At 40.9% G+C, this 62,249-nt stretch overlaps 6 protein-coding genes across 8 annotated transcripts; 4 read left to right on the top strand and 2 right to left on the bottom strand.

The window, feature by feature from the left end:
- The first annotated feature begins 5,827 nt into the window (after positions 1–5,827).
- On the top strand, positions 5,828–7,856 carry LOC131877882 (kynurenine/alpha-aminoadipate aminotransferase, mitochondrial-like). Its single transcript, XM_059223704.1, has 2 exons — positions 5,828–7,427; positions 7,626–7,856. The coding sequence occupies exons 1-2, from the start codon at positions 6,156–6,158 to the stop codon at positions 7,695–7,697; spliced, it is 1,344 nt and encodes a 447-aa protein (XP_059079687.1). The 5' UTR covers positions 5,828–6,155; the 3' UTR covers positions 7,698–7,856.
- Positions 7,857–25,864: 18,008 nt separating this feature from the next.
- On the top strand, positions 25,865–28,806 carry LOC131877883 (uncharacterized). Its single transcript, XM_059223705.1, has 4 exons — positions 25,865–26,293; positions 27,914–28,046; positions 28,123–28,468; positions 28,566–28,806. Exons 1-4 carry the CDS (start codon positions 26,197–26,199, stop codon positions 28,653–28,655), a joined length of 666 nt encoding a protein of 221 aa, XP_059079688.1. The 5' UTR covers positions 25,865–26,196; the 3' UTR covers positions 28,656–28,806.
- Positions 28,807–31,355: 2,549 nt separating this feature from the next.
- LOC131877828 (uncharacterized) lies at positions 31,356–36,731 on the bottom strand. Its single transcript, XM_059223632.1, has 2 exons — positions 36,224–36,731; positions 31,356–31,907 (listed from the first exon to the last, which is right to left on the bottom strand). The coding sequence occupies exons 1-2, from the start codon at positions 36,590–36,592 to the stop codon at positions 31,443–31,445; spliced, it is 834 nt and encodes a 277-aa protein (XP_059079615.1). The 5' UTR covers positions 36,593–36,731; the 3' UTR covers positions 31,356–31,442.
- Positions 36,732–36,781: 50 nt separating this feature from the next.
- LOC131877826 (SET domain-containing protein SmydA-8-like) lies at positions 36,782–39,477 on the top strand. The gene is made up of 4 exons (XM_059223627.1): positions 36,782–36,926; positions 36,989–37,378; positions 37,826–38,123; positions 38,689–39,477. The coding sequence occupies exons 1-4, from the start codon at positions 36,782–36,784 to the stop codon at positions 39,416–39,418; spliced, it is 1,563 nt and encodes a 520-aa protein (XP_059079610.1). The 3' UTR covers positions 39,419–39,477.
- On the bottom strand, positions 39,415–48,223 carry LOC131877827 (proton-coupled amino acid transporter 2-like). Of its 3 annotated transcripts, XM_059223630.1 has the most exons (10): positions 48,056–48,223; positions 46,809–46,987; positions 43,596–43,666; positions 43,278–43,460; positions 41,794–42,069; positions 41,638–41,722; positions 41,028–41,242; positions 40,720–40,956; positions 40,010–40,176; positions 39,415–39,930 (listed from the first exon to the last, which is right to left on the bottom strand). In XM_059223630.1, exons 2-10 carry the CDS (start codon positions 46,836–46,838, stop codon positions 39,692–39,694), a joined length of 1,503 nt encoding a protein of 500 aa, XP_059079613.1. In that variant the 5' UTR covers positions 46,839–46,987; positions 48,056–48,223; the 3' UTR covers positions 39,415–39,691. The 3 variants fall into 3 exon arrangements, with proteins under 3 accessions (XP_059079613.1, XP_059079614.1, XP_059079611.1); XM_059223631.1 differs by lacking the exon at positions 46,809–46,987; XM_059223628.1 differs by lacking the exons at positions 46,809–46,987; positions 48,056–48,223 and adding an exon at positions 43,754–43,836.
- A 4,869-nt stretch (positions 48,224–53,092) lies between these two features.
- On the top strand, positions 53,093–61,402 carry LOC131877539 (BCAS3 microtubule associated cell migration factor-like). The gene is made up of 9 exons (XM_059223235.1): positions 53,093–53,366; positions 53,928–54,193; positions 54,628–55,197; positions 55,635–55,965; positions 56,845–57,354; positions 57,990–58,296; positions 58,368–58,482; positions 58,588–58,768; positions 59,267–61,402. The coding sequence occupies exons 1-9, from the start codon at positions 53,093–53,095 to the stop codon at positions 60,973–60,975; spliced, it is 4,263 nt and encodes a 1,420-aa protein (XP_059079218.1). The 3' UTR covers positions 60,976–61,402.
- Positions 61,403–62,249: the final 847 nt, after the last annotated feature.

Genomic DNA, 62,249 nt, shown 5'->3' with positions numbered 1-62,249 from the left:
ATCTGAGGAATCCGTCCTCCATCTGAGGAATCCGCCCTCCATCTGAGGCCTGGCCCACAACTAGGGGCCACGGATCGGCCCACAACTAGGGGCCACGGATCGGCCCACAACTAGGGGCCACGGATCGGCCCACAACTAGGGGCCACGGATCGCGGAGCCAACTGGGCGGATCACGGTGCCAACCAGGTCACGAGGCGTCTGGGTAGGGTCTCTGGCCGTTGCCTCCACGCTCCAATCCCCATCAAGTTCCCCTCTTCTCTGAAGGTAGCTCATGTTGTTCCAATTTTCAAAGGGGGAGATAAGTCACTCCCCAGTAACTACAGGCCAATTTCTCTCACTTCGAATATTGCAAAGGTGTTTGAGAAAATCATGAAGTTCAAACTTGTTGAATTTCCTGATATTCATGAAGTCCTTCTCCCTAGCCAGCACGGGTTCCGAGCACATTTTAGCACGGTTATCCGACTGATTGATCATATTGAGCAGCTTATTGGGGGACTGGCACATTAGTCAATGTACATGACTAATGTGCAAATCATTCCTAACATATAGGCATACACCCCCATGTGGGAATATGGGATTATCAGGGCGTATCCTATCACAACAAACTAAGTTGATACCAACTATGGTTAGTTCTTCATCAAGACCCCAGGCCGAAGCCAGGTTTCTGTTATAGAGATGAACGGCTAGTTCTCAACGGCTAGTTCTTTTAAGATCTTAACTGTTGTGCTGTCTTTTTTAGAAATCAGACAATGCACGTTCAAATATAGCCCCTTTATTGGCCTCTCTTTTGACGGACTAAGTTCAAAAGATCTTTGACCATCCTCTCCAACCGTAAAAAAACCCTCTTATCAATAAAGCTACGTTCTACTAGCTTGAGCAACGCTACCGTTAACGCGTTACTTTTCTTACCGTCACATGCTGAACGGGGCAGGGAAATCATAGAATTATCCCTTATTGCATTTGTGAGAGTGGGGCTAGATTGAACAATTCCTGTGAAGGAATTTGACAATTACCTGGACAAGGGTCTATGACCGCAAAGTGTCCAAGGAAATGTTGGGCCAAGGACAATCAGGTGCTGATAAGTCCTTGAACTCATGTCCGGGCATCGCCTCGGGAAAGGACAGGTTCCCAACCCAACTAACATGAAGCTGGCGCGATGACGACCTGGAAAAGTCGAAGAGTTCTGTAAAAAATGATCAATTAACAAAAGCTGGAGAAAGAATGTCAAATGCAAGGACAAAATGCAAATCTAACGCTTGCCAGAAATTTGTTATCGCATTTTCAAATTTGTAAAAGAGACCTACAGGGTGAGCTCAAAGTTCGGGAAAAAAAATTGCAATAATTCAGTGTAGAATTGGCCGATGAAAACGATATTTTGACGGACAATTTCTCCGATAAGTATCAACATTTCGTACTTTTGTTCAATCTTGCCCTATCCGGCCTTGTTGTTGAACTACAAGCCAAAACGATGTGGAATGAAAAAAGCGCACAAGCGGCACAGACTTGTGAGATATTGGCCCACTGCTTCACTAGGGTCACCCTGAGGCTGGTCATAGAGCTGTGGCTTACACTGCAAGCCTTAGTCTCAAACATGGATCACAGTGTGAGTCCATTGGATTGAGTTCAGGGCTTGAGGGCAGTCACTTTTACGCGTAATTGTTCCAGAAGTGGGGAACATTGTCCTTCCACGACTTTGTACATGTTCGGCCATGTGGGATGGCGCAACGTCCTTCTGGGAGGTTTTAGGGGACTCTACGCACTCAGAATGGACCCAATCAACACAAAATCTCCCATTTGAGTCATTGCATTGCTCTCTTCAAGTGAGACTGGCCTCTAATCACTGCAATTACGTAGTTCAATTCCAGCTAAATCAAAGAACTGAATCGAAGGTTAGCTCTCTCAAAGCGAAGCACACAGATGGGCATGGAATGAGACATATGACCGTCTTAATGGTTTGTTTCGACACACATTGTGGTCCCATATTGCTTTCAAATGACATATTCTCGAGCACATTGCCACATATTTGAGTTGGAACCTGCTCCAATGTTCTGCGGTGTGTGAAACAATTCTCGGATGACGTCGGCATAATCATCCAACGCATGATTGAGCGTGACCAAAGTAAGTTAATTGTAAGGAGCACTTTTTTTACAAACCGCCATCCTTTTGGGTTCAATTAGATAGTGAATGAGTAAAAATGCAAGCCTAGATAGGGCCAGTTAAACAAAGTAAATGGTTGTCTTAGAGATTTGAAATACGCATCTTTCGAGAACTTTCGTCATGCAGTCTCCTTGGGAGGGAGCTAAGTGACAATCAGTGCCTCCATTTCAGACATGTGTGACACTCGTGGGCTTTCTGCACCAAATTTAAATATTCAACTACCCATTTTTAACAATCACATCAACTTGTGACCCACTTTCAATTCCAAAAAGCATGCTAGAGAAGTTAATGCATTACAAAATACGATTTTCTTCGGTTGAACAGGTCAAATAATCGATCTAGTTTGAAATCACCGGATGAAATATAAACTGATGTGCGCTAGTCTTAAAATTTGCGGTTTCATTCCAAATAAAGCATGACGTTCGTCACTGAAGCCTTACATAAAAAGTCTCACTCGTATTCTAATTGGCCGGTTTCTATTTAGAGAATGAAAGATCGCAATCTGAATTAAATCGAGACACAAAATGAAGCACACACTTACAGACGTAAATGAGGCACACGATTCATCAAGTACCAACCAAACCAACACCATAAATTAAGGTCTTATGGTGAAACCAACTAACTAGTTGATCGTTCTTGTGACTAATCTCTAAGACGACCAATGTCGACAAAGGTGGCCTCAATCAAGCCACCAACCTCAAAAAAATATTTTTAACCAACAGAAGTCTGCATTGCATTTTTATGTAGTTTTCTACAATGAGCATTTGGATTCGCTAAACACTGGGTCGAGTATGTTTCAAAAACTTCGATCGATGTAGCCTTTGCCATGTAAACGAGACGAGACAGCATGCGAGTTGTGGATCACAAATTTGTCATTTAAATGTACTGAAAGTGGGGTCGTCTAAACGCACCATTAGGAGGGGCAGCTCCTTCATTCTGTGAAGAGTTCTGTGGCGAGCTTTGAAAAGGCATAACTTTTTCAGATGCTCCAAACATTGCAAAAGGTGAAAACAAGCCAAACACCAAAAACTTGGGAATCATGGTAGCTGAGTGGTCTAATGTACCTGATAGAGGCACGGCATGGTGCCCCAGAGGGCGTGGGTTCGAATCCCATCTTCGGAGCACACCTTATTAATGACCCTGACCTGATCCAGTATGTCCATGTGACACCTAGCAATCTGTCAGGTCACAATGTTCTCGAGATGGGGTCGACCATTATTCAAAAGCCGGGGTGCTCTAGAGTAAGGGCGGCTTTACACTACAATGGAAAACCAGGATGGAATCTGGTTTGAGAATGGAAGGAGGACTAGTGCTGGGGCAAGTCCAGACTCGAGTCCAAATGCTTTCTAAAAGACTCAAGTCCGAATTTGTGGAAAGAATATCATTCTGTGGTTTAGATTTCGCAATATGAGTCCTTTTGTTCGACTTGTACAGAGACAGCCTCGAGTTCTCCGCTAGACTCGCCCCAGCTCTACTCCCATTTCAATCCTCAAACCGGATTCAATCCTCAAACCGGATTCAATCCTGGTTTTCGATGGTAGTGTAAGCCGCCCTAAGCCCGGTAAAAAAGGTCGGTGTGGCTAAGTTCAAGTTCAAAGACGAACACTGGCCCCAAATTGAAGAAAGGTAAGAAGAACTAGACCTGGTTTCAATTTTGAAACAGGATTCGTCCATAGATGCAGCCGTTGAAAAAATAGTTTCAGGTTTTGAGAAAGTTTGCTCGAATCTACCAATATCTGAATGTGTTCCGAAAGGTGGGTCACGGACAAAAATTCCAAAATACAGGAAGACTTTGTTCAAAAAGAGTTGCAAATTTGCAAAAAGGCTTAAGAGCACTTCGACTCCAGTGATTGTGGGTAGTCTCCCAAAAAGGCTGAACGTAGTTCAGGGTAAGATTAAGGCCTCCCTCGAAAATGACCAGTTACAAACTGAAAGTAAGTTGGTTCAGGTGGTCAGGCCGAATCCGAAGGCTTTTTTCTCTTATGCGAACTATAAGAGAAAGATGAAACACCCTGTTGGTCCTTTTGACGTTGATGGGGAGACATTAATAATGAATAGGCTATGGCTTACATGCTTGGACATCAGTTCTTCAGTGTGTTTGCTCTGCTCTGGAGATGAGTCTGTTGAGATTGCCAACTTTAGTCACTTTGAGCATTTTGATGATCTCAGAGTTACAGATCAAGATGGTTTAGCGGCCATCAGGGACTTGATGCTTTCAAATTATTCTGGTCCTGATGGTGTGACATCTCGGTTTCTCATAAGATGTTCACTGGTTCTTGCTTCTTGATGTGTTGCATCTTGGATCAGGGCAGGTTTCCATCCTCTCTGAAGTTAGCTCCAAAATAAAGAAAGTTCGATGAGCTGAGCATATCCAGTTGAAGGTGAGTAAAGCTTTTCAAATGTGTGGTTGGACATATCGCACGTTTAAGTCCAGAGATCGCTTCACGATACTGACTCTGTACAAGTCGATTGTTCAGCCACATCTTGAATATGCCTCACCCATTTGGGCTCCAATGAGTTCAGTAGGTTTGCAAAAGGTCGAGCAGGTCCAAAGACGTTTTACCAAGAACATTGAGGATATGAGAGAGCTCTCGTATTGGGAGAGGTTAGAACGGTTGGGATTGTACAGTACTCAGAGAAGGTACGAAAGGTATCTGATATTGTACGTTTTCAAAAATATCCATGAGCTTTGTCCCAACCCAGGGTTTAGGGTCAATTCTAGTGACCGTAGAGGCTTAATGTGCGTTTTGAGAGCACCTTCAAGTCTTCGAGAATCCAGGCTAGTTCGAACAATGAAGTCCACATCTCTTCTTTCTCGGGCTCCTTCATTGTTTAATTTGCTTCCCTCTGATATTCGTAGGGAATACGTAGGCCTTGTTGATCCGGTAGCATCTTTCAAGTCAGACTTGGACAAATTTTTAGATAGCATTCCAGATCAAACCTACATTCAAGGATTAGCTCGGTCTGCCAACTCAAATTCGTTGGTAGACCAAATATCATATAAAAATTGAAAGGTAATAAATAGACGAATTATAACCTTTCATTTGATAGTACTGATGATTGCATTCCCTGTAGTGGATAGAAAAGCCCGTGAAAAACCAAACCTAACCAAAAAATAATTCTACTTTTGGTGTACTACAAGCAGTTTATTGTGCCCCCACTTTTGTGTGCCACTGTATAGTTATGGTGAGCCAGTTTTCAGTTTTGGTGTGCTCCTTTTTATTTTTCGTGTGTTGGTAAGCGTGTGCCAATTTATTCTTTTGGTGTGCCGATTTCTATTTAACCCATAATTAATTAAAAACTGGGGTTCAATGTCAAAAAAATTTCAATCACTTCTTATCCGACAATTTCCCATAATTGACTTTTTCTATTTTACAGATAGTGTTTGTTTTCTTATGCTGTCTTCCAAAATTACGAAAATTACATATCATTTAATGTTTGAATGATCCTAAATGTTCCAAAAATCATTTTGTTTCTGTATTTTTGAAAGCACTTCAGAACTCCCTTGCTTCATTTGAATTGATGATCAGGTGCCCTAATAGACACTGCAACTTTAGAGCAGACAGTCTCCCAATGTTATATGTTAAGAGCGTACATGGCGTTCGTAGGTTTATGTACAGTTTGTGTCCTTGCGATCTATTTTGGCTGCTCCAATGCAGTACCGTAAGTCTGTAACGAAATCTGGTGTCGAGTTTCATCATCCAACTGTCCAAGGAGCGTGTTCAGCTAGAGATGTGGATTTCAAGATACTTGCATTAGGTACAGTACCCTGGTCGTAAGAGATTTGTCAGGTGCTCCATTAGCGACCTGTTACTGGTGCACGTAGTGAAGTACCAAGAGCACACGCGTTTGAACAAGGTGCAGAGAGGGGAATCGAGTTCTTTACCATTTCCTCAAACGTCGACCAGTTCGTGCTGAATTGGAGGTGCATCCAGAACCAAATTCACTGACAACCTTGAACATTTTGAGGAAGTTGTGTTTTGGGCATTGGTAGAAACATGTTACAAAACTGTTATAGGCGTTTTGTTAATCAGGTGTCTGGTAAACGACAGCCTTCGATAATTCGTGAACTCTTGAAAATACTTCAAAGTGCCTCGGCTGATATGATTCCGTTATCTGGAGGGCTTCCCAACCCAAAAATGTTTCCTTTCAAGAGCGCTCAGATCACTTTAACAGACGGAAAGATTTTGAATTTAAGTGGCCAAGAATGGAACAATGCTCTGCAATATCTTCCTACCCAAGGCCATTTGGGCTTAATACAACGCCTTGAACAACTCCAAACGCGTTATCATCAAATTGATCCCATGGCTTGGAACGGCCAATACGAGTTGGTCACAACCAATGGCAGCCAGGATGGTCTTTGCAAATCTCTGGAGATGATTGTTAATCCAGGAGACTCGGTGATCCTGGAGAACCATACCTATTTTGCCTGCATGTCGATCTTGAACCCCATTGGCGCCAATTACGTCGTGATTGAAGGGGATCACAATGGGCTGAGACCTGATAAGCTTTGGAGCGCCTTGACCTCCAATTGGAGACCAGGGGATCCTGGGGTGCCCAAAGCCATCTATTTGAACCCAACGGGAGCCAATCCGACTGGGAATGTCATGCCTTTGGAAAGGAAACGCGAGATCTACCAGATTTGCTCAGAATACGATATCCTCATCTTGGAAGACGACCCTTACTACTACATGCAATTCAAAAGCCCTAGAGAGCCAAGCTTCCTGTCATTGGATAGGGATTGCCGTGTGATTCGTTTCGATAGCTTCTCAAAGGTTCTTAGCTCGGGTCTTCGATTAGGCTTCGTCACAGGACCAAAACCATTGGTGGATCAAATGGTTCTCCACCTTCAAGTCTCCTCCCTCCATGCCTCTGCTCTCTCACAAGTCCTCATCAATGAACTCCTCCATCATTGGGGCTTAGAAGGCTTCGAGAAGCACGTCAACGAGGTTGAGAACTTTTATCGAAATCGCCGAGATCTTATGCATGAATCAGCCAAGAAGCATCTGACTGGTCTTTGTGAATGGGATATCCCGGACGGTGGCATGTTCCTGTGGATAAAGGTCAATGGCGTGGCTTGCACATGGAACATGATCATGGACAAAGGACTGAAGAAGAATATTATGATGGTTCCGGGACGGGTTTTCATGCCGGTTTCAAGCACTGGATCTCAATATTTGAGAGCCTCATATTCAATTGCTCCGGTTGAGAGGTTCGACGAGGCATTCCGGCGATTGGCTGAGCTCATTCGGGAAGAGAAGATCGACCAGGTAAGTAATAACTTGAGCGTCCTTTGCCTGCTGTTCCGTTCAAAGGCTGCAATTTTAATTGTCAGCTGAAATTGAATGAGATTCGTTTTTGGGCGTCATGGTAGAAAATAACCATTTTACCGGCACTAGTTTAGAAAAAAAGGATGTCGAAAATAACGAAAAAAATAGCGATTAAAATAACATTTCGTTTTCTTTTAGATTGGCATTGCTCAACCATTTATTCAAAATGAGCAAAATTCATCCCGTGTGGGCCAAGCCACAACGGCTTGAGAGACTTTTTGATTATTGCAGACCTACTATGGAAACTGGGGTACCAAATTGTTGGGTGATTATTTATTTATGTTGTTTGGAATGACACTGTCTCTTCCGACATGAAAATTGTTCTCATGCTATTGAAAGTGAATAAATTTGATAATTTAAAGACTCTGATACACTGATGTAAAATTTATGTTCGCCAATATGATTTTGCATACAAGTACGTCACGACTACAATTCAGAAATTTTGTCCCAAACGCATTTTACATAACCCCTTACAATCTAAAGAGAAGCTTCTGATTGAGCTCATGACCAGTTTGTCATTGGGTGGTTAATTCGCAACTATAACAGAGGCGAGTTTTTTTAAACGCTCGTGCCTCTGAGTTAAGGCTTGGACCTTACGCAGAATGAGCATTTGCTCACCTTTTTGGCCAGTGTAGTATCATACCGGTTAACGTCCAAGCCCCTAACTCCAAGGTACAAGCATTAAAACCTGGCCTCTGAACTCCTAAAGCTCATGCGCCTGAGTTGGCTCCAATCAAATTATGAAAAGAAGCCAAGCCAAATTTTGAAGTGCCAATGTGAAATCAAATTTCTTTATGCCATATTGGGTGCCAGCTATTTGTGAAATTTTACAAATATCATTTGGCTTCCCCGTACAAGTGAGCTGCCAAATTTAACTTCTTTCATTTGTTTCAACCTGTTGGTTAAAAGTATTTTTGGTAATTCCAATTTCCTGAACCATCCACGAGAATCGAGATTGTAGTTAATGCGTTACACCCGAATGAAATGCAACTGCTTCTTTAGACCATAAGCTTTTAGCCAAACCCAATGATTTGGTCTGATGAAGAACTGATGGAACGCAGAACAATTTAGAATCTTCGGTAAACTTGGGAAATGCTTGATGACTCGAAGTTTGACTTTCTCTTTTCATTTTAGATCAAGGTTGTAACTTGGCGTGCAATTTTAACTATATACCGGGCTGGGAATCCATATTTGCTCCCTTTTCAAAAGTCGTTTATTCTTCCTTCTTCATATTACCTAGCGTTACGAAACTTTTCCTACACTTGTCCATAATAGTAAGCTATATTAGGGGGAAATTTAAAACTAATGCTAGGAAAAGGTGGTGACTTAATGGTAATCTTATTCATGGAGGTCGAATGACATTGCGCAGTCGTCTTCAATAAACTAGTTAAGGGAGAACTGTGAGTCTTTGTTGGAATGGATTTTTGGACTCTTTACGAGTCCAGACCTCAGTGCTATGAGCTATTTTGTCTAAGGCTAAGTAAGTTGAATACCCACAGACGTGCCCATACAAAAAAATTGATTGCATCCGTCAAGGAGAACAGGTCCAATATAACAAAGGGCTTATTGATCAGCATGCGCTCCTCATTCAGGTCTTGCGTACAGTTAGTCATTGATGTGTAGTGACAAGCCCTCTAATGTGTGCTACTGATGGCGACCAAATTAATAATCACGGGAGGTTGCAACTAGTGCTGCCAATTTGCATTCTCAATGCCATATGACATCAGTGGTGGAATATCGGAAAGCCGTTAAATAGCCTCAAAAAGTAACCCTGGCGATGTAATTCGTCGGTGCTTTACTTTCCAAGTTTTTCTGCAACCTTGATTTTGACAATTGACTTGATCCCATCCCTAAATTGAGACCGGGGTGATACTCCCTACTAATTTTCAACACATTTGAACAAAAATTGAGAGGCTGGTAATGTTTTCCATATATTTTTGGTAGCGCACACATTTGGATTACCAGCCCTGTACATTTGGAACCTAGGGTCACATCTTTTAAATCTTTCAGAAACAGCGTAGTTCCATATATTCTAACAATGGACATGATGAACAATATGTAAATGTGAAATGTTATCTTAATCGAGCATGAACGGATACTGTAAAGTGCGAATGGATATATCGACGCTACTCATGTCCAAGAAGTGATCTCTCTTCAATTGCACAAATCGTAAGTCAACTATAACATATAGATTTGACATTTGACAGATGGCTTACTACCATCATCCAAATTCGTAAGAAGAACAAGTCAATTGTTACAAATATTTCGAGAGAAGCTCCTCATGCCAGCTGTCTTCACGCTACATATCACAAGCACCCGATCATTAGATACAGGTTTAGGCAATGGAAGAATTGACATACAATGTGAAGCTGCCATGGCTTTCATTTCGCCCCACTAAACCAACATGGCAGAGTCGTAAAGATTTAGTGCTTGTGCACAAATCTTCGCTGAACAATTGGTTCTTTCTACTTGAAAACATTAAACCAGATTATTGCACTATTTTTGTCAGTAGCATCATCTATACGAGTTTGGCTTTTACATGGTGACATGGTGTATTTTAAACTCTAAGCACATACCAAAGAGTATTGATTGGGCTACAATGAAAGGTATCAAAATTGGATAAAAATGTGAACATATTCATTTTAATAGAGAGTTTATATCCGAATGAAAAAAGGCAATGGACAAAAATAGTTTAAAACTTAATTACATAGTACCCAAAAGACTTTAACGAACCAAAGGCTTAAAGGCTACAAATAGACACATTTCTTTGGCATATTTAGTGCAATTAGTTAATACGTCGCAAAGTAACATTTCGATTGAGGCAGTTATGAAATTAGTCAACTGATTGAACTTTAAAACGTAAACGTTTGGACAATATTCCCATGTCATCAAAGATTGAAATAGCAGAAATATTTGCGTTTTCAAAGCAATTCTGGACATTTTCATTAAGACACTTTTTATCCAAATGAACTTACTTCACTCGTTGGAAAAAGCTGACTCTGGCAGTCAGTTGCGAGTGGAGCAAATTCATCTACTCGTACCTGCAGCTTGCTTTTCCATTCGAAAACTTTTGCAGATGTTGGGAATTCATGTAAAAATGCCTGCCTCAGTGAAACAAATACTTGGTGTGAGAGTCACTTCAAATCATTTGTCCAACGTCTAGCTATTTTCTTGCAGAACTTTCAGTCCTGGTAGAGCGTGCCCAACGGCTTACTTTAGATGGGATCTCTTCAGATTGGCAAAGTGTGTCTACCGGAATTCTTCAAGGAAGTGTACTAACTCCTCATCCCTTCTCCGTTTACATGAACGACCTGGTTGTCAACAAGCCGATGACTCCAAAATCTTTTGCGCCAACTCATCTGTGCATGGCGAAATCAATTTGCAATATGCTCTGAATCAATTCATGGGTGGGATCTTTCGAACCGGATGGTCTTCATTGCTACCAAAAGCAAAGTCCTGCGCTTTGGCAAGAGCTCGAGGGTCATGCCTATTCATGTCACGGGTAGTGGCCCAATATCCCGGGTAGAACAAGAAAAGGACCTGGGGATCCACTATAACGGAAAAATGTTGTTCTTGGCCCATTCAGCCAAAGTGGCCAGTTGTGCTAATTCAGTGGTTGGAATAATCACTGTTTTCTTTCTCCACTCTGTGTCCTTGCGTACTCGAACGTTTGCATATCATTGACGTTCGCTCAACCCTTGAATATGATTCCTCTGCTTGCTCTCCAGCCCTGAAATGTTCTTGTGAGATTCTGGAGTGTGTCCAACGAAGAATGACGAAGCTTTCGGCGGAGTCCATTGGTTTGGAAAATCCGGAACGGTTACACTTGTGAGGGCTGCCTTCATTGGAACATAGGGCCATTGATAGCGACCTAGTCAACTTTTACAAAATATTTCATGCAAGCATGGTTGTCAGGAATGTCTATTTGGCGGAGGACGTGATCCGGATGGTCAGTGACGTGTCGAAAAAGATTACCAGATGTGTTGTGGAGCGAAAGGTGCGTAAATCTTTTGGCAAAATCTTCTTCCAGGTCGAATTTCTTCTTCGTGTGGACTATGGATCAATGGAACTCGCTTCCCCCTGAGTACTCGTATGGCTCAAAGTGTCTCGTCCGACAAAAAGCTGGTTGGCACCAAAAGAACATTATCGGACTAATTTCACTTTTCAATGTACTTTCCTTTATTCGGTTCTGAATTGTCAGTTATTATATGTGCTTAGAGCTAGAAGTACCTTGAACTGTTTCTTTCTTTTATTTTTCCCAATTATTCGTGTTTTTTTTTCTTTCATGCCTCTATTCTTTCTTACACACTTTGTTTTCGAGTGGCAGCAATAACAAACAAGAAACATACATTTCGCACTTTCAAGTCACCGTTAAATTCAATGCCGAGTTTTAGAGCATTTTGGATTGGGCCAATGTACAATTGCTGTTTTTGCCAGGCACACATTACATGCACTGATATTTTATTTAAAAAACAGTGGCTAATTGATGGCACCAAAAGTAAAATAAATGCTACCAATACCTTCACGTTTTTGCTTTTAACCTAGCCAAAATGAGATATTTTGGCTGTCAATCGCTCAACTTATTTCCCCATTTACTTAAGATAGGAAACAGGGACCAATGCCTCTACCAGGATATAGATTTCGAGATCCAGGATGTCGGACACCGACCACTTGGTTGGCTAAACAATATAATGAATGGTCGCCTGGGAATTGATTGAAAACCGGTTGAATGTATAGTACTGTTTTGCCAACCAAGTGGTCGGTCGTTCGCCATGCAGTGTCTAGAAACATAGGACCAGGATGAGGTTGGTAAATTAGTTTCAAAAACTCGGATAGCGTTTATTTTATGCAAAGTTTAATGCATATTCATAGTCGTGTTTTTCTATAGAATATTGTTGTCTGCAGTCCTGACCCTGGATCATTTGAAAATTATCGAATACAAAAAAATGAAACCACTTTTCCTTTTAATGATGTTTAAAGATGGTAAATGTACCACATTTTGAACTTATGCCCCTGTACATGGTCCTTCAAATGTTTTGGGGAAGTTTCAACTAGGCTCACATGGCTCTTAAAACTGTGCTTGCTGTCAAATGATGAATAAGCACACTTTATTTTGAAGGAAAAGTCATTATTCAAAACACTTCATGCACACTTTTAGAGGCACATTGGGAAAAAACGATTTGAAACAAAATCATATGAATTGTAACTAGCACATTTTGCATTCAAATTTCATAAGGTGATACTAAACAGTTGCTAATATTTTGCGAATATTTTGCAAGTTCATGAGTTAGTCAAAAGTGGCTACCGTCAAAATGCTATAATTACACCTATACTACGATGTCTTAGCAAACAAAATACAATTTTTAACCCATTATCTCAAATGAATGATATTTTCGTTTTACAGTGTTAAATTTGCTCAATTTCTTTTCTATTGAGACTATTGAAACGCATTACAATGCATGTTTTGGATTTTAAAAAACTTGGCGAAGTGCTTTATCACCATTGCAAGTTTACTTGATCCTTTCTGTTTATGTTAAAAAGTGAAGTATTACAACTTATCACAAACCGCACCCTCTTGAGATAGGGTCGACCATTACTCAAAAGCTGGCCTGCTCTAAAGTAAGCCCGACCAGAAAGTTCAAGTTCAAAGATGAACATTGGCCGTTGGTTATGGTGCGTCTACACGAGAAACATTCTGTCACAAAGTTTGCCTAATTATTTCGGAAATGTTTGGCATTTGACAAACAGTTCATCTCTGAGCCGTCTACACGTAAAACTGCCCGATCAAAACGGTTTGACAAATATTTTGATGTAGATTTCTAATCAGATGACCTTGCCAGTGATCGTATCATTTCCCAATGGGTCTTTCATTCAATATTTATGTAATGCACTGTAAACAATATGATTAGTATAATGGAAAATAGGGAAAACTGAGGAATGAAATTTGAAAAAAACCCCCGATGGGCACTGTCATGATGAGAATGTTTCGCTTTCCAAAAAGGTCCTTTATTTTGCCAATTTCAATCTGTGCGGTCATATGTTGGCTGAAACCGATTACTACTTGAAGGCATGTTTTGCCCCGTTCTATGAACTTTACCATAAGCCACCTGATGATTCACTTTTAATAACATTTTTGCTTTTCGAAAGGTTTTCGAACTTCATTTATAAATCATTTTTAATGTATCACTATAAATCATAACCCAATTGTTTGGAAACGAAAACCCGACCAATTTTCCAACTCATTATAATCGTGAATAAATGGACAACAGTTCTCCACGAGTATCATAAACTATTTAATAGCCGAGAACGGGTCGAAATATGACAACGATATATAGTTCAAAGGTCATGTCAGAAACGTTAACACAAATATAGTAAGAGCATTAAACATGATAAAGACAATTTGGATATTTATATGCAGTTAACATTACAGATGGCATTGACTAAAAAGAGTTCAATTTTATAGAACCAATAAGGACCCGCCCACAAGAACAGACGGCATTTCACAGGGAAGGTGATGGTCATGGGCAGCTTTAAAGTGATGACATGTCAGTGGGTAAGACTCGGTCCGTTGAGATCTGACTGATCTGGCTTTCATGGCTAAAACTGGCGGGCGGGAAATGGACGAAAGAGCAGTCAAAAGTGGCTGGCTGGTCCTGATGCTTGGGTCTCAAGGGTGTACGTAGAGGACCGATCATGGCCGTGTGTGTCCGGCCAAGAACCTCCAGGTATGGGCCGATGATTCCGTTGTCTCTGATGATCTGATCCAACTTGTATCGGATTAATCTTCTTGGGACGAGGTCAAGGAATCCATCCATTCCATCCATCCATCCATCGAGCTTTGGGTTGGCTCGCTCAAGTCTGGCTCACAGAAGACGGATGTAAAAGATGGGACCGGGACCATGGCCGGGGCCGTGTCCATGACCGAGCTGAGCCCGAGGACAGGCTCAGGGTGGGTGGGTTAACTGGGGTCGACACTTTCATTGTCTGGACGTGAGGAGATGAATCCGGATTCCGGAGATAGTTGATATGTTGGTTGGTTGATCGATCGATCATCATTCAATCATTCAATTCTCGACGGGAGATGGAAGTGTGACTACTGAATTAAAAGGGGATAGGATGACATCTGATGACTTTGAACATGAATTGACAATTCCAGGCCCCTTCATTCTCTAAGTTGGCGTTATCCTGTGTCAAAATGAACAACAATCAATACATTTTTCTTTGTTATAAACCATCATGGATCGAAAGAGTTAAGTTCCATAATTACTGAAAATGGACACCTTTCTTCCAATGGCTGGGGAGGACGCTGTCGTCCATGAAATATTTGCTCTTTGGCAAACAAACTTTAAACATGTTCAAATCGAGAAATGTTTGTGAAATACTGGTGAAACGGCAAACAATGTTTGTCAAATGGCTAATTATTTGCCGAATTATTTGTCGTGTAGACGCACCATTAGAGAAAGGTTGGGTGAGCTTGACCTCATTTCAATGCTGAAAAGGAATCGTTCGTAGATGTGGCCTTGGACAAAATTATTCTAGTCTTTAAGCACGTTTGTTCCACTCAAGCAATCCCAGTGAATAACACGACAAGGCGTAGTCGGTTTGGCCTGCTGCTGCTCTCTGTGCACCCCATGTTGCTCTCCCCTTTGAGGATCGAGCGTGGAGAAGAGGGCAACGCAGCTAGCAAGACCCCAGCCTTTCAGTAAGCTCCGTGTGGAGGCCAGAGCCTCCCTCTGTTGGAGGCCAGATGCCCAGAGCCCAATGGGGCAAGGATTTCCCGCCGGAGTGTGGATAGTTTGCCAACAGCTTCTGTTTTGCCTGTGTGGAGGCCAGTTGCCCCTTGTGGAGGCCAGATGCCCGGGGCCCGGGTGTGTGGATTGCCCATTGGTATGCCCACCAGTAAGGAATGCTAACCAGGGCGTGGATTTCATATATGGCTACGTGACCCCCACATGATAAGCCCGTGATGCCCAGCTAATTGGTCCACAATGACCCATGACCCCCGGATGATTAGGCCGTGATGCCCAGCTGATTGGTCTGGGATGAACCGTGACCCCGGATGGCCCATGACCCCGGATGGCCCATGACCCCGGATGGCCCATGACCCCGGATGGCCCATGACCCCGGATGGCCCATGACCCCGGATGGCCCATGACCCCGGATGGCCCATGACCCCGGATGGCCCATGACCCCGGATGGCCCATGACCCTGGGTGGCCCATGACCCAGGATAGCCCATGCAAGGTTTAGGGCCATTAAGGGCCAACATGCTCGGAGTTCAGTTCTCTAGTGTATTTTCAACCCCACTGAGTTTAGATGCGACAACTCATTGCCCTGAAAATGAGTCTGTTGAGATTGCCAGTCAATTTGAGCCCTTACATTTTCTTGTAGTCACAAATCAAGATACTTTAGAAGCCATCAAGGACTTAAGGATTTCAAGCTCCCCTGGCCCTGATGGTGTGACGTTTCTGTTTGTAATGAGATGCTCACCAGTTCTTGCTCCTGTTTTCTTGCACTTGATGCATTGCATCTTGAATCAGGGCAAGTTTCCATCTTGATGTCAAGCCTGGTGTTCCTCAGGGCTCCATTTTGGGCCCTTTCCTTTTCATCATCTTCATTGCTCCGCTTCAGAAGCTTGGTAGTAGTAATGTCAGTATCAGAGTATCAAAATGTCAAAGTGTGTTGAGATTGATGATGGTACTCAAATTGAGCAATTTGTTGATCTTGTAGTAATGTCAGTATCTCTTTCTATGGTGATGATACAAAATTGGTAGTTGGTAGGAATCGTCAGAATTCCAGCTGTCTGGCAGAGGTCCTAGACAAAATCTACTCTTGGGTTGCTGCAAGTAACATGGCATGGAATGGAATTAAATTCCGCTCAATGACCTTTGGGTCAACTCCCTTGAATTCTCCACTTGCATATAATGGAGGTGAAGATATTGGACAGGTTTCATCTATGAAAGATTTAGGTGTAGTCATCCAAAATAATGGAAAACTTGATGAGCATATCCAGTTGAAGGTGGGTGAAGCTTTTCAAATGTGTGGTTGGATATATTGCAAATTAAGTCCAGAGATAGTATCATGATGCTAACTCTGTACAAGTTGATTGTCCAGTCATATCTTGAATGTGCCTTGCCCATTTGGGCCCCAATTAGTTCAGCAGGTTTGCAAAAGCTCAAGCAGTCCAAAGATGTTTCACTAGGAACATTGAGGATTAGAGAGAGCTCTTGTATTGGGAGAGGCTAGAAAGGTTGGGATTCACGGTATTCAGAGAAGGTACAAAAGGTAACTGATACTATACGTCTTCAAAAGCATTCATGAGCTTTGTCCCAACCCAAGAGTTAGAGTCAATTCTAGTGACTGCCGAGGCTTAATGCAAGAGCACCTTCACGCCTTCGAGAATCCAGGCTAGTAAGAACAATGAAGTCTAAGGCTGGCTTTACACTAGGATGGAAAACTGAGATTGAATCCGGTTTGAGGATTTAAGTTGGAATAGTGCTGGAGTGAGTTCAGCAAAAGACTCGAATCCAACAGAGGACTCCAGTCTTTCACTGTATTTAAGTCAAACAAAAAGACTCATACACCAAAAACTCGCCCCAGCACTAGTCCTACTTCAATCCTCAAACCGGATTCAATCTCGGTTTTCCATCCTAGTGTAAAGCCGCCCTAACTCTCTTCTTTCTCGGGCTCCATTGTTGAATTTGCTGTCCTCAAATATTCGTAGGACGTATTTAGGCGTTGATCCAGTAGCAGGATTCAAGGCAGACTTGGGTAAGCTTTTGACTGAAATTCCCGATCAACCTCAAATTGAAGGGTTAGCTAAATTTGCCAACTCTTATCTATTGGTCGATCAAATAATATATTTAAATAAAAGTTAAGTCAAATGAATAGATTTTTCGTTCTGAACGGCTGGGATTCCAATCCCAGTAGCGGAAAGGAAGTTCGCAAAAAAACGATGACAATTACAAAAAATGAATAGACTCAAGCATTAAATGTGCTTATTATGAGTCTACCCTACTTATGGACAACCTGTACCTATTTTTGGCCACTTTGACCACTTTTGGACACTTGATTTGAGTTTACCAATTCGGACATTCAGGCAAGCACTGGTCCCAGGAAACAAACTTGCTTGCAAGTGCCAGTGATGCAAGATTGGCGTTTCAAACTGGTTTTAACGAAGCTGACCTGTCCTCATATAGCAATGCGAAAGAAGGGTCAGCCTCTCAAAAACGTGTTTGAAGCCCCAAACTTGCATCACTGACATTGGTACCAGCAAACAAACGAACCTGCCAGAGCTTTCCTAAATGTCCCCATAGACGATTTACTACATCCATTTGTGAATCATTGCATTAATTGTAGATAATTTCGCAAGTTTTGTCTGCTTCAAGTATGAAGTTCAAATATAGCTATTGGAAACGATTTAGTTGAGTAGTAGGTTCTTCTTTAGTTAGTACCTTGGCATTTGAAGCTCTTAAGGGTGGTATCATTGCTGAAAATTATGCTTGGTAAATTGCTTTTCCATGACATGCCATTAGAGTGACGTTGTATTAAGTTGAGCCAAGCCAAATTAATGCCATTTGCATTGTCGAGTTAATGTTTGGTTCTTTTATTGTGTCGAAGTAATGTTTGGTCGTGTCAAATGTATGGTCGATCAGATGTTCACTCTCCGTTCCTTAACACAGCATAAATCACGCAACCTACTAAATGTGGTCTGTGCCACCAGTTTGTATTTGTACAAAATTGGTAAATTTTTGGCTCGCTATATTTTTTAGGATAATCGTCCTTGACGCAATTTCGAAATCTAAAGGGTAGCATAAAGGATTTCTTTTAGCGGGTCATAAAATAGGCAAGTGTTTTTTACAGGCTTGCAACTCGGAAAGCGTAATTAAAGGTGAAAAGACAAAATATATTCTAGTTAAGCTCCCCATTCGCAAAGTTTGCGTTCATAGCCTTTGTTACTAATTTATTGAACCAATGTAACATTGTGCCCTAGAAAAACAATGTTTAGGGACTTATTTTGACAGTCGTGAAGGAGGGCCCTTTTAAAGTTAGCCCTTAATGAGACAACTTTCTTAAAATTATCTGCTAAATAAGAATTTAAATTTTCATGAACCAAGCTCCTAGATAACATTTTTGTTTTTCAAAACTGGTAACTATTCTTCCTGCTTACCACACGAAAGATAATATGTTTGAAAATGTTCCAAACTGCTGTCCTTTAGATTTATTAAAACAATTTGGGCAAAATTTCGCTAGTGCCTATCAAACATTACAAAGAGGCTATTTTGATTGTTCTCGACCATGAAAAGTGAAAATCTTGCCCAGATTGCTGAAATGATAACCATAATTTGGATAGGCTGATTCATTATCGGTTAAGACAACAGAGTATAAATGATTCAAGAAAAGGGGCCACATATGCACTCCTAGTCATAGTTATTGCTTACAAATTTCCTGTCTCAACCCAAGTTTACTCGTCATTCAAATTGCTCAACGTTACTTTACCGAAAAGATCTTGCTCGGAGTGCGTGTCAAACCTCAAGAAAGTGATGTTATGAAGTACATTCCAAGACCAGTCCTATTACCATCTATTTCGCACTGGATCTATTTCACATCTCCCTTGGTGTTACTCCTAAACGGACAAGGTGTCTCCAAAAATAGCCGTGCTCGTCGCCTTTGTTGTTACCTCTATCTTCTTGCATTCAGGCAGAATTGACATTCGAGACGACTCGATGGTCTCCATAGAAGTATCTTTGGCGTCATCATGACCTGTCTCTTGTCAATTTGTGTCAGAGGGCACCACTACCACCATCACCACCATGACCATGGCACAAGAGATACACGCACTCCTAAGCACCTATGTTTATCTGTCTCCGTCATCAAGCCAATCATCTGATGAGCTCAGTTCACTGACGCCAGTGATGCTCTTAGATTTGGGCAAGAAAAATCATTCCAAGGCCGATGATTCATACGCTCCTGGGCGTTGACCAATGGATGTAATAAAGAAAAGGCATATAAGACCTCGTTTGGGTTCTGGAACGATTTATGGTACGTTATTCAAGAGCTCTGAACTCTCTGAATTGGCGCCAACGGTGCCGACTGAGATTCTCAACGTTGAAATTCATCCAGACTCAAAGTGTTCACTGGAAACAAGACTAAATAACTTTATACACTGTAGAAGCTTACTGGATACATAGAAATATAGCGAATATGGCAATTGAGAGATGGAGCATTTTGGGAAAGGACACGACTTCAAGTAAGGTTATGTTTGAAAAATGTTCTTTTCATAATTCTCAATTCTACTGCAAATTGAAAAGAAGGGTATACTCATAAAATCCAAAAGTTTAGAATTGTTATTCAAATACATTGAAATTGAGAATCTCAGTATCATCTGCAAGATGCTATCTTCGGTGGCGATATCCATTCTATCAAATGTAAGCATGCTAAAGAAAAAAAACCGACTTGTTATTGCCTTTCATCCTATTTCATGACACTATAAACTCCCTCTTAGCACCTATAAAACATACTTTGACAAAAAGAGACAAGGAGTAATTTTAGTTTCAAATGCAATGCCGCAATTACATTTACCATTTTTGACGCTTCCGGTTGATTCATAATTCTGTTGGCTTTTACAGTCTCATTCACATTTTTGGGCCTTCCAATTTTTCTATGAATCAGTTTTTTTTGAGGAAATAATGGGAAAGATGAAAACATATTTTTGGGATGGTACTGTAATCAATTAAATCCATTGAGTAGTTTTATCTGTTATAGCTTCACTTTTCATGACCTCATTTCAATTGAAAATAAGGCAGTGACTTCTCAAAAAGGTAGTGACTTCGGATACCATGGTGACGTCACATCTTAAGGTAATGAATGGTATGACTGGTCTTTAAAGTCCAATTTTGTGCAAAACAAATCTTTTATTGCTCTTGTTAATAGGATTGACTAAGGTTTTACCCTTTTACCATGGATTGAGAAGATTTTTTTCACACAAATTCCTGACCGATTGTCAAATTCCTGTTCTCGTTTGCTCAAGTACGTAAGGGAATATTTATTCCGTGATGGGCCCGTCACTCCCTAACTAGATTTTGTTTGGAAGACTAGTGAAGAATGTTGGTGGACTTGGGCAAGCCCTCCTCCTCCCTCCTCAGTTGTCTTGTTCAAATCCATGAATGGCAGCTCTGGGTAGCAATCTAAGTACATTTTCTACCAAAGTGGGCCATCATAATTGCCTTTCTACCAAAGCGGGCCAAATCCAGCAACCTGTACAGCTAATTTAGTTGCATTCCCAAAGTCAAGTTGGGGAAATACCAGATCATCAGAGGTCATTTACCTAAACCAAGGACGACGTCATCATTGGACTTTAGTTAGCTCAGAAAACGTTCACCCATTTTGGCCTCAATCGAACGTCTGCGTCAAAAGTAATAAGGACCTGAAACTCAGTACAACGTGGGCAGAAAATGACTTGCTTAGCACCACCTTGGTAAGATNAATCGAACGTCTGCGTCAAAAGTAATAAGGACCTGAAACTCAGTACAACGTGGGCAGAAAATGACTTGCTTAGCACCACCTTGGTAAGATCTTACCAAGGTGCTGATAGCTCATTCAATTTGCACCCTCCCTGGTCCGAGTTTTGAATGCTCATAACTTTTGACACAGACGTTTGATTGAGATCAAAGCTCATCATTACTTTCATAGGCTACAATTGAGTCAACTCATGTGAAGAGAAATACATTTGATTGATTGGAATTACTCATTTTCCCCCTACCCCGTCGCTGTCCAGTGGTGAAGTCGTTCTTCACAAGACTTATAGGAAGACACACTAGAGGTGTGTTGTGTCTCCAATACCACTATCATGGGTTATTGGTTGTTATGGTTAGCTTCGTAATTTACATGTAGCATTTAAAGACGTGAGTCACCTTCTCGTACTGTCTTTGCCAGTTGTTGTCAATCCTTTCCATAAGTTAGATAATAGAAAAGGTGTGTTTTCAGGACAGTTGGAATATTTCTTCTAGTGCGCTTTGCTGTGTCAGGAGTTGCAAAGACAAAATACACCTTCATTTCCTTCCATGGTTAAGCCAATTATCTTTTGAAATCAACTATTCTAAAGAAGTCTCAAGAAAGGGAAAGGCGGTCAACAAAAGCCTTTGTTTCCTTGCACGAGCTCTTGCATAGCATATTGTAGTTAGCTTTTATTTCCTTACAAGATTGTGCAAACACAAACAGAAACTTGAGGTCGCAAATGGGCTTTGTTGCATGCCTCATTGAGGATCTAAACGCTCACGTCACCGGTTGGTATTATTTCAGTTGGCAAACAAGTCAAAGTTTTTGTAGCATTGTCAAAAAAATAAAGGTTTTCTCTATTAATGTTGCTATATTGTAATTGCTGAGCTATTTCAGCCACTCTCATTCCGAGCTAACCAAAAAAGAATATTTTGATCAAGAACAAATTTAAATTTGGAGCACCACATAAAGCCGAGAAATCTCAGGAAATAATGTATTCTATAATTTTGTTTGACTAAACACAACGGTGATAAGGGGGTTTATTTGACCAATATGTAACGCAGACCTTTGAGAAATATGAGCTGGCAGATCAACAAAGTGCTCAGATAATGTACTTCTTTTGGAATTAGTCCAGATTTGTTTTAAAAAGATGCAATCTTACCATAACATTTTGCTTTTTTCTACAAAATCTGTGGCCACATTGCTGAGATGAAACATCTCTATCCTCTAGGGAGGCTGTACAATTGTGCCTCTCCTTTTAAAGAATTCGGTTATCTAATGTTCGTCATTCCGCTGGCACCAAAATTCCCTCGAACAGCTATACGAAGCAAAGGTGAAGAGCACTGTCTGATTTCTGGGAATCGAGAGATTTCCATTCAAAGATAATTGATCACTTCTGATCCCAGGCATCATTACCAACAACACATTGCCTATTTCAAATCCTGATCGACCTGTTAAACCACTCGGTGAGGCTTGTGGGGCGAAGTATCAGACCGGATCACGATTATGGAGGGCAGTGCAAAGGAAAAAGAATACACTTAATTGCTTGAATCCACTGCATCACAAAGCCAGATACATCGGTTGAAGATGAATGGCAAGGCTTAGAATTTGGGTTTGGTTGATCTCAGTACCTTTCACTTTTCAAAAATTGTGATATTTCAAAATTCAAATGATCTTCACCAAAACAAAGTTATGCATGATCATCCCAAAAATGCTTTCTGGTACCGGGTGCGCCATATTATCATCTACATAGTGATTTCAATGAAATTAACGAAGTTAGAACTCATTTGTTATGAGTCGGAGAGCTTAACGCCTAAAATTAAAGTTGGAAGGCAAATATCATGGAATTATATTTCCCAAATGCACCGCCTTTAATAGCCACGCAGAGCTTGAGTCTGGGGACAAAGTTGGCGAAAATCTTCTTTTTGTACTCATTGTCCATGGCGGCCCAGGGCTCACCAACTCAAGCCTCAGCTTGCCCACATTGCTATGGATTGTGGCACAGGCCTTGGTCTCCACATGCCTTCAGATGTTGTAATCCAAGGGATTCAGGTTGGGGCTGTTTATGGGCCAAACCAATTTCGATCACAATCTTCTGGAGCCCAACCTTGATAGCAATACCAAGTTATGCCTGGACGGGGAGAATACCCTGGTGGCGGTATGGAGCTCATTAATAGTGTAACCCGAGGTGCGGTGAATGTCAAAACTATTGTCAATTTTGATAGCCGTCTCATTTTTGTCAAGCATGGGCACAATCTTCTTTTGCAGTTCTTGCATGTTTAATAGACTATGTTGTCTACTTTGAAATTTAGACCAGCAATGTGTTCGAAAATGGTTGATAATGCACATGCAAACTACATCTAAAAAAAAAGATTGAGCACTTATCGGGGCCAAAAGCAAGTGTAGACGATACAATGGCGGACCCGGTATAGCAAGTCAATAAAACCTCTGCAGGGATTTTTTCGTTCCAGTACGCTTTGGGTAGATCATTGGATCTATCAATTAATTTATGTTATGGTGTCATGTTTAATGCACAAAACACATGTACGAGTATAGTAGGTAAAAAATACGTGCTGTCAATAACATGCACGCACTTTCCAATTCAATACTTTGATGAGCTAACTTTGAGACCAAGAAAACATAATTGATATAAAAAGGTACCTATCACATATTTAGTAATATATAGTACCACACAATATGATAATGTCATCACATCCGAATGGACAATTACCGTCAAGCAAAAGCTGAGCATGGAAGAAGTCAGATACCTAGAAGAGCACAAATCGCGTTTGTCGGCTAGCTCCCATCAAACTCTCTAGGACTTGCTTCCTCTACGTTTTTAGTTCCCTTGAGCCATCCCAACTGATCTGCTTAGTCTTTTATGCCTTCATGGCAAGTTTTCCTACTATCATTTGCTTGGAGGAGGCAAGAGGTAGACAGGAGATTCTCCACACTAGGTGGTTTCCTGCAATTTCGAGTTCACTTTTATGCCCCAGTTTGATGGAACATCATTTCAAAGCGATCGATTGAGATATACAAATGCAAGAAAAATGTGTCAATCCTATTTCTTTCAATATCGTAAGAAAACTAATATCACCCTCTGAAAATGCAGTACAAACCTACACGACACAAACCATTGGGTTTTGCTAGTTTGAGGAATGCTTTCATTTTCATATTTGGACAATGTCGCATATTTTGCCCACGGAGTAAAGAAATTTTGAAACTGCCTCACAATTAGGGCTGGGCCCATGATGTTTAAATTTAAAAAAAAAACTGTTTTCTGTAACAACGAAGCGTATTCGAGATGGCGTTGGACAATTGATTTGTACAGAGTTTCCATGGTAAATAGGTTTAAAATATCCATCCGCAAGTTTGGAATGCTTTTTCTTAGGTACTGTACAAAGCTACTGTACTGTTTAAATCCACCAACAAACTTGTTTGAGCTAACTGATTGGATCGGTTTATGACTATTATTGACGTAAATAGGAACCATGTCAAAAAAGGGAATGGAGCCCCATATAATTCCTTGCTCTTTCCCAGAGTCGTATATTACGTTTCATTTGCTTTGCAGATCTGTCTGATTCATAAATTTCGATCAAATATGGTCATCAGATTCTACTTGAATCGAGCTCATTCAGCATTTTGAACATAATCGCAAATCAGTAAAACCCACTTTACTAATGCCAACATGATTATTGTATAGCTTAATCATGAATATTTATCTCAACAAGGTAGTAAACCTTATTGTCTGGAACATTGTTAAACAAGGTACCAATTCTAGTCTCAATTGTACTTCAAGTGTTTCGGTTAATTGGGTATTGATGAAAAAAAAAACCAGGGTTATTGTGTACTGTGGTCACATCCTTCACAAGACATGGCAACATGGGAGATGAATGGCAATTCAGCTCTTCATGTCTTTGTTCAAGCAGAGTTCTTGAGAAACAGTTGGCGATGAACTCAAGGCCCGAGAGATGAGTCTCCAGATTCAACTTTGACGTCACGACCCAAGTTCCTGGTTGGCATGTCAGGAGCTCAAAAATCTCGATGCGTTTTCTCTCTCACTTGTTCAACTCACCCAAATCGTGAGCCTTTATGATCTTGAGACAATGCTTTTTTGTTCGTTCGTGCATTTTCTCCGTCTTTGTCTCGATATCCTGGCTTCAACTCGGTCCAAATTTCCTTCTCCACAGTCAAATATTGACTTAGTCATACAATTACCGGGCACGCGTGGATAAGCAGGAACACCACATTGAAAAGAAAGTACGATTTCTTGTCCTTGGGAATTGAAACACCTTCGTGAATCAATGCATTTCAAACCCCAAGAATTCAGCAGAACCGTTAATGGTGCCGAGAAGTATGTACAACCCAAACCAAACTCTCAAAGAGGTGGGAGAACAAGTCTAAGCGAGAAACTGGAATAATGGAATGACAGAGAATCTTCTTCTCTAGATACACTGCGTATACCGTACTTGTAAATTTGCTCAGACCTATGAACTGAACATCAGGCGATCATAGAAGATCATTGTTGAGTAAGTCCTAGGAAGGAATGTGTGGAAACCCCTCCTTTGATTCTCTGGAAAAACAAGCCTACTTCACGGGGAACGTTCTGGGCAACAGAGCGAGTTCACCACAGCGTCACTGAAAACCAATTTCCTAATCCTGCCGTAACATTAAAGACTAGTCAATTATCGAAAACAGAAGAAAACATTGTTCTCGTAACACCCCTTGAGATGTATAAAACATCATTTTAACAAAAACCTTAGGTGGTCACTTTTCGGGCTAAATATTGCTCACACGCTCTGAATTACATCACGCTTGTTGATCGAGTCCGCGCTTTTCAAAACAAAACTTTGAGCGCGTTTTGCGAAGCGGATCTCGGCTGGATTTGTTTTGGTTTCGGCCGGCGAGATGATTCTCGATTTCGGGCCGAATGTCACAAGTCGGGAAATAATAATGATGGTGAACTCACTTTACACTCGCGTGTGGGGGGAATTCTAGAGAATCTAACCTTTTGCAGAACGCATGCCGGGGAAAACAAAGTTTCAGACTATAAGACAAAACGAGCACCTCTTCTGTCAAGTCAGTTCGCTACCGATTACAAAGTCAAACACATTTCTCTCCCAAGAATAAGTAGAGCTTCTTAACGAAGTGAATCCAAATAGTTGACGAAGAGTTCAAGAAGAAATCAGACACTTTGCCAATCTCAATTCAAAATGAAAGCATCCACACCCTTGTTCATCTTTTCCCAAATGGTCTTGGTCAAAGTCTCTTGGGCTGCAGTGGCACTTCAACTTTTGGAGAAACATCCAGGTTAGTCATATATAAAATCAGTGCATTTTTAGTGGCTTTCACTTGAGCAAAGTCTCAATGATTTAGAGCACATGCTTCAAAAAACATGTCAAGAAAGCTGATCAAACATGCAAAGCTTATGAATCATTATGAGCTCGGAAAGTTCATTACACGCCCTATTCAACATATGAAAATGTCAGATTCTCTAAGGATCAAAGTGATTGGCTTAATCAATTAGATTATGCAGGTAAGGGGTGACAAAGTCAGGACCCCAGCTGATCTATTCCGAACAGTTGATGTGTATGCCAACTTAATGTAAATATCATCCAACTATAGAAATGCCGGTCAATTGTCAGACATGCTCAAGTTCTACACCTCATGGTGGCAGAAGTGTTCATTTATTTAGCTAAAAGCTTGAATTGAAGTAGACAGAACCGCATTCGATTCCGCACTCAACTCACTTCCTGACACTGAAAATTGCACCCTCATACATGCCGACAATTACGCTTTCCGCCTCTCATTGAAAGTCAGGGTCTGTCCAATCTCTCACATCGCATTTGTTGGCATTTGATGGAAAAAACGTTTTTTTATATTTCCCACTCTTAGCCGTGTCTCAAGATGCGTAGAATCGCCGAATGGAGCGTAAACAAGATTCAAATCTTGGCGTCGCCTTCTCAATCCATCGTTGTGTCCCAAATTGAATGGACTCCAAGTTGAGTGATGGTTCTTTGTGTGCGAAGGCAGTGAGAAGTACACACAGCAAGCTTAAAAGTTGCCAGGCTAATGTCTTGTAAAGGAAAAGGCAATAATTGCAAAAATTTCCGCGGGCCAAATGACAACTGAACACTCATGAGAAACTTCCTTTGCAAAAAAAATCACTCAAAAATGGGACGAGTGTTTTATTTTTTAATTTTTGAACGAATGCTCAAGAGTGGAAACTTGTTTTCCTATGCAAATGATATGCAAACCTGGAGGACAATGGGAGGAAGACATGCTTAATTGCTTGTACTTTGATGATGGCAAGCTTGAAGCTCATGCCGGATCCAAACTCAAATCGCTGAGAGCCACAAGTTACCAGTTACATAATATTGGAATCAAAGCATTGGATCGGAAAATGAGCTTGATTGGTATATATATATTGTACGATAGCATGAGTTGCCAGTTGCCAGGGAAACAAGGTGATTTTCTTTTGTTTGACAGCTTGAACATCAAACACTTCACTAGAAGGTAACGGATGTGCTTCATAAGAAATGATAAGAAATAAATCCAACCCAAACCGTGACCATATATGTATGATCTCGTCTTGAGTAGAAAGTAGCATAGACAAGCATACGAAAAATTATGACACAGATTGTCCATCGATCTCTTGCTGAACTCAAAGCCTGTCAATCCTTCTTGACAAATGCTGCCAAGAACAAAGGAGTCCTCCAAGGTTTTGATTTGCAACCCTCTTTGGATGCCAGATAAAGCCCCCATCTGAGTGCCAAGAATGCCTGAGGTGAAAGAAAAAAAAGGTTGTTTTGTCTTGGCGCCAATCAGATTTTGGAAGCGTGACTCATCTGCGTGACCTACAAATGATCATTAAGACAAGGAAAATCGTGATCCCAGCACTTCAATTATGACCCGAATTTTGCCTTCCAGACTTTCCCAACCAATGCTATCTCCCAGACACTAATGAAGTCTTCGACATTGGCGCCTCTTGGCAAATGAAAGATCAATGCGGTCAAATGTATTGTCAGATGATGGGAGACAACCTCTTCGTCTCACACGCCACGTAAGCCCATTGAGATTCAAATACGGCCTTTTGAGATCCCCGGAAATTAACTCCAGCTTTTCCTCCCCGAATCCAGATGTGGCCGTATTCATATCGACAGCTCCTTGAATTGCGTCTTGAAGAGTGATATGAGCAAACCATATCCGGATTGCTGCCCCCAACCCATTTGTTCGGATGACACCAACGATGTTGATACTGAGAACAAAGTGGACCGGATGGATGTGATGTTCCAGCATGCCGAGCGTCTGGCTGAACAAGATAACGATGTTGTTATCGAGGCCAACCAAAACTCGAACGAAGAGCCCGCTTATTATTCAGACTACGCTATTCAAGAAGCACCCATCCTCGATGACAAACAAGAGCCTGCTAATTACGATACGAGCTTAGGGGATGAGGCGTTGTTTATTCCCATTACTAATGAGGTTAGTTTGAGCCCATTTTGGGATTGGCAGTACGATAGTATTTTCAAGGTTTTTACTCGATTCTTCAACTAGTTTTTTTTTCTTTCTTTGTTTTTAGCAAGAAATCCGGCCGAGTCAAACATTTATGGAGTCGTTTCCAAATTGGTTCCACACCAATGGAGATTTGTTGGCTCTGCCTCGAAAGTAAAGTGGGATCATCGAATCTTCTGAATCCCTCGTGAAAAGAAAAAAATCCTCTCGTTAATGTGATATTCGTTTTGTCCTGTGCAAAACTGTATTTAAGTGTATGTTATGTCCCATGTCTATAACTAAATGTAATAAAATGATGAAAACAACAACTTGTGTATGCATTTGCACAACGAATCACAATTTTATAGAAATAGCAGTACAGAGTTTTTAATATAATTCTTTTTTGGGTAATCATGATTTGCTGGGGATTGACAAATACAAAAAAGATATCGCCTAGAGATCAGAGGTTCATAAGTAGTCTTACATTAATTGATACTATTTTTTCCAAAATAAGTGTAGTGGCTTGTTTGGCAAATTCGCAAGTTTTTTTTGTATAAATGTATATATTATTGTGGACTTCCTTATCGGTGCTGGGAATGGGATTCCTAGCACTACTAAAATAGTTATTATTTTTACTTAACTTCATATAGTATGTGATCCACCAACGAATTAGAGTGGGCAGATCTGGTTAGCCCTTGAATGTAGGCTTGGTTGATCAATAATTTTGGTTAAAAACTTGTCCAAGTCTGACTTAAATCCTGTTATTGGATAAAATCCTACATATTCCCTACGAATATTTTAGGGAAGTAGATTGGACAATGTAGGAGCCCGAGAAAGAAGAGAGTTGGACTTCATTGTTTTAACTAGCCTGAATTCACGAGGGCTTAGAGGCGCTATAAAATTGCCCCTTAAGACTCTATGATCACTAGTTACAATTGGCCCTAAAAACTGGGTAGGCACACGTATCATAAATGCTTTTTAAAATGTACAGTATCGCAAGTAGACCTGGAAAAGAAGTTGAAATCTGAAAAAAAACGTTGAATTATTTTTTTTTGGACCTTTTTCGCCATTTTTCCACTTTCTCGACTCAAATTCGTCATCTCTTCTCACTATATTTCTTTTTAACTTGCACTTCGTCGCTGGGGACCTATTTATTTTTTTATGTGCATCTTGATCAGAAAAAAGATTAAATCCTCAGCCAGAACCTCTTAGCCATTTCTTTTCATTTGGGATTTCATTGGCTTTACTAACCACTCAAAAGAATGTATTCCCCGTTACAATTTAAATGAAAGATTATGATATGTCTAGGTGTTGCCATGTAAAAATTTACAACATTTGATCTACAAACAAGTTTGAATTTCAAATTCAACTCCCTTTTTTGGTCTTTAAAAGTTCCAAAAAAGAGAGCTGCAGTTGAGCAACAGCTGCCATCATGAGTTTTATCCGACCCAAAATCATTTTGAGAATAAAAGCACCCCCAGCACCAAAACAATAGGCTCTAGAACAGAGTCAATTGTTTATCATGACATCGGTATCTATAGAAAATGTGTCCTAATGTCAAACATTGCAAGAAAAAAAAATCTTGTAAACTATATGGATAGCGTAGTAAAAACACTTGGGTCCCTAGATTTGTAACCAATAAAAATGCATCAAAGAGCCTAAACGGGGCTATAAACGACCTTTTCCCCATTGTAACAATTCTTTTCAGATACCTTTCGTTCGACCTCTGAGTAGTGGAAAGTCCCAACCTATTAAGTCCCACCCGTAACTTCATTGTTGGAATGTATTCTCGTCATCCTTTTCCAACCTAGTTGGGAAATGAAAAACATCATTCGATGTCGCATAAAGGCTGCCAACTTTTGGAGTATCAAACCCATTACGGAAAAGTATGGATTAAGAGTTCAAAATTACATGCATAATCCTACAGCTCGTCATCCTTTTCCAACCTAGCTGGGAAATGAAAAACATCATTCGATGTGGCATAAAGGCTGCCAACTTTTGGAGTATCAAACCCATTACGGAAAAGTACGGATTAAGAGTTCAAAATTACATGCATAATCCTACAGCTAACGATTTAATCTCTGTTTTTCTGAGGAGTTTGATATATTTTACTACGTCTAAGCTTTTGAAAATCATCGTTAATTTGATACAATATTTGTTATGTAAAGATTGAATGTAGGCAAGAACGCAATGAGTTTACATTTATAGTGTTCGATATTTTTGGGAAATGTAAGAATTTTTCACCTAATTTGCTTTTCGACATTTTTCTGAAAAAAGGAAATTCTGCTATTATCTTAGCGATGAATACATTGGTTGAACGATCAACTACTAGACTACAAATGAAAAGATAAGCTCGATTCAAATTGTTTTAAATACTAATACCGATAACCATGATGTTAGGATTTAAAAATTTAAGCAGGCAAAATTGCATCCATACCCTTAAAATTTAGGCTTCAATATCAATCAAAGGCAAGCAAGTGACCATTGAGTGAAGAATTTCCCCAAGCAATAAGCCTTTATGGATTAAAAGATATTTTGATGGTCTGCAAATGGGCCACGCCTTTTTCAGTATTACATGTGGGTACGCTTGGGTTGTGATGTGCTAAAACATAGATGTTGATTATTCAAGGGTTTAACATGGCAAGAAAATCAACACCTTATTTCTCTTCTTATTGATCCTCTAAGACAGATCACCTCCAGGAAGCGACTAGTTCCAACATAAATCAAGAAATTAATTACAATTGTGATTGATCGCACTTTGTTACCCTCAACTTTTTTGTCATCAATCGTTTCCTCTCACACCTTACTGGGGACAAAACATTTGTAGAAAGGCCCAAAAGAATGTCAAACCAATTACTCCAGCTTAACCACCAGAAGATGTATTACAGTCTTATATTGTAAGCTGCAAATCTATTTCATGGCATATTAGCTCATTAGCCAGAAAGGTCAAATGTATCAAGCTCGTTTATCCGGTGAATAGCCTTTCAAGTACATCGCCAAATTGATGCTCATCTGGATTCTCATATCCTGCTCCTCCTCGGAACATCAAGGGATATTGTCCAGACTTGTGAATGCTCCCACGTGTGGGACTATGATATGTAGATGGTGTGGTGTGAGACACCACTTTGACCGCATGGTACATCATCAGAGTCCCAGGGGTGGGTTTGGGCGTTGTGGTCATCCCCGTTTGGTTCTGGATCATTTGGATCAATGATGTTTGATTCTGGATCATGTGGAACCATGGTGCTTGGTTCTGGGTCAGGTTCAGGTTTTGAACTGCGTCGGGACAAAAATTCAGGATGACCACTTTTCCATTGGCAAGCAGTTCCTGGACAGGGAGGGTCCGGTCACTGGTGACCAAAGCACGCCTCAGGGGCCCATGGGGATATGAGGGTTGGCGAAATCGCGAATTGTAAATACTGGAGGCGATCTGGGAATTGAAGGAATGGATACCTTGGTTTAAGAGGAAATGGTGTAGTATGACTTACATCTTCATTAGCTGTCTAGCATGGTCTAAGAGCAGGCATCTGGAAAATTAACATTTTTGGCGACAATAGAGTCCAGCCATTGACAAAAAGGCGTTAGTTTCGTCATTCAATAGAATTATCTGACTAGAAGAGATTTGCCAATTTATGGTAAGGTAAGAAATAAACTTGGTTTATGCTATAATATCCAAGCTATATATGTATGATATCCAGTTAATTTGAAAGAAGACAAAGATTTCTAATATCATTACCGTTGACCACTTTTTAAAGAAAATTAAAGGTATCGGTCATCGGTGACATCACAATTATGCCAGGGGTTGATACCAGGAAAGGGCATGATTTTTCTTCATTTTTTCAAAAAACAAACTATTATTGCTAAAAAGCGCATGATAACTCACTAAAAAGACATGACGGTAGAGCAGTCAGATAGCTATATTTAATCTGAATTACATTTGTCTCAATCAAAATGTTCCATCAAATTCGGCTACCACGGGGGTTATAATTTCTGGTTAAGCGTTTGCTTAAATGTCAAGACATTTAAATATATCTTATTTGTCACAGAAACAAAAGGCACAACTTCAGTTAAAAAACACATATTTACAAATAACTCTGATAGATGTGTTAAATCACTTAAGGCACATTAAAGGGCATCACTGGTAAAAACATAGTCAATCAGAATTAAAAGTACTTTTAGTTATGAATTGATATCAAATTTCATAAACATCTATTTGGCAGGTGCTTAGTTATTACAACTAGAAGGTTGCGTTTTACATCTTCAAACATCGAAAAATGATCTCAATATATATTTCAAGTTATTGCCAAGGCATGTAAATGTCTGTTTCAATGCCACGAAATGATATTTTTCTTTTTTTAAAGTTTTCTTTCAGAGCTAAAAGTAGAGAAAATTATAACTTAAAACTTGCAAGGGATTTAGGTTCAAAACTTTCAGGCCTGTCTACCTGCCTCAAGAAAATGAACCATATTCATTTATTTTTGAGCATGGAAAAAGCAAATTATTTTCTTTGGCAAAGTGTAGCTTTTTCCACCCATTTATGTGCATGAGATCTTTGAGGCACAAGGTATGCCTCAATTTCAAATGCACAAAGGCCCATCTCAGGGGCACTAAGAGGAAGAGACAGCAGTTGTCTCAACCTCATTGTTAAGTCTCTCAACAGACTTACCCCACCCCTTTCCTCTCTCCTTCCCTATTTCCCTCCCCTTGTTCCCCTCCCTCTCCTACAACCTAACCCTCAATTCCTTTAACCTCTCTTCTGCCCAAACTTTGTAGCCCTAAGCCCCCCTCTGGTCGCCATGAGCCCCACGCATCTTTTAGATCGTATGCTCAGGTGGCGGGCAGAGTTCCTTCTCCCTCTTCTTCTCCCCTTTTACCCTCTCCTCAAAGGTTCTCTTATCCTCCACCTAAGGTTAGTTTTGTCCAAAAACAGGATTTTTTAAGGTTAGAGAGCCTAGTCAAAGATTTGATAGCTCTAGTCCATCGAAGGGCTATCTGCCCATAAAAGGGCTTTATTTGAATGTGCATTGTCTTATTTCCAAAAAAGATAGCACAAAGATCAAGGTTCTTGAGGAACTAGCTTTAGATAGGCAGGTCTCGTTCATTTCCATGACAGAAACCTGGCTTCGACCAGGAGTCTTAGATGAAGAGCTGGCCATGGTTGGTTTCAATTTAGTTCGATGTGATAGAGTACGCCCTGACAATCCCATTTTTCCGCATGGGGGCGTATGTCTATATGTTAGAAATGACCTGCACACTAGTCATGTAAAAATGTCTAATGGAGAAGTAGAGGTCTTAGTTTGTCATCTTCAAGGTCTTGATCTGTCCATTGCGACAATATATAGGCCCCCCTCTTGTTCAGTAAGCTCGTTCTTGTCAGCTCTCAAATTCATAGGAAATGAGTTGGACCAGTCAGTTTGCTCAAAGGTTTTCTTTGTAGGGGACTTCAATTTTCCGGCTAGCGTTGTAGAGTGGGAGGCTAGTCCAGATGGGTATATTCCCATTTCGAAATCGACGTCTCAGTCGTTCGAAAAGCTGGAGGAATTTGCGATCTTGCGCAATCTCTCTCAGCATGTTGGTGTAGCCACCAGAGCGAATAGCGTTCTTGACTTGTTTTTTTCCAATGACCCTGATCTGATCCAGTATGTCCATGTGACACCTAGTAATCTGTCAGATCATCATGTTCTCGAGATAGGGTCGACCATTACTCAAAAGCCGGCGTGCTCTAGAGTAAGACCGGCCAAAAAGGTCGGTCTGGCTAAGTTCAAGTTCAAAGGTGAACATTGACCGTTGATTATAGAAAGGTTAGGGGAGCTTGATCTTATTTCAATGCTGAAAAAGGAATCGTCCATAGATGTAGCCTTAGACAAAATTGCTTTACCATTTACCCGGTGCGTCATAAAGAACAGCACTGGTAACTCTTTTTGTTCTACATCCGGAAATAAATGTGTTAGCGAGACAAAACAAAAAAACAAATGAACAGATGTGGGTTAGACGGAAAGTAAATAAAAAATGGAACTTCAAAAACCTGTTTTTAATCACGGCAAATGCCAAATCAGGAAGCCTTTGCTGCCTGCATCTGAGGTATTTCATGTCACTGGGTTAAGCTGGAGAGCATTTTTGGCATGAATAACTTATAAAAGATGATGTTGATTCAAATAATGGGTTGTTATAGACTTTTTGATCCACAAGAGGAATGAAAAACGTCTAGAAGGAAATCCAGAATGAAATTTATTGGCGGTGGCGGGTCAGATCGAAATGCTTAAGTTTCCCGTGGTCTAATCATCAAATCCCTTAGCCGTTCAAGTTTTAGGAGGAGGGATATTGTCTAATCTAAGGTCATCTTTTTTACTATTAAAGGCTTGGATGCAGGCACAATCATTTTTCATTCAGACCAAATGACATTGGCCTTTGATGGAACTTGCAACCACTTTACAACCTTCAGAATTTAAAAAAAAAATCTTTTTAGGACTCAGAAAAGAGCGGGAATAAAGCTGGGTCAATTTGCCTGTCTGGTTGCATCCAAACATCCAACCTCAATAATTTTGGGGGGGATCTTAGACCCAGCAAAGGAGTTGTCTAACCATGTCTGGTATGAGAGGAAATTCTGTCTCTCTGCGGCCAATTACGTGGGTATGATGATAGGTAGAATTGTAAGTTGGAAGCTAGAAGTGGCGTGGGACTAAAGCAGAGTGTTTTTGTTTAAACAAGAGGGGCCCTGGTCCTTACAACGAAAAAGACGGAGGCCTATTCTAAGGCCGAGCATAACCCATAAATCATCGAGGATCAAAAGTCAAACATTGCTCTTTATCTGGGCAGTGTTATATTACTCAATTTGGCCGCGAATTACAGCCAAAGTCAGCATACCAAAATTCTGCTTCGAAAAAGCCTTTACGGTCACACTCACCCACACCTATAGGGACTTCAACTCCTTATTCAGCCTCAACAATTGCTCCGCGTTCCGTCATCATCTGGAGGCATGTATGAACGACAAGAGCAGGGATGGTTTATAGCTTAAGTTGACAACGAAAACAAGAGCTCGCAAATGAAATTTCGACTAAATCGGTACATTATTGAAAGAGATATGACCATTTCAAACTTGTGGGTCACAAAGTCCAGTTCTTTATGGCGCACCCGGTATAACCAGAGCATTTTGCAGTCAAATTGGATGCAAAATCCTGGTAAAAACAAGCTTTTGCTTACCCAGAATCTGAGGAATTACATGCTGATGAAATTGCTGATATATTAAGATGCTAACTCAAAGATTAGATGCCGACATTATCCAATCATGATCAAAGTGTTCCTGAAATGAATCTATCTATCTAAATACATTCTTTGAAAGCGTAATATCTTATAGTTTGCTCAATGGATTTTGAAAAGATTTTTGTTGGAAACATAACCAAGCCGTTAAGGCTACTCCCAAAATTTATTAATTACACTTTTCAAAATATGATAGTCTTACAGGTCTAAAGAAGTTGATTAAAATAGCCATCCGAGGTCTTTTCCAAATTGGAATTTTTCAAAAGTTTCTTTCTTTTGTTTTCATAACAACGAAAACCTTTACTAACAGTCTTGTCATTTGGGCAAACACTTTATCGGTGTTGTGGGCACCACCGTTTACTTAAAACGAGATAGTCCAGTACAAAAACTAATTCCTTCATTACCCACTTTCCTGTCCAAAAGCTCAAGGCAAAAATGTCAAGAGCTGAAACAAAAAAAATAAAGAAAATAAAAAATTTCAATGTTCACCTTTTGGAGCAAGATGGGCTGAATCAAACGGATATTTCTAACCGGTTTTGCCCCTTCATCTGCCATCGATCCCTCTTCATCCCATCCACTCCCTTCAATATCCGGATGGACCACTTTGGTCTGGACCAGTTTCCAGTCGTCGTTGGGTTTTATTTGGACTTGTTGAGGACTTGGCTCTTTCTCCACTCGATCGGAAAATAATCCAAATTCAGCATACCCATCATCTTGGGGCAATTGGTTGACTTCGACCAAAGTCGGGTCAAAATACGACTCGTAATACAGACTCGGATCATAGAGTCCGAAGGACGATGAATAGGCTGATAGGTTCAGCAAAAGAACTACAACACAGACAGCTTCCTTCAACACCATCCCATCTATTTCGAATGATCCATCATCGCCTTGTTTGGAAAATTGACGCCATCCAGTCAGAAGATTGATGTATTCATAGTTCAATTAGGTGGATGAGAAAGCCCGCAGCACATCTTTTTTTGGCACAAGAATGACATTTGTGAGACAGAAGAAGCCAGGTCAAACGTGAAAGAAGAAGACACAAGAAACATGTTGTGTGGCTATTGTCGAGAGAATGCCCAGAACAATTGCTCGGATTGCCATCTATTTCCATATTGCTGCCCAAACCACTTTGATTATCACCGCTTCGACGGAAAGTGCCTTCCTTTCAAGATCAATTATGACGAGCAAAAAGGTACGTGACATTCAATCAACACGTTGTTTTTGTTCATTAAGTGTCTAAGAAATATTTCTTAGGACACCATATGGTGGCCACGAGGAATATTCGGGCCATGGAGGTTATTCTGGAAGAGTATCCCCTGTTTCACGGTCCCTATGTGAAGAGTCTGCCTCAATGTCTGGAGTGTTTTAAGCCCATTGCGGATCTGGACAATACACTCAGATGTGCAGGGTGTCGGTTTCCAATGTGTGGACCACCTTGTTCCGAATCATCCAAGCTCCATTCAAAGACGGAATGTAGTAGGATGGCACAAGCTAATCTGGAAATTCAAGCGACAAACCAGGTTTCGAGGAGGAAAAAGAAGAAAAACATGGAGCACGACGAGGAATTGGAGGCGTGTGAAGAGAATGGCATTATTACCTTTGATTATTCGGTGGTCAATGTTCTTCGAGGTTTAGAGTTGAAAGGTGAGGATACATCCGACTTTGGTTGATAAGCATGTAGGGGAAATAAGCCGGAAAGTTCAACCTTAGTTGGAATGTAATTGATATTTCATTTGATTTCCCGCCAAGGCATGGCCAGACTCGGGTAAAATACTTTTGAGATGCAATTGCTGCAAATCAATTGATTTCAAATGTGATGCGGTACAATTACTCAATTTCCCAATAACGGTTACCAAGGTCGCAAAAAATACAGTTTTCATAACACTCGGTTTTTAAAACAGGTTATCTAGAACCATTCGATTCGATCTAAGATTTATGTTTCTCTAACTATAAAATTTGTCAGATTCAATTTGGGGACAATCTTCTATTCTTGGACAAAGTCTTGATTAATATTTTAAAAGTTTTGATACCACTAATGTTTTGCCGATCACTCAGAGGGAAGAAGACTTATGAATATTTGAACAATTTCAGCTACCAAACCAGACGCATGGATTGACATAATGCGATTGGTAGATCATAATGAGCAACGAAAGCAAGAGGGCAATCCAACCTGGCAACTCTGGATGACAGAGGTGATTCCAAGGTTGGAGGAACACTTCCCGAAGAGCGACATTCAAGATGCTTTGAGGATCTTAGGCATTGGCATCACCAACAGCGCCAATTTGAACTTGCGCAATGGAGGTCGTGGAACTGGGTTGTATCCTACATTTGCTCGAATCAATCACCGATGCATCTGCAATACCAAGTCCATCAAGCATTTGGATCAAAAGTAAGGCTAAAGTCTTGGACGGAAACGTGGTTACAACTAATCAAAAAACTGTATTTTTTTGAGAGCTCAGTATTTTTATTTTTATCTTTAATTTACGCTTGATATTTCATTTTCACACAATATACGCAAAAAAGTAAATGATGAATTTGAAATTGTCAAAACAATGATATTACCCGTTTGAAACTGCAGCCTTGCATTTTTTGAACCTTGAAGATAATCTCTAATCAAGAATCAAGACCGAAAAAATGAATGTGGAAATTCTGTGCAGCTTGCATTATTATCTTATCTCTATTTGTTCGAGTTTCATGCCCGTACCAGTCAGAATCAGAGGGGAAAAATGGTTGGTTTTTACATGGATGATTAATTCTTTATTCAAAACCTGAGTTTTTTTTTATACGAAAAGCATTTACTTAAAAACACGGAATAAGTTTTTCTAGCATCCTGTACATGAAAAGTATTAGGTACAAGTTTCATCTTTGGCCTAATTCTTAAACAATTTAAACTCAACTTTTTTTGCCTAAATAAGATAATCAAATCGCTTTTTAGTGATTATTGAACCCTTTAGATTGCAGGTGAGAGCCAGTTTTCCCATCCTAGCTGGAGAAGAGCTCACCAGCCAATATGTGAAGCCTCTCAATGGGACAGCAATCCGAAAGTTCATTTTACGTTCCAAATGGTATTTTGAATGTGAATGTCCACGCTGTGCTGATCCAACTGAACTTGGATCCTATCTAAGTGCATTTACTTGTACTGAATGTAAACATGGCACTGTCCTCTCCAAAGAACCCCTTAATCCTGACGCTTTGTGGAGTTGTCAAAATTGTTCGTCGGAATCTTCCGTTGATCACCTCCAAACCTACCTCGACCGCTGCGTTGAGGAGGTGAGTGCTTCTGAACCGCAAACCAATCTCATCCACCATTATGAAGAATGTCTTCATAAATTCAGTACCACCTTACACCCAGGCCATCAAATACTCACGGATATCAATTCTCAATTAGCTATCCTTTATGGCAGTCCAGCCTTTGGAGGATTGGCCAAAATGACGCGTCCTGAGCTGGATCGCAAAATTCAGGTCTGCCATCAGGTCCTGGACACCAATGGTAAGGTTGATCCGGGCTACTCGGTTTGGAGAGCTAAAATGCTGGTTCAGATGACTCAAACGAAGGTCCACGTGGCTACGCGGGATTTCAAGGCGGGATTCATCAATGAGGACCAATTGGAAAATGTCCTTCGCGAAGAGAAGTTTCTCCGCGTCTATTTGGCCTACTACCAATCCATTTTCATGGGATATTGATTGAAACGACTTTATTTGCCTTTTTAGGGTATTGAAACTTAATCGCACTCACTCTCAGATCAAGTTGTGTTTTCGAACGTTTCGAGGTTCAAAAGCGATGCAAAAATATATACGGTCGACACAAGTTCATTCAAAATCACTCAGAAATATCACCTTTCGGGCCCGCTTTCGATAAGACCACGGGGAATTGCAAATGCATTGAAGTTAATAGGATAAATAAGGCACAGAACGATCAGTCATGGGTCTGTTGTTTCTGGGACTTTTTCGATCACTTCATCCCGTTGCAAAATATTCAATGATATTCTGAAGGCTGACATAAGTACCGGTAAAGAAGCCCAGGAATCCTAAGCTGAATATGAAAATGTTTTTGACCACCGAGAGCCGGCTCAAAGTCGGCCAAAATGTCATCATTTCGATAACAGGTGGGGCCATCAAGGCCAAGGTGGACGAGCTCACAGCTCCCACCAACGAAATGAAGAGATCCAACCGAGGAATGGCGGCCGCTAGAGCAACTATAAAGTAAGATGAAATAATAATAATAATAACAGAGTAAGCTCTTTAACATGAAAATCCAATTCACTATAGACTCACAAGTGAGGATCACTAGGCAGTATCTGACAATCATTTCAGTGAGCAGGGGCCGAGATGGAAATCGATCAGCCACCAAAGGGAGGACGATTTCTAGAGGGACGTAGAATTGCAGGGCATACGAGAAGAATATGGCCACGGACATCATCACCATCACGGCTTGTGCCAACCTGAGAGGCAATGGATATCATATATGTATCTAAAATCTAAAATCTTGCCCAAAATGTACGGACAATAGCGAAGACGACTCTTAGTTCAGTTGGAATAAAAAGAAGCAATGACAGACTCGACGTTCTGAGGTTTGACACTTTTTCTCGTGCATTGAAGCCTACTCTTGAAGACCCCTTGAATCTGATATTGATGGAAAGCTTCATATAGACATTAATAACTTCAAGCAATTTGCTAAAGGTTTCTTCAGGTTGACCAGATTTAGGGGAAGACCATTTGTTTTGAGAAGCTTTAGGAACACAATTTCCCAATTAACTTACCTTCTTGCACCCGTTGTAGCCTATTTAATGCCCAGCAGGGTTTTTAAATTGCCAATGTAGCTTCTTCTACCTCAAACTAGAACTGTTTCTTAAACAATACCCCAGCCTAGGGGTTTCCGACGATGATCATTGGGTCGTCCTGGATTTTTAGGTACTCTCCACCCACGCGACCTCTGACGTCCTAATAATCCCTGTCTTGTGCCATTATTCATAGTGCTTACTCACCATTCTTCAACAGGCAGATTCAAAGTGATGCTTCCCAACACATCATCGCCATATTTGAGGTATCCAAAGAAGCCAATGGCGATGTAGAGGCAAATCACGATGACCATGGAAGTGTTCAACACTCCATTCCATCCTTTCAAGTCTCTGGGATGCTTCATCTTGTTTTCTAGCGGCAAAACCACCCCAATGCCTTCGAATGCATAGATCGCGGTCCCAAAGTATAAAGGCAGTTGTCCCCTAGGTTATGAGGTGAAAAAATGAGAATCTCCACCACACCAACCATCAAAGCCTCCATCATTGAACCTTACCATGAGGAGAATTGCTTGCGTTCCCATGTCTTCGGGAGGTCTTGGACCAAATAGAACATGATGATCCCTAGGCCCACGAATTGAACAATGTTGGCGAACATGGACACGGGCGCCAGGTACTTGAGGTTTCGCACTGAACACAGTGCCAACATTGGAATGAGCACAAGGGCCATGTAGAAATGATAATCCATCTCCTGCCAATGATGATCAACAACCTATAAAGGCATCAAGTAGGCAAATATAATGAGTTTTGTATCGTAAATTTACTAGCGGCAAGGTAAACTTTGTTGCATTTTTCAATGAAGGTAACTGCGTGAGATTCATGATTGGCTTTAAGAAGTATTGGAATGGCCTCCAAAAATTACCCAATGTCCAATTTCTCATTTTTTTTCAAAAGAAAGATATTATGAAACTAAATGGAAAACAAAAAACGACGAAACATTACAAAAAACAAAGAATGTGGAAAACTTTTGCTTTTAATTGTCAACATTTCCTTCTTATTGTTTAAAAAGTAGAAATTGTACTTTGCTTATCAATCAATGACCCCTTGATATTTTTTTTTTTGCAAATTTTTCATTGAACCTTTGACCCTGTTACTTGTGAAACTTACCCGTTTGAGGTTTTGTGATACAAATACGAAGTACACGCAGCAAAATCCGAGCTGAGTGATGCATAGAAATACATTAGTTGCAGATCTAAAAACAACAACAACAAAATGTAAACGAATCATCTAATCAAATATCCCTATGTCATTTTCTCATCTCACTTGGCAGTTTTGGCAAATCTCCTTAGCTTGGGTGACTGAGAAGTGGCGAAAGCCTGTCGAGTCACATTCGGGTAGGTCAGTGAATGCACTTTGACCCGTCGACAAAGCTCTTGGGCGGATTTGACCAACATGTGCATACAATGGACGCAAATGATGCCCATTAGAACCAGTCCTATATTGCCCACCGTCAAACCGGAGTTCTTGATAGCGTCAGGCATGGCCAGGATCCCCGTGCCGATGTTGCCTTTCAACATGTGAACGATTGTGTCAAAGTTTCTGAAAACAAAATACGACATTTTTCAAACTCTTGCGAACTTGAAGGTTACTGGGATTTTCAAGGGGGTCAATCGAATGCAATTGTAAGTTGTTTTCTTTTCTTTTTGACCATCGGGGTTGATACTAAAGTGCAAAATTGAGGGCAAAATTGGGACCCAAACGATTGAGGATTTTTTTTTTAGAGATGGTAGGTTATCTAAATATAAAAAGTGTGGTTGGAGGTAATGGGGACAATTAAGATTGTAACAAAGATTACATACATTTGCATTGTCTAGTTTAATTTTAAGATTGTGAGGTGATCCTTCAATAAATGCATGTAATGCCATCACGGGTCTGATGTTCTCTAAGCAATTTGCATAAGCTGCATGCAAAGGTGGGCGCTAGTAAGTTAAACATGAACTATATTAAATTCAGCAATTAACGATTAATATTCTCGTTGCGTGACCGAACGAATTCAATACTGCTTTTCTTTTTTTCCTAAAACGTTAACTTATGACTACACTCTTTTCCTTCTTAATCAATGGTTCTTTATGTGTCCCAATTTTAAACCCGCTTTATATGATCCAATCAGTACCTTTGCTTCCGTTTCAATTTGTAATCAAAGATGGGCGCTGATTGATTCAGCCTGTAAATATGTTAGCTAATATACGGCGCAGGAATATGTAGGGGTTGATCCTGCAACACGATTTAAGACATACTTGGACAAGTTCGTGACCGATACTCCTCATCAACCCAACATTCACGGGTTAGCCTAATCCGCAGACTCTAATTTGTTGATGGATCAGATATTATATCAATAAGCCGTTATATGATAAGCTCAAATTTGAAGTACTGGGAATTAGGATTACATTCCCACTTGAGGTAAGGAAGTGGGCAAAAAATACAAGGTATCAACAAAATGTGGTCAATTTATGAATGCAAGTTGAAAAGGTTTATTACTTGGTTCACGATGCCCATCCCTACACGTCATTCTGGCTTACATAGAAAGTATTAATTGACATTTGATTTTACTCGTTTTGAGCGGACACTCAATGGAAGGATATGTCTCGACATCTCAGGGTGGTGCAAGCCAATATTGTATCTCTCTGATACCTTACACATTAATGTGGGTTTTCAACAATGCAAATGCACTCAAAAAGCTAAAAGCAAGTGTGACAAACAGTTTCAACTTTCTAGCACAAAAACACTGGATTTTGGTGCCCACTTACGAAATCACATCTGGTCCTCGTTCATCGGCCGGATCAAAGGACACTGAGGTATCACTGTCACTCCCATTGCTTCCATGACCTTGGCCTTCTCCTTCCTCCGAACTCACCAGATCCACGGGATTGCCTTGACCCGTCGAAATCTCGTTCGGTATCCTGGATGCATTGTTGGCAGTCGATGTGTCCCTGAAATTACAATTCGAGCTCATCATGTAGGACGCAAGACACCGAAGCAACACTCAATCACTCTGTGTCTATTCATATCTTTGAGGTTGAATGATTTGAAACACCCTCCCCCGAAAAAAAAATCAGTTTACTCACAACTCATCGCCCGAATCCAGCAAAGGTATGGCCTCATCCTCGGCCTTGTTGGACATTCTGCTCCGGGCTTTCTGTAAAAAGAATCACATTTTTTGGTTACAACAAGGTGGGTGGAGCCTTCGGGGCCAGACGAACTCAATCTAAAGGCCATTTCCGACCTTTAAAACCACTTGGAGCGGGATGGAGGTGTTGCCTGGGCTGGCCTTTGGCTTCATGACACTCAAGCATCCTCACTCGCTACTACGAATCGAACTCGACATAAGTGTTCAAAAGTAAACATCTGTGGATACAGAAGGCCCTCCTTCTCTTTGCATGTCACTGACAAAAACGTGTTATCTCCTCTGTATGAAGGCAGAAATAGCCTACCAAGCCCCTGGCCTGTTCATTTCGATCCTCAAAGTGGTACCTTTCCCTCCTTATTCAACTCACATATTCCATATCAACAGCCGCACGAAGTATAACGTTGTGGCCTTACTTGCGGCCTTCTAAGCGACTTTCATCTCATTGGCCATCCCAATGTGAAGAAGGAAAAAAGGCTTTCAAGACTGTGAAGTTGTTTGCCAGAACATATAACGACATGGTGGAGAAACATCTGACGAGGGGTGGCCTCTAAAAGCCCTTTCGTGTTTTTATTATTATTTATCATTATGATGTGACGTGCGAAGGAAGAATTTCCGAAAAACCTTATGAAAAAATGAATCCGAATCAATCGCAATATGACAATGAGTATTTAAGATAAGCGAAAAGGTAGGCTATGCAGCATTTTGTGATTGTTATGTTTTAACATGAGCAATCTTTTTTCCTTTTTAATATATATTTATTGACATCCTCAAACAGCTTTTATAGGTTTCATTGTCATAAGAATAAAAGCATATCTCAAGAAATGTTGTATGAGAAATACTTAGGTAAACAGTTGTTTTATACGACATCAATTGAGCAGCCTTTACATAGAAAACCATTGATATAAATTGGTCAATACAACAGGCAATGGAGTACGAACTTTAAGAATGATACTCTAAAACATGAATACTAAAAGAGTTGAGATTTTTTGCTTAATTTCAAATCATTGTGATCCTTCACTTTATTCAGTCAGAAAATGTATTTTGTTCAATTCAGGAAGATTTGGTTTGTGCTTCGGAAGTTCTACGCTAAAGGTGTGCGAGCACACTACGTGTATACAATGGTTATAACCATCAATTGCAAAAATGTTGAGGGGCTGTTGAGCGTCATGGATTTGTGATATTGATTGAATAAGTTCAAAAAGCACATGGAGAGCCAAAATGGCTAAGAAGGAAGGATATTGCATCAATATTTGGTGAATTGGTTTAACTTTTGTTATTGTAGAGTAGCAATGTTGAAGTGTCCTCCTACACTATAGTTGTCCAAATAAACTTAACATTTGTGAAACATTTCACTAATTAGAGACATTCAAGTGTGTCGTTGCAAAAAGAGGGACATATTTTTTTCTTCGGTAGGCGTACTTCTACAAAAAATTACGATTCAGAACATCCTCTAAATTCATACCAATTATGATTGCTCCAGCCGACCTGGCGGAAGATCACTTTTCAAATAGCAGATTGACATTCGTTCTTACATACATGGTTCGTTCGGGCAAAATGAGAACTTACAGAATAGTACAGGGGCGAGTCCGGCAAAAGTCGGGGTCCTACGAGTCCTCTGATTGATTTTTTTTTGACTTTTTGCCGGAATCGAGTCTTTTACTATAGTCAGTTCTAGAAAAAAGACTCGTCTTGCGAAAATCTAAGAAAAAATGAATATATATTGTTTTGTTTTAACAAGTCTGTACTCGAGCCCTTTCTAAAAGATTCGAGTTCGGCCAATTTCTCCACAATCAAGTAAAAAACTCGAGTCTGTACTCTTTCCAACTCTAATACAGAAGCTGGGGTAAAATGCGTTTAAATAGTACTACTTTAACCACAAGAAAAGTTTGAATCATGCTAAAAATGAGCTACCAATGATTGGAAGTGAACGAGAGTGTTTCCAAGATCTTCTTGTTGTTGCTCTAAAGCATTCTAACTAAATATGTCTGTTTTTTGAAGCGTTCAACCTCGATTTAAAAATAAAAGCTTTTAAAAAAACTATGAACCACTTACGTTTTTTCCGGTTAACGAAAAATTTGAAAATTAAATTTACTATTTCAAGAGAACATGTGCAAAAAGTGATATCCGACAGAAAACAGTACATACATTCCAAGTTTGCTGTCTGTGTGAGAAAATATCGAAAACGTGAAAATGAAATATAACCCAATTCAAATGTTAACGTAATTCAAAATGATTGCACTCAAAATCCAAACTCTAATTGAAGCGCCAAAGCAAAATGTGTTGTGTAGGCAATACTATCTCAACCAGTGACCTCCCAAAAGAGCAGAGGTTTCGAGATTGACGCTTGTTCCTTGGTCGGCTCAAGGAGTCGCCATGGAGCCTTTCTGCTCGTTCAACAGCGCCCTCTACCTAGTCTAAGTGCCAACAAACAACCTAAAAGAGCTCATAGCATGGCGAAGGTTAGTGCTGGGGCGAGTACGGACTCAAATCCGGGTGGACTCGAGCCTTTTACTCGATTTTGTAGGAATTGACCGGACTCGAGTACGGACTCGTCAAATTTTTATTTATTTCTTCATAAAATTTCCCCATGACGAGTCTTTTTGCTTTACCTGACTCTCCTCTCCCCGGCACTAGTAAACGTCTTCGGCAATTCAAACCTTTATTTTGTTCGTGAAGAGCAGATAGGCTTATGAAGCATAATGCGTAACCCTGAGATTTTACAAGGTATGAATAGCAAATATTCATATAAAAAAAGAATGAATAATTCAATTTTGTGTGGGGGTTTACTTACCCCAGATGTATAGTAGCAGTGCAAGATAGCCATTAATGAACGTGAAAGTTAAATTAACTAACTCGAATTTTCAATCAGGCTCCTCTTTGATCTTGCGGCATCTTAAGAGCATATTTTGTTTTTGTTTTTAGGTTTGTTGGTTCGCACCTAGACGAAGCAAAGGGCCCCGAGGATACGCTATGTGGAAAATCGAAACCTAAAATTCCCGTTGATTTTGAGCTCAGCCCTACGTTAGTGAGAAATCCTAAACCAAACTTTCCTCAGAAACACGACACCAGTATTATGTTAGCGACAATACGTACAACATACAACTTAGAAAGTGTTAGAAATCCATCGTCTTGTGATTTGTGACCCACTTACCTTGTTGATCGACCCATAGTTGGTCGCCATGATAACTCGGTTGGTCGGTGGTGGTTGTCGTGAGTTGGCAGATAATTTGGATGGTCTCACCACCCAAGGGACTCAAAGAGGACAGCAGCTCGGAAAGTTGAGCCAAAGAAGGATGGCTTGTGCCCTTCACCCACAGATCAAGAAGAGGACTGTTGCAAAATAGGAAGAGTGCATGCTATAAATGATACTTAATTATAACGTGTGTTTACGTCATTCAGCTCAGTAATCGCAGATTTGCGGTCACTTGCTCTTTATAAAGTGATGCATCATTTGAGCATCCGAAACCGAAAATCTATCGGCAAACTAACTGGATGTTATTGGACTAGTTTTCGACAAAGAGAATCAATGAAAATGTAGTTTTATCGAGATGCTGCGTTCCGCTACATTAATTTGTTTCTCACGTGAGATTTCCCATGGGGCTTACACACATTCTTTGTTTTGGGCTCGTTCCAGTTGTTGGAAATGCATGAATTTTAATGTTGTTGACCCTTGTACTGTTCTTCATTCAAGTTGATTCTCTTAATGTACTTTCAAGGTCACCAACAAGATTGCATGCCGCAAGATTTCAAGCCCTCCACACCACTTGTAGGCCTTATACAATGTATTCAAAAACATGTTTGTGCTGAAGTGACGAGTGGAATGACAGAAAGTTCCTTGTTTGATATCTGGTTCAAAGCGGTAACCATTTTTCATGTTTGAAAGCCATTGAGGACTTGGATTTGTTATTACTTGGTTTGCAGATTGAAAGGAAGTGTTACATTTGCATTTCTACCTTAAGTTATTTTGAATACATTTTTAGTATCACATTTAAGTAAATAGCAAATAAAACTTCGTCTATCAAATCTGTCTGATTTCAGTAGCACTTTTGGTTGAAGATGCCTACTTAGGTTTGTTTAATTCAAACGCGTTAAAGAAGGTCTGTTTGTCCATTAAACATAACTATCCAGAACAAGATGCTAAAAACTGTCATTGTAGCTATGGTTGCAAACTTAGACTGAAAAACAAATCTTGTAATTGAATCAATTGCTGGTCCTCTGTACAAGATATATAGCGCTTATTTACTCCTTAAATAGACAGATGGACTGAAGAGGAAGCTATGATTTGAACCCCAAATAATCATCCTCAAGTTACAAGACGTCACGTGAATCAAGATATTTGGTCAAGAAAACGCCTCCAAGAACATCTTCTTAACGCGTTGTGCCGCAGAAGGGACTTACATGAAGGGTTTTCCTATAGCAAAATCACAAAACACTCGTGGAAATTATCATAACCGAAAGGAGTCACATGCGAATGAAAAGTCTCACTTTATACTGAAACACGTATGATGAATATTGGCATTTGAACAACCTCGGCGAAATGAACACACTGCCCATGTACTCCAAACTGAAAGAAGCAGCGATCTGTAGAGTTTATAGCAGTGTTCCCAAAAGCGTCAATTCATGAAAGTGCAACGTTCCTGAGCATGGCAAATGAAAAAGGCAAGAAAAGCGCAGTTGGATGAAACAGAAAATTGACAAAAAGAAATATCAATCGTATAGAGAGAGACTTTTCGCAATAAAAGGACCCTAAGGAACAAGATCGTATTTGGCGGCATTCAGAATTTCAGGACATTAGTGTCCCATTAGTGTATTGCCATGGTGTCAAGAGTCTAACTCATTTTCTTCGGTAATCGAGACCAGAGGTTTCGTTTTTCATGAATGGAGTGTTGCGTTCAAAAGTAGATTTCAGAGTACAGAATTTGAATAAATCATGGGCAACTCTCTTATGGATTAATGGTTGCAAGTTCTAGGCACGAAACTAGATGAATTCAACAACAAAGTCCATGAGCTGGTCATAATCACACTGTAGTAACTAGCAATGTGGATGAGATCCAAAGTTTTGTGATTTGTATCTGAGCTTTTTCTTTTCTGTCTGAATCAAAAATGTTCTGCATCATCCAAATTGTCTAACTCGTTTTTCTGTTTTTCCTGACCAGATGTTGAATCAGTATACTATAACCATTTCTGTGGTCAAACCATACCCAAAATATACGATTCTGAATGTTTTTGAACAAGTAAAGCATTTTTATACATGGGTATCCCTTGTCATATTTTATTTGATGAAAGTGTTGAAATGTACAATTTTCTACAAAAAGAACCTTTTGATTTTTTGCATGTACATGCGGTTTGCCGATCGCATTTTGCATGTCAGGATTTGAGACTTAGTTTTTGACTAAAATTCCCAATCAACCTTTTATTCAATGGTTAGCCAAATCAGCCAACTCTAATTTTTTGGTCAATCAAATAATATATATTTAATAAAAGTGAAATCAAATGAATAGATTTTTCGTCTTGAACGGCTGGAATTCCAATCCCAGTAGCGGTTAGGAAGCCCGAAAAAAATATGAAAAAAAATAAAATAAAATAAAGCATATCCCTAAAAGTTTGTCTTAAGTGTATTATTTTCTTTTTTGCGAGAAAAAAAACGAATATATCACCAAAAGCAGACTTGTCTCATTCCTATTGGTTTCTACCTGCAAAGAGTGCCTCTATCATGATGACTGCACTCTTGATATGCTTGGTCCACAAAAAATCTTGCTGCAATAATAGGCCGGTTATGCATCATTTATAGTCTTGTCCCGTTGAAAATGAGCTCTAGCTCATTCAGACGATGAAAAGTTATCGTACGTAATGCTGAAAAGTAATGAAAAAAAACTAGATTTGTAAATGAAAAGTTCAATTTTGATGATAGACGGTTCAATTATGAACAATAAATTTTGCCTCAAGAATTGAAGTTCAGAACTTGCCGTTTGTTGTTAAGCAAAAATGGTCGTCGAAACGTCAATCTCGCAAGATTGACAAGAGACAATAAACTTTTGCGTAAGAAATTAACTGACTTACCATTGCTATTTATCGCTAAAAGGCAAATTAGATAAGTTAAAAAAATAGGTTTTTAATTATTTAACATTGGACTCATTCACCCATCATTGCTCTTGCTTTAAATAGCTCACAATTTCCGATGGTTACTAAAGGTACGATAATCTTCTTTGAATTATAACATCCGTGTGAATTTGACTTAAACACATTTTTGATTATAGGCAAACAACGAAGCACGTCATGATTTGTAGGGTCAAAAAGCAGAGACACTTAAAGCGTCAGTGGCAAGCCTGGAGGAACTTTCACAGGGTAGCGAGGGAGGAAAACGCTCATTAGCAAAACACATACATCGAATCCATGAATGTTATGAAGTCGAGGCATTCAATCTTAAAGAATGAACTCCTTTCAAAAAACATAAAAATCGTACACATTGGCCCATTTTGTGGCATATTTTTCAGTTTTGTCACCGCAGCGGTAATAGCAGTTAGTCCAGGGAATGTGGTCACCTCTAGTGTTGGCAAAGAATACACTTCGCTTCTTAAATTACATTGAGTGTCCTGACTTCTTTGTAGTAATTTCTGTGAGCGGTTCATGAGCTATATTTGATTATTTTGTTCCCACTGATACGGCAGTGGTATTTTTTTTTTTGTTGATGTAAACATAGGTAAAGGGGCTCCCATTTTGTACCAATCAATGTTGCCGAAGCAATCATTGATTATCAAGTTAAAACAAGCTGAAATGGTTAATGTGGGTCCATATGACTGATAATGTCGAGCCAAGTTTGGAAGCTCGAATCCAAACCTGAAGCAAATTGTTCGATTACGAAAAGGTGTCATCCGACGCAAGCGCCACCAACCAATTACCCAACTTTCAAAAGTTGTAAAAAATCTTTTTTTTTCCAAACACTGATTCTTTTGCTTCAGGCCAGGTCAGTTGGATCTTATAGTTCATAGCAGCATATTACTCTCCAATTTCATGTGTCCTTTGACTAATGTACCAGATCTGGCAGAATCGTGTTTTGGCACACACAAAGATACTTTTTCTTATGATAGAAAACATCGAAATAAAATTCCACTTCAGACCTTTCTTCAGTCTTTTTTAAGTTTGTTGTCCCACAAGTTTTGCTCATCACAACATGGTTACTCTCTGGGTTCTGTTTGGTTTGAACCATGTCAGAGCTACTAGGTTCAGATGGCGATAGTTTCAAATCCAGCGCTTTGCTCCTGAGGCTTCCAAAGCTAGGCTCGTCCCATGAGGCATGCATGAGGAGACCGCATAACGCCTGGCAAAATGTACTTTGAGAAATATTGACAACGGCAGCCGCCTGTCTCAGCCAGCTGCTGCGTAATTTCCAAAACAATGACCATTTTCAACCCAAAGCAACAATACATAAGTCCTCATGGCTATTACATATGTCATAAAAAAGAGCTATTCTATTCAATCATGTTATAATCGCGATGTTTGCATCAGAAAATGAGTCCTTTTCTCTTGGTTGAGGTTCTGTTTCCAAGGGGAAATGTCAGACAAAGAAGAGCTTCGTTCTACCAATCAGCTGATTGTGATCCTACCCTGAAATGGCCCAGCCAGCTGTCGCTTGGTCAGGAAAACAGGCTCAGCGAGCGAGGCTGGACCTGGCTCGAAAATCCACGGACTGACACGGAAACAGCAATTCGAGACAAGAACAGGCGTCCAGTTTTGACACTCTAGTGGCCATTTTGATACTGGTTTGACTTTAAATTCTGGGAGTTGCTGCTCGTGTTTTGGCCATGTTTTGTCGTATTTCTTACTTCAGCTATTCATTTTGTCCTGTCTTTTTTTTAAGCGTCACTTATTTATCATGCTTAGGGCTTGGCAGACTAACATTGGCATTTTGGCCCATATGTGCGATGATATTGCGGCTACCCTGATTTCTCTGTTGAGAGACAAAAGAAATTCTGAGACGAACATTTGACAGTTTGTGTATCAATTTGATAGAGTTTATATGATTACTTATTGAAACCTACAATAGCATTGGTTTCGTGGATAGGCTTGGGATCCACGGATCCGCCTCACGCCTTCATTATTCAGTAAGTCTCGCCCAGTTTACCCCCAATCCAAAACAGGAGCGCTAATATCAAAAATGAAAACTGCGTAATTGCGCGAAAATACCTTTTAAATCGATGGGATTGAAAAAAAAAGGATGAATTGGACACGCTCATTCATACCGCTGTTATTAGTCATGAGTTGACCATTCGCTCCGCCACGCCCATATTTTTTATCAAGGGTCAGAAATATCATGATAATGTTCAAAGGGAAGTTATCGGTGATTCTGTATAGGGGATGTCATGTAAAGGAAATTCATGGCCAAATGTGGTCCGGCACACTGATTTTGGGCAATTTGGGGAGGGAGAACTAAGACAAACATCACAGTCAACTCGCACCATTTGCCCATTTAATTTTCAATAAGTGAGTGATTTTGAGCAAGTTGCTTTACAAAATCCTACTAAATGAGCATGTTTGGTGTTAACCAGTGAACGCACTATCAAATTAGCTCAATACCACAATGCTAATTGCCTGGACAAGCATGTAAAATGGAAAAAATGTCAAAATCCAATGCATGCACAGTGCGGTTTGGCTGGGCATGTTGTCTTTGATTTTACTCCATGGAATAACGACAGTTGTCCATGAACGCGTTTACTTGACTAGCCCTATTGCGACAGATTTGTCATTGGACTATTGGTAGATTTACAGGCTTACATGATAACCTCTGTTTCCTACTAAGATGTCGTCTCTATGGAAGTTTGGGGTTAGGCGTGGTATCTAAAACTGATGTTTTAGTTTTGTTTGACTTTGGATCGAGATTGAAGTACAGGGTTGGGCATGATAACACTTCATATATTACGCAGCGTGTCATGACTCTTTTTTTTCTGAAACAAGCCAGTAATGGCGTGTATCAAAGTCAGTGGATGGCATCACCCCATTTCAGCATGAGATAAAAATAATGAATTCTTTTTTTCATTTTGAATCGCAATTACGTTATTAGCTCAAGCCAAAGTGGAGTCTCATAGATTATTGAAGAGATGAAGCATTTTAAAAAAGCCCTGAATCAAAAATGAGACTGATTGTGTTTCTTTTTCGGCATCAACCTGCCCTAATCTTTCGAACAAAGAGAGTATTTGAGGTCAAAACTAGAACAATGTGCCCAATTATGGCCATATTTTGAAAATGTTCCGTCTAATACCAAGACTCGCAGATCACTTGAAACGTCCCTTCACATCTTTAGTCTAACAAAAATAACTCGCTTGTCATGTCGCTATTCAGAAGTGACTGTCGATTCAAACCTAACCCTGTTGTCCATTCCAGATGATTGGTTGAGCCCTGATTAATTTGGCTCCCTCCTGACCCTTGTCGTTGATCACCATGATGTCGGCCGCCTCCGATCCTCCCCCTGGCCTCAAGACCCTGGCTTCCGGAACGCCATCGGGCGGGGCCGTGATCCGCCCACAACCCGTGACTGAAAAGTCATTGATGGAATCGGTGGCTGGCTTCATTCACGACGTCCAGGCCATTCATCACACCCATTTGGGCGCCCACGCCCCCAACAACGACCCCAAAGTCCACGTGACCTGGGCCCGTTTCGAAACGACCGACCTCAACGACGTGCGACTTCTCCCCGATAGCTCTGAATCCAGTGGTAAGTAAAACGGTAATTTTGTTTGCGGTGAAATTTGACGAAGCGATCTTGCTATCCTGTTTTTTGAAAAATAGATTTTGAATACAAAAAATTCCGAGCTCGAAAACGAAGAGAAATGATATATATATCTAACATGAATCATGTCAATGATACCAAATGTTAGTCATGAAAATGTCCAAATCAAAAAAGGTCATTTAAGGTTTTAGACGAGCAATGTGAAAAGATAGTTGTCGTTTCGCTTTTTATTAAGCAAAGCTGATAGCGTGAATATTAGAAAAAGAAGATTTGCTTATTCAATTGCTTTACTTCAAATTAGGCCACCAATAAGTCCTCTTATCAACATTTCATGCTTTAAAAAGTGGGACTCGCCGTGAAAATCATATTCCAAACGCAAAGATGTAATACGTGAAAGCCAACGAAAATGTGATCTATTGTCAGATGTTTTCTCTTTTCTTAAACATTTTTTATTTTTTAATTACAAACAATGTTTGTGATTTTCAATAATTCAATTGCAAACTGCTTCACAAAAACAAGATGCTTTAATAATCTGATCTTGATCAGGTAACGCCTCACCCCTCCTCCTGATTTTGGGCTACACGCAAGGCGTTCAAATCTGGTTGGTGCCCATCAATGGCGAGGCCAAGGAAGTGTTGTCATGGAAACGGGGCTCGGTGAAGACGCTCCGCGTGTTGCCCAAACCCGAGAACTCCTTTGGCGTGCCCGACAACTTTGCCCATTGCCGCCCATTGATCGCATTGGCCGACGCCACGGGCCCCGGCGCGCCTTTCACCTCGGTCAGCTTCCTGTCCCTCAAGACCGGAGAGCAGGTAAGGGGTCGGAATTGACATCATTGAGAATGTGGTTATGCCTAGTCAAAATTTGCAAATAGATGTGGGTTTTTTTTTTCTTTGATGCTGCACGAAAGGTTTTGATATAATACAACAATGCCAACGTTTTGAAGGGCTGTGTTAAAAGAAATGTTTTGTTATCAATTTTGAATCACGTTATCATGAAAATTGATGCCAAAAAAAAAATAATTTTCAAAAGTAAAAAATTGAGATTGCAATTACGAAGAGAACAGTTCTTTTCTTAAGAATTTTTATTCAATGCTATGTCGTACAAGTTCATGAGAACAAGAGTTGGCCAAATCTTGCCCAAGCTATCATCCATTCATCAATAATTCAAATAGCTGGAAGTACAAAAAAAACAAAAACATTTATTTGCTCATAGATGAATATCCCTTGTTCCCATTCCATTGCAGGTGCACAATATCAAGTTCAACTCCGAGATCGCCGATATCGTGGTGAACCGCCGCGTGGTTGTGATCAGTTTCCGCGAGAAGTTCGCCCTCTTCGATGCGTGTAGCTTGGACGCCCGCTTCACCATCACCTCTTGCTATCCAAGCCCCGGGGTTCACTCGAATCCCATCTCCTTGGGAGATCGCTGGCTGGCTTATGCCGATCAGAAATTAGTGCCCATTCATCGATCCTTCGGGGGTATGGAGTGTGATGGGTCCCAATCTGTGGCCGCTTGGAGTATCAATGTGGGCAGCAAGTTGGCTCAGGGCATGTCCAAGATCTACTCTAATTTCTTCTCGGGTGGCACAGCGGGGGGTCAATGCAATTCCGCACCGTCGTCCTTGAGTGGGTCACGCCCGTATGCGGGTGTGTCGCCGAGTAGTAGTGGGCGTGATATCCCGGGCCAAAACGAACCTCAAAAAGGTGTGGTCACCATTTTGGATGTGATGACGGTGGGCAAAACTGAGAGCGATGAAGTGAACATCACCCACAAAATTGCGGGGGTGGTTGCTCATTTTATTGCCCACAACAAAGTGAGTAGAATAAAATGGTTATTGGTTCAGAAGCAATGGCAATTAATTTATCACTTTTTTGCCAAAATCGCAATATTTCACAATGCAACTGACCTTTTTGCATGCCAACGTTTATGGCGGTTTCAGTACTTGTTTTAAAATCATTTCCTCAACACTTAACGCGGAACAACGTCATCCTGATAATTCATTCAAGTTTTCAAACTTAAGCTAGCAGGCATAACTGCTGTTGATGACGGTTTATGTTGTATTTGAGATGAGTTGTAGATGTTTTATTTGAGGATTCAAGTACATATGACAAAGTTTTGAGGAAAAAGGTTAACATTTTTTTTTTTTAGTATTCAAAATTTGTTCGATTTGTTGTCTCCACCCATGGAAAAACATATCCCCTCTTCAACCCCCGAAAACGATTTGAAGTCCTTTTCCAATTCCATTTCCAGGCCATCGTGTCCATGCAATTCGACAGTTCTGGCTCGCTCTTGTTGACTTGCGACAAGAACGGCAATTACTTCAACCTGTTCCGACTGGTTCCACATCCGGCGGGCTCTTGTTATTCGGCCGTGCACCACCTTTACTCTTTGTATCGAGGTGACACGCCGGGATCCGTGCAGGACATTGCCTTCTCGTCGGATTCGAGGTGGGTGGCGGTGTCCACCTTGCGAGGCACCAGTCACATCTTTCCCATCACGCCCTACGGCGGACCAGTGGGCGTGCGGACCCATACCTCTGCCAGAGTGGTAAACAAGTTGTCCCGATTCCATCGATCCGCAGGTAAAGAAGGGCGTTTTAAATTTCGAGGGCATCTTAATATTTTCCTTGCTGGCAAAGTCAAAACGAGCAATTTCAATGTCATTGCTTTGTGTAATTTAAGCCCAGATTTAAACCTTGCATGGCTAAGAGTACAATAGATAATCTTTACAAACCTATTCAAATGAAAGTAGGAACTCATAGTTGGCACTTTAAATACAAATTAGGATAAGATATATTCAATTGATATTTATTATATTCAATAAGATATAAGTCGATTGAATAAATTATACTCTAGCATTGGTCTGCTCCTAATTGCAGCCAAGTACGAGTAGGTTTTCAAAAATTATAGTTTACCATTCCCTCTACTTTTGCAACCATAATGATGTCTAAAACATCGCAATAGTAGTAATGCAATTTGAGTTGGAATTCCATGAAGCAAACTTGGCTAAGCTCATTTTTTGCCCAGAGCTTTCGATCTTATTGCTTTCCTTGGATGAAATGAACGGTTCAGGAGATATAATTTTTTTCTTCCTTGTGAATCCATAACTCAAGTCGTCAGTAGTGTAGGTTAGAGTCCTCGACCATATGGAAGCTAGTCTGTTCAAAGACATGGTTTAATTTTCCCTAGGCTGTAGTAGTTTCACTTTTGGAAGCTTTGAGATCTAGAAGATAGCATTGTACTTGAACCATCCATCCATCAATCACATTTGAGCCAAAAAAGCTTGAAGGTGGCTTACGGAAAGAAAAAAAAGTACCGAAACCTGTTTTAACAAACACCCGGGGGTACCCTTCTATGTGCGTAAGATTATTTTCAATTTGGCCCTCATGAGCATGGAAAGTGTTTAATGCTTGCCAATATTCATTGTCCTTGACCATGAACATCCCCCAACTACATTCCAGGGTTTGATGACTACCACACATCCACCACGGGCACCTCAGCCGCTAATTCTTCTGGCCGTACCTCACCCAATCCCAATCTCGCCGGAACCTCGCCGGTCGTGTCCTCCTTCTCCAAAATGTCCATGATGGAAGCGGCGGCGGCCCACGCCGGCCAGAACTCGTCGCCCTTGATCGTGCCGCATCCCAACCCGCACATCCCCCCTTTCCCTTCGCCCACGGTGGTCCAACCTGTGGCCCAATTGCGCCAGCCCTACATTGTGACCTTGACGAATCAAACCATTGGCTCGGCCACCGCCGTCACACGCAAGAAGAGCGGTGGATCCAGCCAATCCTCGGAGGAGGTGCCCATCCGATTGGCGTGCAAGTTCGCGCCCTCGCGGGCTTGGCTGGTGGGCGCGCAACACAACATGTTCAACCGCCGGCACCTCCAACGACCTCATGACGCCTTATATGTGATGGCCAACCACGGAGTTCTCTTGGAATACTCTTTGGACGCCTTGCCGGACTCCAGTAAGTTATTTTATTTTTATTCATTTTTGGTTTGGTTTGGTTCTTCATGGGCTTTTTAAGCCGCTAGAGGAAATCTAATCCCCGGTACTATTAAAATGGAAGGTTGCATGTAGTTCGTCTATTTTATCCTTTTTACTAATTATTTAAGCTTTATGATATTTGGTTTACGAACAAATTTGAGTTGTCAGACTGAGCTAGTCCTTAAATGTAGTGTATAATTTTTTTTTTTGTCTGGTTTTTTTTTCACGGTCTTTTCTAACCGCTACAGGGAATGTAATCCCCAGTACTAGAATGCTATTTAAAAGTTTGTCCAAATCTGAGTTGAAAGATGTTTATATTGGCATTTCAGGTATTGAAAGTGTGTTTTTGAAGTACAAAAACATTTCTCTTAGAACCCATAAGGTGTTCGAAGTGTTTCCATTTATTAGAGTGTTTGAACTTGTCACGTTGCTTTTTGCAATTTGCACAAAGTGCAAAAATGAATTTTAGAATACATTTGTGGCTTATTGCTAGATTAGAAAGCAATTTTCTTGAATTGGGCCAGATTACCTGTTACAAAGTAATAGTACCCCACCCTAAATTTGTTCTGAAATGATTCATTTTTTTCATTTATTTATCCCCGTCTATTGTTTCAGCGCTCCCGAAGGAGAAAATTTGCGAATCTAGTCCGATCGAGCTGGTTGTGACTCCGTATGGACAATGGAGCTTGAGTCAACCCCGGGACAAAGCTGACTTGCAACCGCCTCTGCCCATCGACAACCCCCTCATGCTCCCCGTGCCCACCCACAGCTTCGGCAAAGCCCTCTCCCAAGAGGATGACAACGAAGACAAGTGGCTGAGTCAGGTCGAGATCATCACCCACTTTGGACCCCATCGGAGGCTCTGGATGGGCCCGCAATTCTGCTTCAAGACCCTGCAACCCGCAGATAACGAAAAAGATGGGTATGTTTCAAATGGGTGACATTTGAACACTGAATTGTCGAGAGATTAAAGTTAACGTGCGTGATCTTTAGGAATATCGTTAAAGATCTGGATATCAGTCTTCCGGCGAGGCCAGAGCAGTCCAACCCTGTGAACATGCCCCCTAAGATGAAACATCAAGGACACCCGCCTACTGGACGAAATCCGGTAAGGAAGACCTCTGGATGGGAGAAATTCCTGATCTATCCAATGTATCGGGACAGATGCGGAGTAAGCCAACACTGAATAACATTGATGGAATGGGTTTTCTAGGTCTTGATCGAGGCTGGATCGGCCAGTAGTTTCGAGCTGTCCCCGCATTTCTCCAATGCCTTTCAACGACATCCTGGTCACGCCCCTGCCAATCCATCGGCCAAAGATTCCGTTTTGAATGTGGAAAACGAACTGCAAGAGGCCATGTCCGAGACGATCGGTGAAGAATCGTTGCTTGACGGTAAATACCTTCGTTGTCACACCTTCATTGTTGCTGATGTTGATTTAGGTACTACACACATTTGAGTACTACCTGGGGACGATCTTGTACTGATGAAACATTGTGAAAGCACCCTTCCTTATCTCAATGATTTGGTCCTCAAAACTTGGAACACTTTCAAACCAGACGTCCCAAAATGATCGTGTTTCCAAAGTGTCGGTCGATCGGTAATCGCTCATGTGCCTCACCATTAGAATGTTCCTCCCCTAGTGATTAAGTGTCTTCGTGTCGGGGAAACAAACTTGTGTGTTCCATCGTCGTGTGGGGTGATGGTGATCTGCGTGGGCAGCTCTCACTTTCTGAAACGGGACTAACCCCCACAGACCCATTGAAACCCCGCAAAATCGAGAGAAACAAGACTTGCTCGAACCCATTGGCTCTGGATTGGGAGTGATGTGCCAACAAATCCCAATGAATGCTCCCCTCAAATCTGATCTCTGGCCTCTGTTTCCTTTGAAGGTACGACCTCAAATCCGACGCGAAGAGCCTCAAGCGGTCGTCAGCCGAATCAAATCAAGACCGAATCTTCGGAGGAAGAGTTCTTCTGTCTCACTCCGGAAGATGCCCGCAGTCGCAATGTGTCAGCCACCTCCAAAGCACCCGTGCAACACAACACGGTCAACGACACCAAGATCTTCTCTGTGGCCGTGGAATCACGGCGGAGCCAAGCCATCCAAATGGACTCGATGAGAGTGTGTGACGTGGACTCGGACTTCACAGGGCGTTTCGCTGTGGTGCAGAAGCCCAAAGGGTCCATTCCCAAGAAGGAGGCCATGTTGGAGCCCATCAAGGCCGAAGTGATCCCGGCACCTCCCAAGGCTGTTCCGGTCGAAGAGACACGACCGATCTCGCCTCCTATAGCCACTAATAAGTCGAATAAGAAAGGCAAAAAGAACAAGAACAAGAGCAAGAATAAGGGAAGCTCAATAAAGAGCTCAAGCTCGGCGGATGAGTGCCAAGTGGAAGAGCCGGTGGCATTCACGGTCGTGAAGAAATTGAGCACGGCCCAGGAACGAGAAACCACGCCTTTGGAACAAGAGATGACGACCAGTTTCCCCTGGAGGGACGACGATGATCAGTTGGTCCAAGCTTTGGTGGAAAGCACGCAAGATATCGATCTCATGAGCTCTTCGGACATCAAAACGGATGATCAACCGCATGTGGAAGTTGAAGTGGAGGACGAGGATGAAGAAGAGCAAGTAGAGCAAGAAGAGCAAGCGGCAGAGGTATCGACTCATTCCGACGAATTCCAAGAGATCACCAACCGGAAGGCCTCTGACGACACCACCGAAGACGACGAAGAGGATGAGGACGACGACGACGAAGACGAAGAAGAGGGATCCGGATCGGAACCGTTCAACATTGACCGCGAAACTTCGGCCAAACCGGAAGTGCCCTTTTGGGTGGACGACCTCCTCAAAAGCAGCTCCACGGACAATGCCATCTTGAACAGCATCGTGAAAGCCGAGCAAAAGTACGACGCCAAGAAGAAGATGACCCAAAGCACTGGATTTGTGGCCCGGTCCGTCTCTCAACCCGCCGTTTTGAACTCGGAATCCGTGGACAGTAGCGAAGATGACCTGGAATTCAAACCCGTTTCCAATGGTCGTCGTCGCAAGAAGCAACCCCAACTGAACCTGCGGCCCTCCATGAGCCACACCGAAGCTTTCCGGAGCCGGGGCAGCAGTTTCGCGGACTCCGAATCCAGCTTCAATGGCGACGAAGTCCTTCGTGATCAAGACAAAGAAGGCTGGAGTTTCGAGGCTGATGACTTGGACGTGAATAAGTTCCTCTCCGAGGCCATAGCCTCCTCACCCCCCGCTGATCTGGACGCTGATGAAGGCGGCGTGTCCGGAGAGAAGCCCCAACTAGAGGATGTGTTCAAATTCGATTCGGAAATCGCCGCGGCCGAAGGTCAAGGAGTGCGGGTCTCGAAGCAGAATGCGGCCAGTTTGGAAGATCTCAAGGAAGCTCTCGGAGATGAGGAGGAGAAGATGACCTCGAGCTTGAACGTGACCTTTGACGAGGACAACCTCGTGTCCTCGTCCTCTGCCCGAGAGAGTCTGGCTTTGAGCACGAGCATCGGCGAGACCACGGATTCGAGTGTGGGCAATTCGCCCAATCCGAAAAAGAATAAGGGTAAGAAAAAGAAGAAGAAACGATTTTAAATCTTACTTTTCAGTTCAGCTGTACTATACATACATATGTATGAATTCATATGATATATATATATCTAACTTTATGTCGATTTGAGAACCTAGCAATGCCCACCAGATCCTCCTTTTTCTTTCAATGAGTGACGTTTTAACTAATTTGGGAGTAGTTGTGGATTTTGCCGAATTGGTTTGCATTAATCGGAATGTTGAATGCAAATCGATTTTGCAACATTTATAGATTTTCTACCCAGTCGAGTTAACCGGTCGCTTGTAATTAAACACAAAATATACACTCTCTACAAACACAAAAATACCTTTAAAAAAAGATACAAACAGATCAAAATATCGTATTCAATCCTCATTCATCAGCTTCGCCTCTCGTTTGTGACTAGATGTTCTCATTATTATTGAAATAAAAATGATGAACAAAAAGAATGGCTCCGGTCCTGACAAAGGTTTTCATAAAGTTAGGCTGTCTCAGTCATACCCATTTTTCAATGTGTTCTGCTCAGTCCAATGCAATCCAAACACCTTCTGTTAAACTTGTAGATGCTAATTTCTAAACTTCCGCACATCTTACTAACCAATCATTGTCTTATCAATATGCTTTCAGATTTGATGGATGATGATAGCCACTTGATATTCCACAGTTATCCAGGAAGTACATCCAGCTTAGTGGATTAAACCAACCTATGAGCATTTCTGTTTCCCACAAGAGTGATCACTTGTGTTCTCCTGTACGAGTTTTCCTAGAATTAAACTTATATCTGATAACTTATGATGTAACAAGACTTAGTTTGGTTCCTTCGATCGCCCCCCAATACATCTCAAACGATATTTTTTGCGGCTAATGGATGCCAGTGGTGAGGTAAGAGGAATTCATTTAGGAAAAAGAGTTTTCCTCTCTGTGTGCATCGTACCACGGGCTGATTTTAATCGAGCTTTCCACAAACTAAATGATATTCTAGCAAACACTCGAGATAAATCAGCCTTTCGTTGTGGAGATCTGAGCATTGTAAGAGTCTTAGATGTTTTCAGCAAAACACACTTTATCGGCTTTTTAGGACAGTTTAATTTATCACCCTTGGTCAGGGATGAGAAATTATTAAAAGCTATTTTCTACCACCTGGCAAAAAATGGTGGCAGAAAATGGCAGAAATTGGTCCAAAATGAGTGGCAGAAAAGTGCAGAAATTTGCAAAAAAAATGAAATCGTTATATTATTCTGCATCATCCTTTTCTAGTATTTACGATCACTTCCGTTAATCTTTAAGCCCACCTAAAGCT

Source organism: Tigriopus californicus, chromosome 3 (genome assembly GCF_007210705.1).
Source record: "Tigriopus californicus strain San Diego chromosome 3, Tcal_SD_v2.1, whole genome shotgun sequence".
NCBI lineage: Eukaryota > Metazoa > Arthropoda > Copepoda > Harpacticoida > Harpacticidae > Tigriopus > Tigriopus californicus.
Note: the sequence above shows the minus strand (reverse complement) of the source record. Positions and strands in the feature narration are given on the sequence as shown.

Coding starts and splice junctions, on each gene's coding strand:
- LOC131877882 (XM_059223704.1), top strand. CDS start 6,156: ATGTTACAAAACTGTTATAGGCGTTTTGTTAATCAGGTGTCTGGTAAA. Junction 7,428..7,625: donor GGGAAGAGAAGATCGACCAG/GTAAGTAATAAC, acceptor GTTTTCTTTTAG/ATTGGCATTGCTCAACCATT.
- LOC131877883 (XM_059223705.1), top strand. CDS start 26,197: ATGAAAGCATCCACACCCTTGTTCATCTTTTCCCAAATGGTCTTGGTC. Junction 26,294..27,913: donor ACTTTTGGAGAAACATCCAG/GTTAGTCATATA, acceptor TTTGCCTTCCAG/ACTTTCCCAACCAATGCTAT. Junction 28,469..28,565: donor TTATTCCCATTACTAATGAG/GTTAGTTTGAGC, acceptor CTTTGTTTTTAG/CAAGAAATCCGGCCGAGTCA.
- LOC131877828 (XM_059223632.1), bottom strand. CDS start 36,592: ATGGTGTTGAAGGAAGCTGTCTGTGTTGTAGTTCTTTTGCTGAACCTA. Junction 31,908..36,223: donor AGCCCATCTTGCTCCAAAAG/GTGAACATTGAA, acceptor TTCAATTCCCAG/ATCGCCTCCAGTATTTACAA.
- LOC131877826 (XM_059223627.1), top strand. CDS start 36,782: ATGTTGTGTGGCTATTGTCGAGAGAATGCCCAGAACAATTGCTCGGAT. Junction 36,927..36,988: donor CAATTATGACGAGCAAAAAG/GTACGTGACATT, acceptor AATATTTCTTAG/GACACCATATGGTGGCCACG. Junction 38,124..38,688: donor ATCAAGCATTTGGATCAAAA/GTAAGGCTAAAG, acceptor TGAACCCTTTAG/ATTGCAGGTGAGAGCCAGTT.
- LOC131877827 (XM_059223628.1), bottom strand. CDS start 43,810: ATGAAGCCAAAGGCCAGCCCAGGCAACACCTCCATCCCGCTCCAAGTG. Junction 40,957..41,027: donor CGCAAGCAATTCTCCTCATG/GTAAGGTTCAAT, acceptor CTCATAACCTAG/GGGACAACTGCCTTTATACT. Junction 40,177..40,719: donor AATCTGCCTGTTGAAGAATG/GTGAGTAAGCAC, acceptor ATTGCCTCTCAG/GTTGGCACAAGCCGTGATGG.
- LOC131877539 (XM_059223235.1), top strand. CDS start 53,093: ATGATGTCGGCCGCCTCCGATCCTCCCCCTGGCCTCAAGACCCTGGCT. Junction 55,966..56,844: donor CCGATTCCATCGATCCGCAG/GTAAAGAAGGGC, acceptor ACTACATTCCAG/GGTTTGATGACTACCACACA. Junction 58,297..58,367: donor GCAGATAACGAAAAAGATGG/GTATGTTTCAAA, acceptor CGTGATCTTTAG/GAATATCGTTAAAGATCTGG.